Genomic DNA, 51,075 nt, shown 5'->3' with positions numbered 1-51,075 from the left:
CAAATGAACCCCATATGAATTGTCTGACAATGCATTCAATCTCATCACATATTTCTTTAGGAATCATCATGGACTGCATAAAATAGTTGATAACAGATAAAGGAACTAACTATGCTAAGGTAGCTCTACTAGCTATAGAGAGTTTCTTGGCATCTCGTTTGTTTAATTTACTGCAAATCTTATCGACCACAAAGCGCGAGAACATTTTGAAATCTTTTCGTGAAGAAGGGGTACCCCTAAATACATGCCAAGGTTGTAAACCCTATGAAAACCGAGAATATCACTCAACTGTGAGCTAATAGTATCATCCATACCTTTGGAGAAATAAATATCAGTCTTTTAAACATTAATCTGATACCCAGAATACCTACAAAATCTCTCTAAAATATCTTTAAGTGACGAATTTTTTTGTAGGTTTGTATGACCAAAGATGACTAGATCGTCTGCAAAAAATAGAAGTGAAAAAGTAGAACCAAATCTCGAAAATCTAATGGGCCGCCAAAGGCCACTCTCAATGGCTTGATAAAAGCTATGACTAAGCCATTTCATGCATAAGACAAAGAGATACGACAAAAGCAGACATCCCTAACGAATACCCTTCGCAGGCTTAAACTTTTGTGTTGGAGCTCCATTCTATAACACCTACATAGTAGAACTCGTAATAGTAGACATTATAAAATTAATAAACATATCAAAGATACATGTAGCCTAAAGGGAAGCCCCGATGAACTCCCGTTGTACTTTATTTTAGGCTTTTTCTAGGTTGATTTTGACAACCATCCAGTTCCTGTTTCTATGCTTGCTCCTCATTGTGTGGATGACTTCCTGAGCAATCAGGATATTGTTAGTAATATTACGACTTGCAATGAAGCCTACCTATTCCCGACCAACAATATTACGAAAAACAAATTTAAAACGGTTAACAATGACTTTCATGACTAATTTATACATCACTGAATACAAACTAATCAAGCAAAATTGGGAAAAGTTTTCTGGACTAAGAACTTTAGGAATGAGGACTAGCAGAATATTATTCAACTCAAGCTTAATACTCTTACCAACAAATATTGCTTTAACCCACTCACTGATCTTAGAGCCAATAAAATCTCATTGTTTCTGAAACAAAAAAACCTGAAAGCCATCACTCCCAAGAACCTTCAACGAGGCTATATAAAAAAGGGATGTTTTGATCTATCATTAAACACCTCTTTTCCGAGGAATTGGATATCACGATTATCAAGGGTAGGAAATGAGCTAGGGGGTAAAATACCCATGGGTTTTGGTTGTTCGCCATATAACTTTTGAAAGAAATTGATAGCTTCAAGTTGCAAGGCTTATCATCATAGATCCATGAATCATTACCACCTTTCAAAGTAGTGACACGATTTTATTTCCTTCTCTGTAGAGTCTAACAGTGAAAAATCTAGTATTACGGTCCCTTAAATTTAACCATTCGCATCTGGATTTCTACTTCTAGAGAAGCTCCTCATGATGTAAAGCACTTTCCAACTCTTCTCAAGTTTTAATCTCTAATTGGAGGAATATATTAGAATCAAAACCCTCCATTTTTCTTTGAATACTTGAGAGCTTGTTCACCAGGTGTCTTTTGCGAGTACCTAAATGACCATAAACAATACGATTCCACTTTTTGAGATCTATGGAAAGATTAGAAAGGGAATCAACCAAATTACCATTAAAGCCTCATTGACCCTTAAAAAAATCCTAAAACCTTGGATGCTTCAGCCAACCAACAAGAAATCTAAAGGGTCTCTCCTTGGGGACCCTCTGCTCAGGTCTCACAAATAGAAAAAGTGATCTGTGATAAGATTTAAGCCTTGGAAGATGCGTGACTAATGAATTAGGAAACTCATTAAACCAGGCACCATTACCAATAGCCTTGTATAATCTTTCAAAAATCCACCCTCAACACCAACTATAAGGACCTCGAAAACCCAAATTATGTAAAGCTGTAAAATTCATAAAAATCTCAAAAAGAGAACACCTGATACCTCGGACCCGTCCACATTTCTTCTTACTATCAAACAAAATGGCACTAAAGTCTCTAATAACAAGCTATGGAACACTTCTGAGAGGTATATAGTAGCATTTAAACCCTCCAATAGAGTTTTTCATTTTTGTCTGTCAAGATTACCATACACAAAAGCTATAAAGATAGGAAGTTGTTGAAAGTGCCCAAGAACCCTGATCAAAGATAAATTTGGGATGACTATGAATTACGTCAACCCTAATTGAGTCCTTTTAGCCAACCCAAATCCCTCATGAGAAACCAACGACCTCCACACAATGAGAAAACTGAAAACCTAACTTGACGACGATGTCATCTACTTTTGCTCCACTAACCCTAGCTTCTAATTGACAGACAATATCTGACTTATACTCTAAATCATACTCGTGAAAAATACACAAAAATTTTGTACTAGCACAACCTTGACAATTCCATGAAAAAATAGACAAATCCATATCAAACACAAGAAATAAACAAGTGAACACAAACTTTTACTAATCGAAACAAAATGAGTCTTGCAATCTTTTTCCATTTTTTTAAGCATCTGAATCACCAACAATATCCATTTGAGAACTAATAAGTTCCACCATGGAATTTATGAAATCCGTAAGTGAAATATGAGCATTACCATAAGCCCTGAATTTATCACCTCTGCCTTCGAAGAGTTCTATTAAAGGCTTTACCATACTTGCTCGAATTAAATCTACCACTGGATCCACGACCTTTACCTACATGGATACATTTTCCTACCTCTACCAAGTTATTATTGATGTTTTTATTTTTTAAAACCTTCATGCCCATAGAATCCATGTTTTCCCTAAAAGAAACTATTGAATTTTTCCTCGGGTTTAGCATTCCTTTTTCCACAATGACCTCTACACCCATTGGTTCTACAAAAATAGGTTTAAAACAAAAAAAATCAGCATGCACTCCATTTTGGGCCACAACAGATTGACCCAGCTCACCATTTATGGCCTATATGTCATCATTTTCACCTAGGCCCACCACGTGTGGGACTTTCTTAAAAGTGGACTTTTGAGTATTTTTATTATTAGTAGCCATAACATCATGTTTCAAAAAAGACATGGTTTCTCCTTCCTTATTCAAGTCGTCATCTTTAATGCCCCCAGTAATCAAGGCTTCAAATTTGGATCCAGACGCTCTAAGGTCTGATGTTTTTGTCGGTTGACTTCTATTTTCCTTAGAGTTTCACTGGCTTTTCCTTTTAACTAGCATTCAAAGTCTATAGGTCGTCATCTCCTCCATCAGAGTTTCACCAGTCCTCCTCCGAACCACCATCATCTCCTCCATTTCTATTTGGTTTAGATCAATAAAAATTTTTGGGCATCCCTCCTTCAGGTGATCATATTATCCATAGCCGAAGCAAACTACCAGCAGCGATTCGAACTCAACTCGATAGAGATGTCCATTAATCAAAACCTGAGAAGTCAACGATTTATCAAGATTGATGTAAACCACCATCCCAACAAACTTACTTCTCATTCTACTATATGTGTTCAAGTCTAGTTTAGTAACATTGCCAACCATCCCCTCGATTTCTTCAAGGATTCGACATTTGTACAAAAACCCCAAGAGCCTTGGGAGTTTGATCCATGCCTTAACCACACTTGGGTATGGCTACATCAGATTAAAATCTGTGGTCCAAGGTTGCACTATAAGGTACTGCCCAAAAATGCTCCACGGTCCTTTAGAAAAGCACTTTCTCATAGTCCTCTTTATTTTGAAATTTTGCTAAGAAATATTCATTTTCTATCTCCATTAATTGAAAAGGCGATGAAGGCCTCCATAAAACACTGACTTTGCAGTGCATTATACCCAATAGATTGTCCCAAGAGTTTGAAGACCACTGTGGTTGCCATGTTCTTTGTCAGAATTTGATTAACTCTTTCAGAAAAGTTAATCACTGGAATAGCATTAACCACCAATCTTGTAATATCCTTATCCATTAGTTCAATCTTACCATCATCTCCAAACCAAATTTGGGTACCCAACTCCTTAGAACCACTGGCCAAATTCCCCAATAATTTATCTTTCCAAGAAAGCATCGACTTTGGTTCATCATCGACCACCATGTCAATGCCTTCATTCGTATTATGATCCTTTAAGTGTACTTTTTAGTTGAACAATTTTCAGAGAAACTGGGATTTTTACTTTCACTAGCCATAATGATTTATTATTTTGGAGTACAATTTTGGGGCGATGTTTCAAGTTCCTTTATTATTTGTCTTTGAATAGTATTAATCGATAACTGGAGTTTTATAAAACTTTTAATCGATCCCAATCAAATTAACTTCGATAGCCAATCAATTAATCAAACTAATTCGATACAATTGATTAATTCAATTTTAATCGAAGTAGCCTCAGTTCTTTGGAAGTTAGTTCCTTAGCCAATCATTGTCTCAATGATATCTAACAGCTATTCTTCACCTTGGCCTATTTTTGCTATTAGAAAACAATAGCATTTTATTAGTGAAGGCATAGACTTAAATGTAAGCTCATGATTTGTAAGAAGAGGTTCAAACTTGAGGATGATTCACCCTTGAAAGCCAATCTTGCACTAGTTCAAATAAAGTAGCACAATGAATAATGTGCGAAGGAATATAGAGTCACGTCTTGTTTGCAAAATGGCATTTTAGATGTGATAGATAGATTGAAAGAGGAGTCTAAAAAAACAATTCAATTTGAGAAGAGATTTGAAGAATTTGAAGATGAAGGAAAATGAAATCATTAATAGAATTATGGCATTGTTAACAATTTTACGCTAATTAGAAATGCATTTTATAACAAGAATAAGAGTAAAAACTTAGAAGTAGTACTTAGCTAAAGGCTAAGCTTGTATTTATTTTTTTGGTGTGTTTTGGAAAGCTACTAGTGCATGGTTTTTACAGCCATCAAGGTAACGATTTGTTGAGATAATTAAAGAAAGTAACAGCTACATGGAATAATGGGTAGTCAAAATACTGTTGGGAAATTTAAGAGAGTAACTAGCAGAGAAAAAATTAAGGTAGGTCAAACTTTATTAAGCTTTTTAAGATAAGCCTTTTGTGTAGTGGCCCAATTTTGACCGGCCCAGACAAAACAAAACAAAAAACCTAAAAACAAATAAATAACAAAAACAAATAAAAGTCTAGTCCTTTTACAAGCCCAAAGCCAACTATCCTAAACTTAAACTGAAAAAAGAAAAAGAAAACCCTAATCCCTTCATACCCCGCCTCTACCAAGTCAACAGGCACACCCCAAAGTTGTTCGTGCCCCTAGGATTGCCTTCTACCAATTTCACCGAAATAGAAAAGGGTGCATCTCCCTATCATTGTTGACCGAAAGCTTCCTCACGACCACCATGCAAAGGCTTGAAACAGAAACAGGAACAAAAGCAGTGAAGCTAGAAAGAAAAGAAAAGAAAAGAAAATATATTGTGTAATATATCTGGCTATAAAAGCCAAAAACTATGTTGTAATTTGGACACAAGAAATCGAATACAAAAAAATTAAAAGAACATATAGTTTTATTTTTATTTTATTTTTCAAAGAAAACATAAAAAAGGGAAAAAAGTTTTACCTGTGACGCCTTGTCTTCTGCCATCGTGGGAGGCTTGCTCCGACCTGAAAGGCCTTTGAACCTACTAGGGTTCCACCGAGAACCTCGTCGGAAAGGTAGAAACCGAAAGATTTCCAGTCATTTTGTCAAGTTTTGGCTTAATTTTTGGGGGTTTAAACCCCAGATTGGCATTCTACATGAAAAATAGGGTCAAATGGGGTATTTTTTTTGAACTTCTGGCCATCGGCGGAGGCGGTTGCCATTGCTGATGACTGGTGGTCACGGCGGAGACTCGTTGGCCTCGTGACCGGAGAAGAGGGGTCTTGAGAGAAAAAAGAAAGAAGAAAGAAAGAATTTTTTTTGAAACAAGTTTTAAATGATTTTTTAAACTTGTATAGATTTATTAAAACGACGTCGTTTTGGCCTAGCTTCAGAAGCCCCAAAACGATGTCGTTTTGACACGACCCGATGACCTAATCAGGATCCATCTAGGATCCGCGTGCTTTCAAATGGGAGGATCTAATTGCTGCTTTGACCCTTCCACTTTTTTTGCTATTTTTCAATCTTGTCCTACAATTCATTATTCCACTTTTATTCTTTCCCTTCTATTTTATTCTTGCGCAATTCAATCCCTTAACCCACTATTAACCCATTGAGGCAATGACACATGTAAATATGGTCGGGACCATTGTACTTTGAGTCCCTGTACTTTTTTATCCCATTTTAATCTAATCCTTTATATTATGTTTCCTTATAATTTAGGCTTTTAATTTTGTTATATTTTTAAATTTAGTCCTTTATTTCCCTTTTCTTTATTTTTTTAATTCATTAAAGTTAGCCCATTTATTTATTTTAAATTTAGTCCTTTATTTTTTTAAAGTTAGCCCATTTATATTTTTTTCTATTACATTTTTACCCGATAATTTCTCGATTGTTTTATTTTGGTCTTTTATTTTTAATTATTAATACTATTAATATTATTAAGTAATTATCATTGTTAATTAATATTTTTTTAATTTGCTCAAATATCATTATTTTATGTAATTATATTATTATCATACATTTTTATATTATTTCACTATTATTATCATTATTATCATATAGTATTATTAATTGAATATTATTATTGTTATTATTTCTTATTATTGTATTTATTATAGTATTGCCATTTTATTCCATTATTTATGTTGTTATTTTGTTAATACTATAATTTTGCCATCATCGTACATTGTATATTATGCTACATACACTCATTCGTTTTTCGGCGTAAGCACACAAAAAATAATTAAAACCGAGGCAATATTTGTTATTTTTGGGATTCGAGGAGTCGTGCTCCTAACTGACTGAGTATGGCCCATTCCTAGAACCGAAATAACCAAACATCCTATTTAAAATTCAAGACACTTAGGACTTAGGTAATAATTAAATGACGATTATTCTTGTTTTCGAGGATTCGAGACCTCGTGCCCTAACTTACGGGGCATGATCTTTTCTTCTCGATTAACTCAAAATAAAAAGGCTTTTTCTATAAAATTTAATTTAGCTAGAGATGTTTTAATTAAATAACATCATACAAAGAGGGGATCATATTTTAATTTCTCTTCGAATTCTCAATTTTTGACTCTAAGATATCAAGTAATCAACTAGGTACCAGTTTTGGGCGTTATGAGGGTGCTAATCCTTCCTCATGCGTAACTGACTCTCGAACCCATTCTTGGATTTTGTAGACCAAAAATCATCGTTTTAGTAAATCTAACATTTTATTAAAATGATCAAATTACGTGGTGATCCGATCACACCTAATAAAAAAGATTGGTGGCGACTCCATTTTCATTTTAAAATAAAAAGTAGAGTTCCAAAAAGATTTCGACAGCTTGGTGACTCCACTCAGGAAAAATAAGAGAGTCAAGCCGCGAGCTGATTACTTTTTGGTCTTTTTGTCGAAAATTGAGAATTTGGGTTTAAATTGGCGACCCCTTCCTTGCATTTAATCATTCATGTTTTGGTGGTAATTAATGTCTTTGTTATCTTGGGTTACATAGCGATTTAATACATCTGTTTTATTGGTTCGAAAGTTTCTCTTTATGTTTTCACATATTGTATGGCATAATCGTTCTATTCTACCCTTCTTAAGTGGGAGTGACAAGCTATTCCTTCGTGAAGTTTTCACCTCCGCATAGGATAATGGACCGCTTTCGGGATACATTCGTACCTATGTCTTCGTGAGGTCTTCACCTCCGCACAGACATAGGGAAATGTATTCCCCTGAACTAAACTTTGTCCATATGAGCCTATAATTGGTAAGGATCGAGGAATCTGTTGGTTCATGTACCTTTACTGTAAAACCAAAACGCATGTAATAAACCCTAAGAGCCAGCCCTAGGAAGAACCATGTCAAACCTTTAACAGTTACTCGAATAGACTACAAAGAAGAGACATTTTAATTGTTATTCTTTGCTTTGTATCCAAGTTTTATACAAAATGTACTGACGTGTTTTGTTTTGTTTTGTTTTGGTTGTGGTTGCATCGCATTTTCATCTTAAAAGAAAGGTGTTGATTCGTGTTCAATTTCTAAATAAAGAGTTTGTCATAGAAAAGGTATTTCTTGATAAAGTGGAAGTATCCATTTTATGTAAAGAAACTCATTTTCTAGTAAAGTTATTTTAATGGAATTGAACTAGAATCAGTGCCTTTTGCATGCATTTTTTTATTCATTAATATTACATTTCATTACATGTAATAAATTTCATGAAATCCAAAAGCGCGCTGAGTTCAGAACTCTAGTACAAAGCCTGATGGACAACGAAGAATTAGAATTCTTTAAAGACATTAAGGATTCATAAGGAGAAGATGTTTATGGCTCCAAAGAGGGAACTAAGGAAGGGAACCTATAAAAAATTTGTCCCTATATCCCTGACAGTGTTCTAAACAACTGGAATATGGAGGAGATCCCTGTAGTATTTAGGACTATTTTAGAGTAATATTCAGAACATACTTGTTGCTCTAAGTTTGGGAGTAATAGGGATTTTTTTGAAAAGGCGTATGTCTATTATCTTTATTTCAATGAAAACAATGCATTTTTATGTCCCACTTGACAAATATTCTACTTTTTTTTCTCTTTTTTCTCATACTCATACCACACATTTAATCATTCTTAAATTCATTTGCTCATTGGGTCTCCTTTTATTCATGTAATAGGTTTCCGGATATCAATGATTTAAGCGACGCTGCTGTTACTTAAAGTCTCCTTTCGAGCATGATATGTGTCTAGAGGAACCTTAGGACTTTGAAGATGATCGAGATTGTAACTTGTTTCCTGATTTGTTAATGATGGTAGAGCAAGATGAGAAGCATATCCTACCTCACAAAGAGTCAGTAGAAGTTGTGAGCTTAGGGGATGAACAAGAAAAGAAAGAAGTGAAAATCAAAATTTGCATCACTGTAGAGACAAGGCGAGACCTCGTTGAGTTACTTTAAGAATTCAAAGATGTCTTCGCATGGTCATATTAAGGCATGCCTAGTCTAAGTACTGATATTGTGGTACACCAGCTTCGGAGGTCAGATGTCCTGTTGAAAATAAAAGAAGAGGTCAATAAATAATTTGACGTTAATATCCTACAAGTGGTCAAATATTCGGAGCGGGTAACCAATATAGTCCTCGTCCTGAAGAAAGATAAAAAAGTGTAAATGTTTGTGGACTACAGGGATTTAAACAAGCCCAGCCCGAAGGATAATTTCCCGTTGCCTCACATCGATACCCTAGTGGACAACACGGTAGGTCGTTCACTGTTATCATTCATGGATGGTTTCTCCGGATACAACCAGATAAAGATGCATCTTGAAGATATGGAGAAGACCACATTCGTAACAATGCGGAGAAAATTTTGTTATAAAGTGATGCCTTCAGACTGAAAAATATGGGAGCAGTATATCAAAGAGCTATGGTAACTTTGTTTCATGATATGATGCACAAAGGAATTGATGTTTCTGTCGATGATATAATCGCAAAATCCTGAATAGAAAAAGAGCATGTGAAAGTCTTGAAGAAACTATTTTTAAGGTTGAGAAAATTCCAACTATAGCTGAATCTATAAAAATGCACTTTTGGGGCCACATCAGGTAAATTGCTGGGATTTGTAGTCAACGAGAAAATGATTAAGATTGACCCAGATAAAGTCAAGGTTATACAGAACTTACCACCATCGCATACCCAAAAAAAGGTTTGAGGTTTCTAAGGAAGGTTAAATTGCATTGCTCGGTTCATTTTACAAATAACCGAGAAATATGACCCCATATTTCTTCTCCTTAAGAAACATGATCCAGGTGTATAGGATGAGGATTGCCAGAAGACCTTCGACAAGGTCAGACATTACTTGTCTAACGCCCTAGTACTGATGCCACCGAGCCTAGATAAACCACTGATACTGTACTTGGCAGTATTTGGAAATTCTATGAGATGCGTACTTGGGCAACATAATGAGTCAGGAAGGAAAGAAAGAGCAATCTATTACCTCAGTAAGAAGTTTACTGAATGTGAGACAAGATATTCGTCAATCGAGAAGCTCTGCTGCGCCTTAATTTGGACTACCAAGAGGCTGAGACAATATATGTTGTACCATACAACTTGGCTCATCTCAAAGATGGATCATCTGAAGTACATGATGGAGTCAACTACGTTGAATGGAATAATGGCTCGATGGAAAATTCTGCTATTCGAATTTGATATACTCTATGTAAACCAGAAGGAAGTAAAAGAAAGTGCAATAGCAGATTTCCTAGCTAGCAGAGCTCTAGAGGATTACGAACCTTTAAATTTCGATTTCCCAAATGAGGATCTGATGTATGTTGTAACCACTGAAGAAAGTGCTCCAAGAGAATATCCCTAGAAATTAAATTTTAACAGCGCCTCAAACGCCATGGGTAACAGAATTAGGGTAGTCCTGGTATCCTAAGATGGAGATCATTATCCTTTCAACAGTAAACTTGTTTTTGATTGCATAAATAACATGGCAGAATATGAGACATGCATTATGGGTATCCGTGCAGCTATAGAATGCAAGATCAAGGTACTGGAGGTATACGAGGACTCCGCAGTAGTAATCTATCAACTCAAAGGTGAATGGGAGACGAGAGATCCAAAGTTGATTGATTATCGAAAGTTGGTTCTCGAGTTAATTAAGGAGTTTGATGACATCATCTTCTACTACCTCTCGCAAGATGAAAATCAAATGGTCGATGCCTTCGATACATTAACTTTTATTATTAAAGTGAACAAGCAAGAGGATATGAAACCTATCCAGATGAACACTTATGAGTCATTGACCCATTGTTACAACATCAAGAAAGAAGAAAGAGATGATCACCCTTGGTACCAGGATATATTGCGATATGAAATGAACCGTGAATACCCTGAGCATGCAATCAAAAATGATAAAAGGACTCTAAAAAGACTGGCCAATGAATACGTCTTAGATGGGGAGATCTTATACAAAAGAAGAAATGACCAAATGTTACTAAGGTGTGTAGATGTTGTTGTGGCCTAGAAAATCCTAGAATAAGTTAATGAGAGTGTTTGCAGAACACATGCTAATGGTTTTACAATGGCCAGGCAAATCATGAGATTCAGATATTATTGGTCCACCATGGAAATGGATTGTATCAATTATGCCAAGAGATGTCATAAGTGTCAAATTTATAGAGATAAAATTCATGTGCCGCCTTCACCTCTTAATGTTATGACTTCTCCATGGCCTTTCTCTATGTGGGGGCATGGATGTCATTGGGCCGATCTCTGCAAAAGTTTCCAATGGGTATCTATTCATCTTTATGGTCATTGATTACTTCATAAAATGGGTACAAGCCACTTTATGCCAATGTCACAAAGTCAACAGTTAGCAAATTCTTGAAGAAAGAGATCATATGTCGATATGGAATGCCAAAAAGGATCATATATGATAATGCATTAAATTTGAACAAAATCATGATAACAAAGGTCTATAGTCAATTCAAAATCAAACATCACAACTCTTCACCATATCATTAAAAAATGAATGGTGCAGTGGAGGCAGCCAATAAGAACATTAAGAAGATCGTAGGGAAAATGATAGAAACTTATAAAGATTGGCATGAGAAGTTACTATTTGCCCTCTATGCTTATCGAATATCTGTCAGAACCTCCACCAGGGTAACACCTTCCTCATTAGTTTATGGAATGGAGGCAGCTTGCCCATTGAAGTCGAGATTCATTCTTTCCGAGTTTTATCAGAGTTGAAGTTAGATAAAGTAGAATGGATCCAATCTCGATATGATCAGTTGAACTTGATTGAAAAGAATAGGCTAAAAGCTATCCGTCATGGTCAGATGTACCAAAAATGAATGATGCAAGCTTGTGACAAAAAAGTTAGCCCAAAGAGTTCCATGAGGGGGACCTGGTGTTGAAAAAAATCCTTCCCATACAAAAGGACTACAGAGGAAAATAGATGCCGAATTGGGAAGGACCTTATATGGTAAAAAAAACATTTTTTAGAGGGATGCTGATTCTAACTGAGATGGATGCTAATGATCTACCCAACCACGTGAACTTGGATTCAATCAAAAAATACTTCCCTTAAAAAGATGAGAGGCTAAGGCGAAAACCCACAAAGGGCGTCTTGAGACCAAATGAGTTTTGAGTTGAAAACCCAAAAATGTTACTCAAATTTTGATCAAAGAATGGGCATGTAATAGCCATTTCCCCTCAAAGGTAACAAGGAGGAGAAACGTTACGTCTTAGGGCATCGACAAAGTACACTAGATCTCTTGAACACATATCAAGCCCAAAATGGTCTTCAACAAGTTTGCTAGGAGAAGCTCATATTGTGATATCTGAGGCACCTAATTTAGTCTTACTCACTTTTTATTTTAGCAATGTTTGCTACTTTGATTAATCTTTTCATTTAAAGCTTTGCTCCCAATAAATTTCAATCTTGTTTTTAGGAAAACGCCACAAATAATGCAATTCCAGACCACGAAAACGGTGTCGTTTCTGTTCACAGCTGTAATATTTAGTGGCGTTTTTAGGAAAACGCCACAAACAATGCTTGTTCCAGACCACGCAAAATGGTGTCGTTTCTGTTCACAGCTGTAATCTTTAGTGGCGTTTTTAGGAAAACGCCACAAATAATGCAATTCCAGACCACGAAAACGGTGTCGTTTCTGTTCACAGCTGTAATATTTAGTGGCGTTTTTAGGAAAACGCCGGAAATGTGGAAGAAATTACGGCGTTTGTACCAAAAACGCCACAAAACGGTGTTAATATAATGGCTAAACGACGCCGTTTCCGGAACAGATTTTTAACTTAGAAAAATTTTAGAATAATTTATTTAAAACGTCAACGTTTGGCTTAAAATAGATTAAGACTACGTGGCGGTTTTTATTAAACGCCACAAAAAATGCAATTTCAGACTAACAAAACGGCGCCGTTTCTGTTAAAAGGTTTAATTTTTTGTGGCGTTTGGTCTATAAACGCCGCAAAGGTGTTTTAATATTTTTTCTCAACGATGCCGTTTCTACAGATGTTGTTTAACTTACCATTTTTACTCACTCGACAAAGACAGAAAGAAAAGGCAAGTGAAAACGCCGATTAGGAAGGGGAAAAAACCTAAGAAAATATTCTAAGGAAGAAAGGGGAGGAGAAATCAGAAATCATCAAAGAGGAAGCAACGATTGCGCCATTCTTGACAGTAGTTGCAGAATATCTGGTTAAAAGGTATGCGTTTAATCCTTCTGAAGAACATCGTCTTGATTTGGGGTTTTGGGTGCATTGTGTTTTTCGAATTTGGGGCTTAGAAAAAAAAATTAGATTTTGGGGTTTGCGGTTTAGGTTAAAACACCATTCTTGTTTGGGAATTTGGGGAACTTGTGAATTATTTATTTAGCAATTTAAATAGAAGGGTTTGTTTAGGAAAAAATTTGTTTATTTAGGGGTTGCCCGAATACAAAACACAGCCAATAATAAAACTAGGAGCATCAATGGCGTGGCCATGAAAATGAAATTGTTAAGATTGAAGACAGGGACAGACCTTCCGATTTTAGGAAAGTCGGATATGATTTGTTGAAGCTATAAAAAAAGTGCTTTCGCCAATGACAAATGCTCCTTTAGTTGGTTTGAGTTATGTTTTGCACAACTCATGTTGAATATATAATTATTTATTGTGATTATTTTGTTTAGATTTTTTTTGGAAGAAAACTCATAAAATAACTTAAAGTTTAATAGCGTTGTACATGATGGATTGTGGGTGTTCTTCAATAAGCAAAGTTTAAGCTAAGCTTGGCAAGTTGTGGGTCACTTTCTTTCCATCTCCTTTAATAAGGAAGATTTGGCATTCTTCAAAAGTATTCATCTTAACCTGTTGTTTCTCCATTACAGCGATTTTTGGAGAAGTATAAAAGGGTAAGGACAGCCCTTCTGGTCATGGTAGTATTTGGGTAACTAATGGGTAACTAAATTTGAATATCTCAAACTATGGGTAACTAATGGGTAACTAATGTATTATCATCTTTATGGCTGTGGATTTTAGAGTTTAATCTGGGTTCCTTTTAAACATATGTGGCAACGAGGACAATAAGCAAAACTATTTTATATGTCAGTATATATGATTGTGGATGGTGCTGGTGAGCTTGAGAATACATTCCCTTTAATAGCTCTGCTAATATTTTGCATATGGACTAGACAAGAGATACTAATGCATAATACTAGTGCATAATACTAGTGCAATACTACTACTGCACATATTACTAACAATCACCTTACTAGTGCATAATACTAGTGCATAATACTAATTCTTTCCTGTTTATTTGGAACTAACTTACTTATGTTTTCCTTTTTATTTTTATTTTTTGCAATAGTTTGCTTCGAAGTCCAGGAAATTGAGGTATTTATTCCTATGTTTCCCACCTCGGTTTTCTTAAAAAAAACACCTCCAAATGTAGCTGAAAATGGTGGGATGCGCAGAGGTCGAGGACGTACGCTACTTAGAGAGTTGTACGAGTTAGATCCAGTCGAGCGTGTCAAAGTTGGACGAAACAATTTTGGTCAGCCTGTTGGATCAGAAGCTCGACTTTTAGCTGGATACATGGGCATTTTAGCACGAAATCCGAATATGTTACCTATAAACTACGAGTCATGGCATCAAATGCCCGATAGCAACAAAAACCAAGCCATCGATAATATTAAGGTAACAAAATGTTAATGTCATCTATAATGCTTGGGAAATAGTTTCATTTATATTTACTTTATTAACTTGTGTTTTTTGTTTTTTGCAGGCGAGGTTTGCTTTAGAGGTCTCGAATGCTTATGTAAAGAAGGCATTGGGAAAAAGATGGAGAGACAACAAAAGTACTTTGAAGAAAAATTATTATAAGACAAAAACAACCCTCGATGAGAAATTGCAAAATGTCCCGCCGGGTATGTTGAGGTACCAATGGGAAGATGCGGTTAGATTTTGGCATTCGAATAAAGGTGAGGTCTGACGTCCTTCTAAACTATTGTAATTATGTTGGTTTATAGTATTTTCTATTTACGTACTAAAAAATTTCATAACGTAGGATCGTGAACAAGTTGGAATAAGCAGCAAGCAGAAACAAAAATTCACCCACACAGCCGGGTCGAGAAGTTTCGCATGTGTAGCTGAGGCGGAGGTATTTTTAAATTTTTTAATATTGTCGAATATGTATAACTTTCTATTAAATAATATTTATACTACTATATTGTAGGAACGGTCGTCTAGTCAAAAAGTTGGACGCCTTCAACTTTTTGAAATTACACATAGGAAGAAAGATGGATCTCCCATGACTCCTGAAGCTGCTGAAATAATGGTACGTTTACTTAATACGATTTGACTTATTTTAGTTATTTATAGTGTTTATTTTCTAATGGTTTAATTCATTGCTTGTAATGCGACTATTGTTATGTTGCATATGTTTTTCAATATATAATATTGCGTTCCTAACTATGTGATATATTTATTAGGAAAAACTAAAGGATAAAAAGGCGGAGTACGAAGCAATTGCTTCTAGTGATAGTTCGGTTCATCTTGAAGATATTGATAACTGGATTATTACTGAAGTTTTGGGTCCTGAAAGGTATGGTCGGGTTCGATTTCAAGGATCTTTTGTTAGCCCAACCCAATATTTTGGATCCAGCTCCCACCAATACATGGCTTCGGGAGTCAGGCTCAAGCTGAAGTTCAGAGGTTAAAAGACCAGATGGCTCAGATGCAAGCAACTACAATTGAGGTTCAAAGGAAATATGAAGAACTCCAGCTACAACTTACAGCAGAGGCGGAAGCGAGGGAAGCAGCGGCTGCAGCGAGGGAAGCGGAAGCTGCAACGAGAGAAGCAGAGCAGAGAAAAAAGTACGACGAACTTCAGCAGCAGCTTCAGATTATGATGAAGATGTTTAAGTCGCAACTTCCGCCTTCATAGTGCATAACATAAATATTTTTATCATTTTAACATTTAACATTTAACATTTTTTGCAAAAACAATATGAATTCACTTTTATTTATTGATATTAATATTATTTTATTCCCTTATGTTGAAATTTTATATAAATTTATTGCTATTGGTTGCTTTTGAAATATTGCTTTTGAATTTTTGCTACAGGAAGGCCGAAAAAATGAAAAATTTAATATAAAAAAATCTCCAAAATAGTGGCGTTTTTGTATAAAAGCGCCACTAAAGAACATGTTCTTTTGCGGCGTTTGTAAAAAAAATGCCACTAAAGAACATGTTCTTTAGCGGCGCTTGTAGAAAAACGCCGCTAAAGAACACGTTCTTTAGAGGTGCTTAGGAAAAAACGCCGCTAAAGAACACGTTCTTTAGAGGCGCTTAGAAAAAAACGCCGCTAAAGAACATGATCTTTAGCGGCGTTTTTCCTTAAGCGCCGCTAAAGAACATGTTCTTTAGTGGCGTTTTTTTCTAAGCGCCACTAAAGAACATGGTCTTTAGCGGCGTTTTTGTTTGTAAACGCTGCAAACGTTTGCGACGTTTTCGTTAGCGGCCTTTTTTGCGGCGCTTGAAGAAGCGCCGCAAAGATCTTTAGTGGCGTTAAAAAGCGCCGCTAAAGGCCTAAAAAACGCCGCTAAAAACCTGTTTTGGTGTAGTGGGAGGAACGTATGTTTATTGCAACTTGCTTTATATTCAATAGAAAAACAAAAGAAAATCGGTTGATTGATAGGGGTTGTACAAACCAGGTGGCTTCATATCAATGCATCTTCAGGTGATGGAATAGAACATGCAGTTCTAAAATCAAAATCGGCATTTGAAGCTACATTGAAGCAAAATGTAAAACGACATATAAAAGTTAACACTTGTTGGTACAGTTTCTGGTTGGGTGGAATAGAACGGAAGAAGATGTTCTGGTAAAGAGGAAGATAAAAGGTATTGTCTCTCAAGAGTTGACCCCCAAAAGGGACTTTAGAAATGTACATAAGGTGGTTTCTTTTACGTCAGATTCCTGGCCGGGTTAAGATATATTTTATAACAATTTGTCCTCACATTGTTGAAGAAGAGTTATAAAGTGACTCTTTTGAGACAAAATTACACGCGTGCAGCGTGTAATTGGGGGCTTACTACGTAAGTTTTAACTCGAAAAGTTATTGAGTAAATTTTGTTGTCCGATAGTGTGGTACAGGAGTTAAAAGATTATTGGAGAAATTGTTTTAAGGAAATCAACCGTATTGTAGAGTACTTCGAACTGTAGTTTTAGAAATGCTGCAAACTGTATTTCTTGTAAGTAAAAAGTTGCGATCGTAAATCAACGGACCGTGAGAAAGCCAAAGGTCGTGATCGTAAATCAGCAGACCGTAGAAAGCCAAAAGTTGTGATCATAAATCAGTGGACCACAAGATTCTTAAAATCCCATAAGTAAAAGTTCGTGATCATACCGCGAGATTCATAAAATCTCGTAAGTAAAAGGTAATGATCATAAATCAACGGACCGTAAGAAAGTCAAATGTCATAATCGTAAATCAACGGACCACGAGATTCATAAAATACCGTAAGTAAAAGATTATGATCGTAAATTAGCGGATTGTAAAAAAGCCAAAGGTTGTTATCGTAAATCAGCGGACTGCGAGATTCATAAAATCCTGTGAGTAAAAGGTCGTGATCATAAATGTTACACTCCTCACCTGGTCCAGTCGTCGAATCCAAGTTATAGGATGCTACCATAGTTAACCAAGCATATTACAAATAAATTCGGCTTTAAACATTCCATTAAATAATAAACATGATATAATCCAAGCAAAATATTATTTATAAACATAATCGAGTTCCAAACGAGCTTACAAAGCTCTTAGACCAACTCAAAAACAAGTTAGAATTAATTTGGAACTTTAATGAAAAGATAGATAAAAAGCAAAAACAAGGGCCACACGGCTGTGTGGTCAAGTTGAGGCCGTGTGAGATTAAAACACCCATCCGTGTAGCCTAAATGTGTATGGGAATTAAAACAGTATATGTAGAGTCACACGGCCATGTCGACAGGCAGTGTAACTAATTGTGGCCATGTTGAACCTAATTGTAAAAATAAATTAACGGACCACGAGATTTATAAAATCTTGAAAGTAAAAGGTTGTCATCGTAAATCAGCGGACCATTAATTTTCTAAATATTTTGATAGAAAGCCTTTAGATTTTCTCATCATTGCTAAAGTAAGGCCTGCAAATAATTACATCTTGGACCTTGCTTGAGTAAAACCAAGTGAGTAGAGCATATTCTCTTGTAGAATATAACTAGAATGAATGAGGGGCATTGTATATTAGACATAAGAAGAATTTTTACAGAAACAAATAAGACACTCTAGAAACAGTAAACTAGAGTTACAAAATAAAATTTTTAGTTGAATTTAAGGCTTTAGAAATGGACATACCCAAGCAAGCAACAAGATATCTTTCAAAGCGATACATGACAAATGATTCGTAGCAATCTCGTAGTATCGAAAAAACAGAACTAATTGATGGATCCACCAATGATACAAACTGTTAAAAGTAAATGGGCAAGCAAAAATAGAAGATATCATTGAATCGGATACATGTTGCCAAAATATCATGTTGAAGTACTCTGCCAAAACTATACCTCTAAAATATCATGGTTGTATTTTTTTGTGTTGTAATGTCTCACGTTACACTGTTAGCTCTTTTAGTTTTTCAGTTGGTGGATACTACCAAATTATATTTATTTATAAATAAAATAGTTCTTCGATATAGAATATATATGAGACATATATGTAAGCATAGAAATTAAAAGCTGCAAGGACCAGTAAGAAGCTATACAAGCTAAGCTAATCCTATCATATGTGCACTAAAAAACATACATAGAGTTATACCCAAACAACATAAAGGAAACTGAATTTCATATCAACAAAACTAACATAAAAGAAGCCTAAGCTCCAACCATGTTACCCCAAACAACATGAAGGAAGTCAAAGCTCCACAAAATTTAACCAACTTAGATCATGGCAGTTGCATCCAAAAACAACAAGAAGAAAGTTGAATCTTAGATCTATAGAGCATAACCACAGAGGCTACATTGCAAGATCTGTAGAATGTATCTACAAAGGCTGAAGAGTTAAAAGAAACCAACATGACGAATCTACAAAATAAAACTATAGAAGCTACAGAGCTGGAGCTTTGCAAAAACAAAACCAGAGAACAACATGATAGTTGAACCAACAAACTACTAGAAGGGAGCCCGAGCTCCATAGAAATGAATGAATAAGGGAATAATACTTGCCCATTTTTTCAAGCAACAACCTTTTCATCCATTTTTTACCCATAAAAAATGGTGCTATAAGAAAACATGGGATTGAATTGAATAAGACATTATACTTCTGTTTATCTCAAATCATCTTTCAACAGTTGAATCAAATAATAAAAACAAATAAAACTTCAACTTGTTTCGAAAATCTCATCATACATCACTTCCTAAATCCTATATAACAGAAATACACACAATCCAAACATTTTTCCCTCACATCCTCATAAAATCAGATAACCTGCTAAACAGGGATACGTGAGCCTATCGTTGGACTAAATGCTTAGCTGAAACTGTATCAACTAAATCAATTTCTTAGGAATATTAAATCAAGACCACTAACAATCAATTCCAAAATGATCTATAAGGAACCATAAACATGAAACGACAACACAAACACAAATCCGTAAACATGCATAGGATTCATTAAAAGAAAAAAGTACATATGCGTTTGTGTGTGCGTGCGCATGTATATATATTTACAGTCTAGTTTTAGTTGTTCCAAGGAAAAAGATCAAAAGGAAGCAAATAATAATGTAAACTGAAAGTCTAAAAAATAACCTTTACCCATAGTCCACAACAATCTCATATCCATCGAAACTGTAAACCAATTGAAACCCCCATTTTAAGTATTATCCAGTTTGGCAAAACAATCTTCTAATTATTTGCAGAAAAGAGAATAGAAATCGAAAAGATGAGACTTCATCATCAATCAATCAAAATTCAAACTGTTTACCAAGTAAACCACTGAATTCAGCAGGAAAAGAAAATCAAAGCAACATCATTTATCAATTATCGACTCCACATTTGAACTTCGGAATACAAAAATCAAGATATATACTTCATGCAATCAAATTTAATCAGATTCCACTGTAGCTAAGGCTCCAATCTACTGTTATTCACCTCAAAATGAAATTATTCAAATCCAAAGACCCAAAATTGATAACTTCTAACAAAAAATAATAAACCACGAAGCGAGAAACTAAGGGAAAAGAACATGCAAGTATTCAATCCTCGCGAAATGCAGATGAACATTAAGCTCAAACAACAATTAGAATTAACAATTTTAGGTTAAGAAATTAAAATTAAGTGTCTGCGAATTAATTTGGTTAAAATGTATTTTTAAAAATGAGGTTTGATTTGAGAATAATTTTGAAATTGATTTTAATTGAAAAAGCAATGACCTATTTGAAAAAAAAAAGAAACTTGTGGTGGTTAAATGCGCAATGACCCAATTTTTAAAAATTTGTGCCTATTTAACAACCCCACGTCTCCTTCCCTCCCATTCTTCATCTTCTCCAAATATTTGCGAAACAGTAAATCAAAATTTTTATTCCGAAATTAGTTGATCCTTTTTTATTCCTAAGCTCTCTAAACACAAAATCTCTTTTCAATTTTGAAGAACACTCATGTTTTTATCCTTAAAATCCTCAAGAGATCTTCACACGTTTTAATTCGAATTAGCTCTATAGCTCTTCGATTTTGCAAAATTAAGGTGAGATTCTAACCTTTTATGATTAAACTAAGTGAGCTGTTATTTCAATTCAAGATTTAAATGGTTTAATAAAGACCTAATATATCACTTGATTTTAAGTTGATTTTTGGCTTGAAAATGGTAGATCTTGTCTTTCTTGGCTAAGCTTTGATTTTAAAGTGATTTTTAACTCATTTTGATCTAATTAAAAGGTATTTGATCTTAATTTAACAAATCCTTAATGAATTTAAGCAAATTGAATGTTTTCCTCTTTTAAAAGATCACATAAGCTTGATTTTTCGAAAAAGAAAATATATTAGTGTAATTGGGTAAAATTTATGGTTTAGATCTATAATTGAATGATATTTAGGATGTATGAAGTTGAAATCCAAGCTTAGAAATGAAATTTAAGTGGTTAAACACCTATTTCGACAAAATTAGTTAAATTTTCGTTATAGAAGTTAAAAGGCTTGGATATCTAATTTTTGAATAATTTGATTATGTATATTGCTGGTAATAATGCCTTTTTATTGTACTTGATGTGTATGTAAAGTGTCAAGTTAAGAGACTTTATTTGTTTGCAAGAAATCTATGCATCAAGAGTAGAGTTGAGAGGTTATTAATGGACTACTCAGATTTGATGATAAATATTAGATATGCGTATGTGTCGAATTTATTAATGTTTTTATATATAGAAATCTATATTTTTATACTCATGTACGAAAAATTAAAATATGGTAAGCTAAAATTCTTAAAGAGAATTTAATATAGTTGCAATTTAACTAAATTCAAATGTTATAATCCAAAACATGGGTGAAGTCAGGAAATTTTTTAAGGGTCGAAATTAAATTGTACTTTTTATGATAGTAAAAATGTAATTTCATCATTTTAATAACTTATATCTCAATAATTTTTAAAAGATTAAATCAAATTTTTATAATTTTTAAGGGGAAAAAGTGTAACTTTATACTTATTAATCTAAATAAAGAAATTTCCATTTTAAGATGTGGAGGCCCTTGCCGGTCCTTGACCTAAAATAATGTTACAATTTAATATAGTGGATTGAGAATTTATAAAGAGAGAATACTAGGGGAAAGGACATAGACACAGGGTGCAATTTCTTTGTTGATTGCTTTGCTTTCATACATTTTCATACTTATGTTTTAATTCCTATTTTAAAGTTTTTTTTAGAGAAACCAGCTCATTTCCTCTTTATTTCATAACCACTTTAAACTAACATGTATGAGAAAGAAGAAATTATTTAATACTCCAATCTCAAGGGAAAATATTAATTGATTGAATCTAAGTTTGGAGTTATTTTTTGTTATTAGTGATTTCAATAAAGCAAGCAAGAGTTTTTGGCTGTAAAAAATTGCCAGTTATTATTAATTAAAAGAAATAGTAAAATTGCATTTTTTATATCTAAAATTTATAATTTAATCTCTATCTTCTTAATATATATATTTTTTATTTTACTCTTGTTGACTATTGTATTATCAATAAAATGATAAAATATTATGTTATATTCTTAAATATATTTTGTTAGTAAAATTAATTAATAAAGTAATTTAACCAAGCAAGTTCAAGCTAGGTGTTTTAATTTTATTCTAAGCTTTGGATTATTTCGGGAAAACATTATCCAATCAGTGGAATAACCATGTTCGATTCATCAATAACTGCATATACTTGAGTATTGGTGTATAATTTTTCTAGTGAAATCATTAACTTCGATTTCTTTTTCTTCAAATAAATGCGTGTATGCATGCTTATTTTAAAATTTTGTTTCAAATTTTTTTAAAAATAAAAATAAAAATAAAGAGATTGATTTTTTTCTCTCGTCTTATGATAAATTTCAAAATTACAAATTAATTTTTTTTTGTAGAAAATAATAACATTAAGCGAAAACATTAAAACCAATCAAACCCATGCAAAGAAAGCATTATTCGACAACAAAAAACCTCTTGAACTAACGAAGGGGGTCTTCAAATAAAATTAAATTCAATGGACTATTAGACTCATACTTGGCCATTTGATCAACAACTGCATTTTGGCTTCTCGAAATGTGACGAATTCGTATCCTCCAATCTCTGTTGATGAAGATGTGAATTAAACTAGCTAAGCTAAGCTACTATTGACGGTGCAACCCACCAGTAAACACTCAACAAGCAATGCATTATCGCATTCGATCTCTAATTTTCTTGACCCCTATCTCATGCTATATGCAAACCTTCCAACATAACACATGCTTCAACTCAGAAGACCGTGTCCTTAACAACCATCATTGAGAAACCACACAACCATCTTGCATCAAAATCCCTAAGAACCTTTCCAATCGAAGAATTACCGTTACTGGGTGGCATTGCTCTATCTGTGTTAAGCCATTTTCGGTGGCGACCAATGAAAAGTCAACACTAAAGGACTCTGATGAGGCGAGGTCATGCTTGGATTAGCGAAACTCCTTGCCCATGCAATACCAGTATCAACAAGGTTTTGAGCACAGTTACTACTAATAGCAAACACAAAGAGATTACGATTCTTCCATAGTAACGAACAAAGAATGGAGAAAAGCGACTGCCATACAAACTTATCAGATCTCCGAATCTTGGAATTTTGCAAATTCCAAGATAACCACTCCTTATGCGGTAAGGAAAAAAACACACTTTGAACCGCACTTGGTACCACCGATTGCCATATCATTCTTGAAAATAGAAAATCACGAATCGAATGAATACCCGAATCCAATACTGAACCACATCTTGGACAATGACACTCATTTTTCATATATCATCTTGCTCGCTCACCATTTGTAATAACCTGCCCAGCCATAAAACCTAGAGGAAGACTTGCACTCTTTGGGGCGCTTTAGTTTTCCATAACAGTTTCCAACAGGTAGATGACTCATCAAAACTAGTTTGATGCAAATTCTTGAAAGTTTCAACACAAGAAAAATTATCTCTAACCATCCATTTCCAAGCAAGCCTATCCGACCCCGCATCAACAGATAGAGGAACCATAGTCACAATAGCAAACACAATATTATCGGGAAGCAAGCTACGTAACCAAGGCCAATCTCAATCTCCCTAATCATTCACCATATCACACACCCATAACATATCATCTGGTTGTCCCACTCCTACGAAAAAGTCCCTAAGCGGACCAAATTGATGAATCCACATATCATTCTAGAAATTCGTAAGTCTACTATCTCCAAATGATCAAAACACATTACCAATCACCTCCAGCCATACTTTCATCAACGATCTCCAAATGAAGGAACAATTGTTCCTTGTAATGGAATTCGACAACAAACACCCCATACAATTTGTACTTGTTCCTCACTTGTTGCACCCACAAAGTGTCAGTTTTAGTAAGAATTTGATAACCCAATTTCAACAAGAATAGCTTGTTTTATTCAGCTAAATTCCTAATTCCAAGTCCACCAAACTCAAATTTTCGGCAACAATCTCCCCAAGGAATAATAGTTGGTCGCCTCGATTCCAAGGTAGAACCCCAAATGAAATTACGATCTATCTTTTCAATTTCATTACATTTAAATATCAGAATATGAATTGTGCTCATAAAATAGTTAGGAATAGCAAGCAAGACAGATTTTGCTAACATGATTCCACTTGCTAAGGATAACCTTTTTGCTTCCCACCCATTCAACTTATTACTAAATTTATTTACCACAAAACCAAACTTGTCCAAGATAATTATTTTATGAAACATAGGCATACCAAGATAAATTCCAATATCCTCGACACGTACCATACCTATATCTCTACAAATTACATCAGTAAGATCAACAAGTGTATTAGGAGAAAAAAAGTACTTGAGATTTCTTTTGATTTACTTTCTACCTAGGAAATTGGCAAAAAAGACTAAGAATATCATTAACTTGAGTAGTTTGGCTTACATTCGCTTCATAAAAGAGAATAAGGTTGTCAATAAAGAATAAATGAGAAAGTGTTGGACCTCTACTCAATAAGAATAGTGGGGCCCAACTCCCTCGGTTAACAATGTCCTCGATAAGGTGCCCCAACCTTTCCATGCAAAGCAGAAACAAATAAGGAGACAGGGGATCCCCCTTAGCTAATTCCTCGTGAAGGACGAAAAGTATTTGTAATAGAATCCTTCCAAGGTATCTGAAATGTAGCTAAAGACACACAATTCAAGATCACAGTCACCAAAAATTGCGGTATCCCAACATCTAGGAGAGTATTTTCCAAAAAATCTCATCCAACTTTATCATATGCCTTCTCCAAATCAATCTTTACAGCCATTCTGAATTTTTCACCCTTGAAGCCTTTTATAGAATAAATGGTCTCTCAAGCCACAATAATGTTATCTGAATACTCCTTCCAGCAACAAAACTTGATTGGTTTTGTTTAGTAAGTTTATCCATCAAAGGCCTCATCCTATTAACGATCATTTTTGCAACAATTCTGTACAACACCGTACATAAGCTTATAGGCCTAAACTGAGTAACACTCTCCGGTCTTTGAACCTTGGCAACTACACAATCAAAGTTCTATTCATCTTAGGATCTAACGGTCTCCCTCCTAAGATTTTCCGAACGAGCGAGCTAATAGAGTCACCAATACTATCCCAATTCAACTGATAAAATTTAGCTTGGAAACCATCAACCCCAAGTGCTTTCAAAGGAGCCATACTGAAAATAGCTCTACGTATCTCCTCATTGGAACCTGATAATAATAAACAATCTCTATCAAGATTTAGAATTACAGGAAACTTACCATAGCAAAGGAGCAAACCACTGACTTGATAATCCATCAAGTAGAGATCCCTGGAAAATTCTGCCACATGATATTTCAATTCATCATCATCAAAATACTAGTCATCTCCAATTTTAAGTGGTAAGACCTTAAGGTCAAGTGATTTTAGAAAGTGAGATATCAGGACCTCGTTTCTATAAACCAAGTCGTAAATATTTTTATAAATATTTATGGAGTGTCATTAAGGTGGTATTAAAGTTTTGTTAAAAAATTTTAACGTTTCGATAGTTAATTAATTAAAAAGGACTAAATTAAAAAATGCAAAATTTGCTAATTATAGCAATTAGGTGATGAAATGGTGTAATTATTAATTGAGGAAAGACTTAAGTGATAATTAAGCCCTAAATAATATAATGGGACGACAAATTGATGGATAAGGACAAAATAATTAAATTATAATGGTAAACTTGTAATTTAGTTGAAATTAAAGCAAAATTAAGTAAGAAGAAATAGGTTTTCTTCTTCATTTTATTCTTTTGTCACTGCCAAAACACCATAGAAATAGCTTGGAGAATCGGTTGAGCATAGGAAATTCCATATGAGTTCAATTCTTACCCGTTTCTTGTAATTTTTATATTTTTGAGATCGTTGCAACTAGGTTTCTGATTTTTTTAAAAATTTTGGAAGTTTCCATTGATAAATATTAGATTTTTTTATGAATAACATGGATTTGGAGCTTTGATTGTGTTGTGTGATGATTTTGTTAAATGATTTTTGTTAAATATTGATTTTAGGATTAAATTGTGAAAATGTCAAAATATTAGGGTTTGATAGTGAATTTTAGGTTTATTAGGGGTTGTATGAGGGCCTAGAATATTTTGATAGATTTTTTTTTTGAGAAAATTAGTTAATTTGATAGATTAACTAATTAAGGGATTAAATTGCAAAAAAATTGTAAAAGTTTGGAGTAATTGCGCAAATTCAAAAAATAAAATGGTATTAATTGTAAAATGAATTGGAAGTGAAATATATGCTAATAAAAGAGTAATTTTATATTTTAGATCAAGATCCCGTAGATACTCGTGGAAAAGGAAAAATAGCAGAATAGCCCCTGAACTTTTGCAATTACTACAATTCAGTCTAGGTAAGTTCGTACGGTTAAAATTTAACATTTGTATAAATTGATGATTGGTTTTATGCATATATTCTATTGCTGGAAATAAATTATTGTTTGAATTATAATATTGAATTGGATATTCGGTTTGAATTGAACGCGAGATTTGAGTACATTCGTGATTTGGTGTATGACGGGGGTTTGGAGTGGAGATGGTATTGAAGGGAGATATCGGCATTTTACCCAAGTAAACTGGGGTTTAGCATTTGTTGCGAACTCTCGTGTTTTACTTTTTGTTTGGTGTAATTGGGTGGATAAGCTCTTACGAGCTTCTGTTCAGCTCTAACAAGCTTTTCTTTAGCTTTCAAGCTTCTGTTGGCGATGTACTCTTATCCGTAAGTCATTCTTCAAATGAAAAAATCTCGGCAAGGTGATTTATTAATGAATTTGAAAGACATGTTATTTATTTTTGTATTGATTTGAATACGGATGTATCTATCGATTAAAGTTGTGAATGACAGGGAATTGTCATGGATGATTTTTTTATTTGATTTATTATAGTTAGTTCGGTAAGATTTTTGTTTATCTCATCGAACTTACTAAGCTTCATTACGCTTATTTGTGTTGTTTAATGTCATTGTAGATTTTTGGAAGGTTAGACGATCAGATTGGCACTCAAGTCACACTATCCAGTTTATCTCGGTAGTTTTTGAAACGTTAAATTCAAATTATATGACATGTATAGGCTCTTGTGCTATTTTAGTTAATGTTTGACTTATGTAAATGTTATGAATGATATTTTGTGCAATTTGCAAAGGGTTTGGGTATGAGAATAAGGTATAGTTGTTATGCTAGCATGTGTGGCTTACATATATTTGATTTGTTGTGGTAACTTTTTTAGGTATTTTGATTTGGTATTACTTGAATGAGTTGATGAATTGAATTAATGTGTATTTTGAGATTAAATTGTATATAATTGTTGTAACACCCCTTACCCGTATTCAATACCGGAATAGGGTACGAGGCATTACCAAAACACATGCACTTGTAAACGTATTTAACCGAGTTATAAAATTTCATCTAAATTAAAACTTTCAAAATAATTAACATGCTCCTATAACTTTTCACAATATATCCTCAAAATGTTATAATCATAATAATTAGGGCTTACGAGACCCGATACATACTCATGCAATTCAATGCTTCATTTCAATTTCCTTCAATTCGCAATTTCTCATGCTCACGATTTAGATCATATCACTAGCAATTTCCATTTAATTCACGTACAATTCAATGACATCAAGTTCAACACTAATACGTATTTACCATTTAACTCAATGTTTATTGATTACACCATTCAATAACACATTTATGAAATTCTCAATTTTGCAATGAAAATATCATTTTAGCTTGAATAACAACATCGTCCTGATATAAATACACTAGCACTTATCCATTTACTTTAATTCTTTTGGGTCCATTTGTCACTTGTCATCCTTAATCAAATTATGGAACGGTTACGGAAAATTGAGTACTTCACTTTCACTTTGTCATAGTATAACTATGATCTTATGTATGATCACTTATCACTTGTCCCTGATCAGATAAGTGTAGCTAGGCTACCACTTATCACTTTGTCACTTGATCAGATAAGTGTAGCTAAGGCTACCACTTATCACTTTCTCACTTGATCAGATAAGTGTAGCTAAGGCTAACACTTATCACTTTGTCACTTGATAAGATAAGTATAGCACTTATCACTTTTTCACTTGATCAGATAAGTGTAGCTAAAGCTACCACTTATCACTTTGTCTCTTGAACAGATAAGTGTAGCACTTATCACTTTTTCACTTGATCAGATAAGTGTAGCTAAAGCTACCACTTATCACTTTATCTCTTGATCAGAAGTACTCAAATCTGGCGTTCCGCTTAATTTGATCATTTATTCGATTTTCGCATTTTTATTTATTTATTTATTTTTTGAAATAATCTCAGATTGGGCTAAAATAAAACTTAAGAGTTTACACAAGAGTTCAAAAAATAAGAAAGAAAAACAAACCCAGTACTCAGCCTAGGCCCATCGAAAAGAAAAACAAAAGCATTAATGAAAAAGGCACCCTAATCATCTAGGAAATGTAAAAAGGAAACAACTCTGCAGTCCATTAATTTAGCCATTTCCTCTGCCCAATTAGACTCAATAGTCATAACTCGTCTTGTCCCTTCAATCTCAAATCACCTTCAAGACGTATTGACAACCAAAAGCTTAGTATAGTTACTTTGAAATCTGCTTTATTCTGGAACCATCTCTCCATTTCTCCCTTATCCGGCTTCAGTCTGGTTCTCTCACGCTGTCGATTTCTGCTTGAATTTCTGCAGCTCCAGGGGCTCTTCCGACCAGGTAAACTCCTCTATTACTCTTCATCGCTTCAGATGCTAGATTATGCGCAAGCCCATTTGTAGATCTTGGGGTATGCTCAAACTTACATTCCTTAAAGTATACCGAAAGCTTATGTATATCGTGAATAAACGCACTAACCAGTGATTTATCTGGGATTTTTGTTTTACACTTTTTTATTATTGATAACGAATCTCCTTCAATAATAAACTTGTCCCATTGCATGTGTACGCCGATCTGGAGAGCTTTCCTACATAAGATTGCTTCCGCTCTAAAAGCTGATGGAACCCACTGATAAACCTCTGAACAAGATAAGAGAACTGAACCCTCATCATTTCTGGCCACAACTCCGATAGCCGCTTTATTTTGCCCTCTTACATAAGCTGCGTCAAAATTGATTTTGATAAAACTGTCTGTTGGTTTTACCCATTTTTTAATAGTTGTGGAAGATCGTCGGCCAATTTTAGCAACTGAGTCTAACTCTGAAATATAACTTATAACAAAACTACCTATTTCCTTTGCAGATTTACTTCCTTTGTTATGTAACCTGTTGTTCCTATCACCCCAAATGGCCCATACTGCAACACAGAAAATCCGACGGTGGGCTACTGAACACTGTGAAAAAACCCAGGTTAGCCACTGTTTAAACCCCATCTGGTTATCCTGCACATAACTAAGAAAAGATAACTCTCTCCACACTGATAATGTAACAGGGCACTCTCGAAGAAGATGTTCCATGGATTCAGAGCCAGAACCGCACCGAGGACACATTGAAGTACTCGTTAGCCGTCTTATTAGCAGATTAACGCGAGTAGCTAGGAAATTCCACGAGATCTTCCATACTATAATTTTGATTTTTGAGGGTAAATCTAGAAGCCATAGTTTTCTGTAGAAATCCTTATAGTCAGATTGTAAAGCATAAGCTCTAGGATCATATGTAGTGTTTTGTAATAGTTTATAGGAGCTACGTACTGTGAACTCCCCCGACGCTTCAGTACTCCAAACTTGAAAGTCTTCGTGTGGTCTTTCAGCCAGCAGGATGCTGAGGATCATCTCTGCTACATCCTCCGGGAAGATATGCTCGATCAACTCCTTTTTCCATGTTCTACTGCTTGAATCTATTAATTCCGCAACCTTTCTATCGTTTAAATTCGAATTCAAAACTGGTAGTCTAACACGCTGTAAAACTGGAATCCAATTATCACGACCGATTGAAATATTTGTGCCTGTACCCACCCGCCAGCATAATCCCTCAGCTAAGACACCCTTAGTTGCCCAAAGACTCTTCCATGTATATGAAACGTTATTTCCCAAACTGGAGTTTAAAAAATCAACGTTTGGAAAATACTTCGCTTTTAATACTTTTGCTACTAAAGAATTTGGATTGTTCAAGATACGCCACCCCTGTTTAGCTAAAAGGGAAATGTTAAACTGAGCCATATTTCTGAAACCCAATCCACCCTCATCTTTAGGACGGCATAAATACTTCCATTGGCACCAATGAATACCTCTTCTTTTATGCGCTTTTTGCCACCAGAACTTAGCAAATATGTTTTCAAAATCTCCAAAAAGAGTCTTTGGTAATAAGAAACATGACATAGCATAGGTAGGGATGACCTGTAAAACTGACTTAATAAAGATTTCTTTACCACCTTGGGATAACCATCTAGTGCTCCACCCCTTAATCCTAGTCAAAATCTTCTCTTTTAACTCTTGAAAAGATTCCTTCTTCCTTCGGCCAACCATGTTCGGAAGCCCCAAATAGCGTTCTGAATTTGTTGAAATCCTCACCCCCAGTTTTGTCGATGCTTCTTCCTTCTTCTCCTCGGATGTATTCCTGCTAAAGAAAATGGAAGACTTATTGAAATTGACACATTTCCCAGAGCACTCACCATATTCCTTCAAAATATCCTTTAAAATACTAGCACCCTTGTTTGAAGCTTCCCCGAACAAAATACAATCATCTGCAAAAAGTAAATGTGTAATTTCTGGTCCACTTCTACTCGTTTTTGCACCTTTTAGCATTCCCGTCTTTGAAGCCAATCTCATCAAGGATGATAATCCTTCACTACATATCAAAAATAGAAAAGGGCTCAAAGGATCCCCTTGACGTAATCCTCTAGTTGATGAAAAGATTCTGCCACTGCTCCTATTGATATTAACTGCATAAGATGTCGTGGAAACACACTTCATAATCAGCCCAACCCACTTAGCTGCGAAGCCCATTAGTAACATTACATCTTTCAAAAATCCCCACTCAACCCTATCATAAGCTTTGCTCATATCAATTTTTACTGCCATATATCCTTGTTTTCCTGCCCGCTTCTTCCGGAAAGTGTGCAATATTTCATAAGCTAGAAGCACATTGTCAGTTATTAGCCTCCCTGGAACAAATGCACTTTGGGCTTCATCAATACATCTTCCAATGACTCCTTGAAGTCGATTAGCAATTGTTTTTGCAACCATTTTATAAATTACCGAACATAAACTAATAGGTCTGAAATTAACAATACTAGTGGGATTTGAGATTTTTGGAATCAACACAATATCTGTATGATTAAAAGAACCAAAACTAGCACCATTATTTAAGATATCCAGACAGAAATTTGTTGTTTCCTTACCCACAATATGCTAGAATTTCTGAAAGAAAATAGCTGGAAAACCATCATGTCCTGGGGCTTTTGTAGGTCTCATTCCCTTTAACGCCACATATAATTCGTCTGCTCTAAACACTGCCAAAAGCTCTCTATTAGTATCAATGGAAATCTTTTCCTTAATACCTGATAACAGATGTGAACAATCCCCCACTCCTTTTGTCGTAAAGAGCTCTTGAAAAAATGAGGACGCTACTTCATTAATCTCACTCTCCTCAGTAGCTTCTCCCCCTTCAGCTTTCTCCAACCTGGAAATTGTATTTATACGTCTACGGTATGTAGCAAATCTATGAAAAAAGGCTGAGTTCTTATCCCCTGCTTGAAGCCAGTTCGCTCTTGCCCTTTGTTCCCAATAAATTTCATCTTTATCAATCTCCAAATTCAGGTGAATCTTGGTGTCAATGGTTTCTGCCAACGTGTTATCATTCTTATCCTCTCCCAGTAACTTATCAAGCTGTACTAATAACTTCTTCTTTAGTCACTCTTCCTTTCTTAATTTTTTCCACCCAATTTAATAAATCAGCCTGCAATTTTCCAATTTTCTCGGCAAAAGTAACCGTACTTGATTCCCAAGAATCTCTGATAGCTTTTTCGCATGATTCTTCCATCAACCACTACGCCTTAAACTTAAACTTTGAATTACCCTTATGATTTCTATCACCATCCGTACTAATTAGAAGTGGACAATGATCAGACATTGTATAAGAGAGATGGTTAACCCTACCGGCAGGAAAAAGGAGCCTCCATTTATCGTTTATCACCCCTCTATCAAGTCTTTCTCTAATATTTGTCTCAGGTAAATTTCCCCTTTCCCATGTAAACCATACTCCTGAATACCCCAGATCTTCTAATTGACAATGTTCTAGGGCCTCTCAGAATGCATGCATTCTGCTCTCATCTCTTGGGATGCCCCCACATTTCTCATAAGAGTACAAGATCTCATTAAAATCACCACTAACCAGCCATGGATAACTCTTATCAAGTCCCAAAGTCATCAATAAATCCCATGAAGCGTTCTTATTCTGAACATATGGAGAACCATAAAACCCTGTAAATCTCCACTCTTCTTTATCCTGCTCTTCTTTCACCAAAACATCGATGTGGTTTTTAGAAAAACTTCGTAGACTAATTATCAAATCTCCTTTCCAAGCTAAGTATAAACCTCCTTTTGATCCTTCAGCCTCTACATCAATTCCATGCATAAACCCACAACTCCGTCTAACCTTTTCCATCTTCTGTTTATTAACTTTAGTCTCCATCAAGAAGACCAAATGGGGATTATACTGCTTTATGAAAAACCGTAGCCTTCTACCAGCTCGTGGACTCCCCAATCCACGAATATTCCAACTTACAATTTTCATTGCGTCCGGTCGGCTTGCCTCTTGGCAGCCGCCGATCTCATTAAGTCTTGTACTTCGCTTTGCTCAACATTGTCTGTCATCATCACTGCAGGACCAGTATCATAATCCACTTGAGTATTTCGTTTCAGTCTCTTAATTCCATCTCTGATAACATTTCCTTGAAAATAGTTTATCAAATCTGCATCTAAGGACTTCCTCTTCCTCGTATCACTTTCAGCTTTTGTTGTTTTTTCGCCAGTTTGTACTCTTCTCATCGTCTCCCCCCCTTCCTTTAGACTTAAAATATCCTTTGAACCCCCCATCTCAATATATCCGTCCTCAGCATATTTTATACTAGTGGGCATCTTCTTTTCCCCTCCAATGTAAGAGCTTTGCACCCCCGTTTGTTTCATCAAGCTATTAAATTTCATACTCTCTTTTGCTATTAATCTTGATTCTGCTTTTAATGCTACCGAGTAAGGAGGATTTTCACTAACTTTACTTTTTTTTTTCAGGTGGTATCTGAATGCAGTTGCTCAACCCATGCCCCATTCTTCCACAACCAAAACAAAACAATGGCAAATTTTCATACTTAAAAGGGATCCAAGCTTTACTAACATAATCAGAAGAGACAAAAATACCTCTTCTAAGTGGTTTCTGAGCATCCAAACTAACTCTGAGTCGACAAACCTCTTCACAAACTTCAGATCTGAGGACCCCACCAAACGTTCCACCAATAGCATGCAGTAAGTCTTTTTTATCAAATTCTGGGGAACACGATTCAATTTTTAACCAAAATGGGGATGAAGTAAGCTAGATCTGATCCCTCTCCATCGCATGACTTAGTCTGTCAAACAGAATTAAATTTTTCCGAAAAAGCCAAGGTCTCCCCTCTAAAATCGATTCCAGATCTTCTTCCAACTCAAAAATTATTAGAAATAAATTTTGTCTCGCCACCTGAATCTCAAACTTCTTCCTAGTCTTCCATATACTTTTCATCTGGGCCCTAAAACCATCTGGGTTATAAATTTTTCCTGTCCAAACCGTACATATCAGTGTAGGTTTGGAACTTGGTACCACCATAGAGCCTTTGACTGATAACTGGACTAGTTCTTCAGCAAAAAGAGAGATCTCATCCCTCCTCTCTCGGTCTTCGCCACCACTTGCTTCCATCCCAAGCCGCAGCAGTTCCTGCTATCTCTAGGACTTCTAAGCCAGGTACTCTTGGGGACAGAGAGAGTTTAGGGTTTTTTTTAAAAAAGTTATAAAATAGTTATCACTTGATCAGATAAGTATAGCACTTATCACTTTTTCACTTGATCAGATAAGTGTAGCTAAAGCTACCACTTATCACTTTGTCTATTGATCAGATAAGTGTAACACTTATCACTTTTTCACTTGATCAGATAAGTGTAGCTAAAGCTACCACTTATCACTTTATCTCTTGATCAGAAGTACTCAAATCCGGCGTTCCGCTTAATTTGATCATTTATTCGATTTTCGCATTTTTATTTTACTCTCATTTGAAAAATGAATACATTTCATCATACATTGTATAATTCATGAAATTAACATTTAATCATTAAATTTCAGCCATATGAACTTATTATTTCATTATCTTTCCACACTTGTTTCTATGCACATCACACAAGATATAAGCATATCATTCAACCATAGTTGCAAGCTAGTGTATTTAAACATGACTCTTTTTGAAACTAACCACACGATAAATCATTTCAATGCATAACTTATAAATTTAACGTGGCATAATCTAGCCACTACTTGGCCAAAGTCTAAGCATATACACCAAATATGTTAACCAAATACACGTATAGCCTAAGCATTATAAGCATGGATGAGCACAACATTTATTCATGTATCAGGCTTACCAACATGTGTTAATTCATAAATCATTCATGACATTATTTCATGCCAAATCATATACCGAATATACCATACACACATACTATGAACTTTTATTTTCACACATGAGCTTAAACCATGACCAATAATGCACAAATATAAGCATCATTTCTATTTCATCGTTTATCAATTAAAATCAAGCATATGACCAATTATACACAAATCATTCATATATTTCCCAATTTTCCTCCTCCTCCTCTCCATTCCACATCCTTAATGTGTATAACACACTTAAACAACATTAGCTATAATTTCACTATTCACTCACATGTATATTCAAAACTGTTTATCTGAGTCAGAGTCACTAAATTATTTTTATCTGGAGCTACAGAGCTCCAAATTAAGATCCGTTAATTTTCCCTGAAACTAGACTCACATATCTTAATACCATAAAATTTTCAGAACTTTTGGTTTAGCCAAATAGTACATTTTATTCTTTAAATTTTCCCCTGTTTCGCTGTCTGACAGTTCCGACCACTCTTAACTAAAAATTAATTATCTCATTATAAAGAATTTGGATGATATTTTCGTTTGTTTGTTCTAAAAATAGACTCATTAAGGATTCTAACCATATAAATTATAACTCATAATAATTTTTTTACAATTTTTAATGATTTTCCAAAGTCAGAACAGGGGAACCCGAATTCATTCTGACATTGTCTCACAAAATCTATTATATCTCATGATTTACAATTCCATTGCTCACACCGTTTCTTTTATAAGAAACTAGACTCAATAATATTTAGTTTCATATTTTATTAATCCTCTAATTCAATCTCTACAATTTTTGGTGATTTTTCAAAGTTACACTACTGCTGCTGTCCAAAACTGCTTTAGTGCAAAATGTTGATTTCCATTTTGCCCCAAATTTCACAGTTTATACAATTCGGTCCTTTCTCAATTAACCCCTCAATTAATTTAATTTTCTCAATTAATACTTTACCTAGACATTATAAGTTGTTACACAACTATTGAAATTCAGAATTTCCACATATAACTCTATCTTCAAACTCTTTTACTATTAGGTCCCAAACATTCACTTTCTATTCAATTCTTTAAATAAAATCAGCATATGAACAATTTAAAGCTCTAATTTCATGATAAATCATCATATAATTCCAGAAAATATTCATATCAACTTTCAAATTCTTTCATAAAATCAAAAACTAATGAATTTAACAAGTGGGCCTAGTTGTAAAAGTTATAAAAATACAAAAATTTCAAGAAATAGTCAAGAATTGAACTTACTTGTAATAAAAATATGAAGAACCAGCTTGAAGAAGCCCTTCCATGGTGTTTTAGCTGATGAGAATTCAGAAAATTAAAGAGAAATCTAGATAATTCCACTTTGGTCCTAACTTTATTAAGCAAATTTTACAATATTCCAATTTTTCCCTTAATTCTTCTTACTTTCTTGCTGATTTCATGCCTTTGCCGTCCAGCCCAAATAGACCTTGGGTCTATTTCCCTTTTAAGCCCTCTTCCTTTTATCATTTAAGCTATTTAATCATTTCCCAAAATTTTGCATTTGTTACAATTTAGTCCTTTTTGTTCAATTAATTATCGGAACTTTAAAATTTCTTAACGAAACTTTAATACTAACTTTTTAACACTCCATAAATATTTATAAAAATATTTATGGCTCTGTTTAAAATCCCCGAGGTCTTGATACCTCATTTCGATTCTAATTATTTTAATATTTATTTCTAGTTCACTATTCACTATTTCAAAAATTTCCTAACTTCACATTTAACTTATACTTACTAAATTAATAATATTTTCTACCCATTTGTCGAATTTAGTGATCTCAAATCACCGTTCCGACACCTCTGAAAATTCAGGCCATTACATTTTTTTTTCTCGTCGGATTTGTGGTCCCGAAACCACTGTTCCGACTAGGCCTAAAATCGGGCTATTACAATTGCGGTACCAATGAGGGTATATTAGTTAGGCACATATTAGGTTGGTTTTGATGTGTTTTTGACCCTATTAATGTCATTTTGATTTTATATTTTGGTTAGTATGTGAGTTTCTTAAGGTCCAAGCAATTTGATTATGTTTGTATTAATGTATGATTGAAATGATTTACTATTTCGTTGTCCTGTAATACTCCGTAACCCTGCTTCGGCAACGGATACGAGTTAGAAGTGTTACATTAACCCTACAGTTACAATAACATTTTCTTACCTCTTGTGTGATAATGCTTCTCCTTACTTTTTTTAATAAATTTTATTGAATAAAAAATTGGAGACAATCAGTATTTAATTCATTTAAGTGTTTAAGGTATTTTCTTTTATTTTATGTATACAATTAAAGGAAATTAAAATTTATGTGTAGAATTATAAAAAAAATCAAAATCAGATTACATATCGAATTAAAATTTATTTATAAAAAAGATAAAGATAAAAATTATATATAAAATTTGATTTAATGTGCAAATTGATATATAAACTTCAATTTTGTGTGATTATACACATTAAACTTTTCTTTTGATTACAATGTGTATATAAAACTTTAGTTTTGAATTAATTGTTCATGTTTAAAGAAATGAATATATCAATTTATATTTATATTTGATAAGTATAATTATTTGTGTATATAATATGTAAACATAAAAGGGTGTTATACAAGAACAGAGCCAAGGGGGTTAACAGGGTCCGATCCTCCTAAAATGAAAATATTCTCTTTTTGTCTCCTTTATAATTTATAAAATTTTAAATTAGTAATAGTAAAATTACACTTTGACCCTCTCAAAAATGATAAAATTTTAATTTAAATCTTTAAAAATTATAATGATATAGGCTATTAAAATTGTAAAATTATATTTTTATTATCATAAAAATATACAATTTAATTTTGTCCGAAAAAAATTGACTTCACCTATGATGTTATATTGATAATAATGTAAGAAGTAGATGAAATTTAAATTAAATCAAATTATTATGTAAAAGAACTGCACAAAATTAATTTACACATAGTTTTGGGATTCATCATTTAAAAATAAATAAAATAAATTTCTCACACATCAAAAGGATTAGCTTGAGGAAAAGGTCTAGAAGATGTTAGGCGTTTCGTGTCCACCAATACAATTACGAAGGCACGGTAATGGCAAAGTATGAGCAACAACAACACGTGAATTGTATTTGTATCATTAACTTCAATTACAAACCCAAATGAGTAGCGTGTTAAATATTGTTACCACAACCCCAAATTTCGCAATCATTGAAAATTAGTAAAATACAAACAAATCTTTTTGCTTGTCTTGGACCAGTCCTAATATTCGGATGTGCCGCCCCCCACCCACCCCCCTTCACTTCCGTCCATCGCCAACTTCCGTCACCCTATGAAGCACCTCGAGCTCGAGGTCCTGCAAAGCGGGGACCACCCACCCAAACTAAATACCTAAGTTTTTCATTTTTACAATTTCACATCAAATCACTACCACATATACATTAAATTTAAGGCACACAAATTATTTATAGAGTAAACAAATCTTTGCTATCATGAAACCTTGGAGTATGGAATATAATTGTTAAAAGCGAATGAGCTGTCACCACGTCAAATAATAAGTGGTGGAATAACCGTTCTTCCCATTTATTATGTATTTCTCTGTGTTCAGTCATATCTCTCCCTCACCGCCACAACAACCGCCCTCCCAGTCCCACAAACAGACCACACTTTAAAAGAGGACCATATATTATTATTAGTATTTTTCAAATAAATAAAAAAACAAAACTCTGATCAAATATGACTCATCAAAAAAGTAGAAAACACCAATGTTTGGCCTCTGCGTCGCTGACTCATCCGTCCCCATCTCAATCTGGGCAAAAGCTCCTCCCTCCTCCCCCCTTTCCTTGTCTGATGTGGCCACGATTTTTCTACACCACGTAGCCAATTGTTATCTGCCATTTCAGCGCTGCCAAATTAAATTGCCCTTTTCTTTCCGCCTTTAAAACCCCACCCTAATCACTTTCACAAACCTCCTCTTCTCCAATTTCTCCTCTTATCTTTTCTTTGCTTTCCAAAGCTTTTGCTACTCTTTCTTTTAACTCTTCAACCTAGGCAGTGTTTGGTTCTAAACCATGGAAATTCCGGTTATCAACAGGATAAGCGATTTCGAAGCTAGCATAAGCACTCTAAACAACCCATCTTTTCTTTCCCAAGTTTATGCCCTTTCTGGGATTGATAAAATCTACCAAGCTTATCATTTTTGGAAATGGGGGCTTTGATTCTTGCCCTACTGGCCTCCTTATCTACCATAATCAATAGACTCAAGATTCTGGTTATCAGATTCCGACGAAACCATTCTCTACCATCTCGACCTCTTCTTTATGACACAGATTTTGATACTGACTCGGAGACTTCATCATGTTCATCATCGGACAACGAAGTAGAATATGAGGAGCCCTCGGCTTCTCAAAACTGGCGACAAGTTGATGAGGATTTTCGAGTGAGAGGATCGGGTCATTTTATTGACGATCAATGGCGGAACAGTGGCTCCACCCTGCGAAAGAGGAGAAGCAGCATCGGCGATCTATTTTCGTGGGCTGAAGAGCTAACCAACGGAAAAAGCGTGGTGAAGCTGTGGGACAACTTAGGATTAGGGTTCCGTTTGGACCTCGATGAAAGCAGCAACTTTTTAAATGTTTACGATATCAACAAAGAAACAAAAATCAGGTCAATTTTTGGGGAGAAGAGCGACTTTCAGGCGGTTTCAGCATCGTCGTCGTCGCCAGCAGTTGTAGTCTCCGCCGGCGGTGATTCGTCAACTCGACGAGTCGCCGTCAGTGCATGGGACACGCGCCTTGATTGCCGGCAGCCGGTGATTCTGACAGAATGGAGCCCCGAAAAACCCATGGAGAAAATCTCAGCGGTCAATACTGACGGCGTCGAGAAAGTTTATATCAGGGGTGACGTGAAGAGAATGTTAACGGTGGGTGATATGAGGAAGGCGAGCTCGCCGTTAAGGAACCTAACGGATTCTGAGGTTGAAACTTGGTGGGATGCTGACGCCGTCATCGTATCGGACGAGTCAATGTAACCCGGTTAGTCCCGTTTATTTTGAATAAGACTTGATTAAAATGTGTAGAAAAAAATTGTAAAGGGTGCGAGGGTACCTTTGTAAATATTCATTTATTAATAATATTATTATACTTGGTGTTGGTAGTATTACTTATACTTGGTTGGAATGGGATAAATTCTGAAATCTCTGGTCCGTCTGTTGATAATTTGATTGGAACTCTTCCAGCTGCAACAACCCTCTACGTTTTTGTATTCAACATTACGGTCCAAATTTATTTATTTCACGAATCAATTTTCTTTTTCGTTCACAATAAATTAATGAGTCCTCTAATTATTAAGAACCAACCAATTTGCTTGTAATTTATAATCAATTTCGGTTGCACCTAATTAACAATAAAGTTAAGCCAATAGTGATTAGTGGGTGCTTGCCATCTTGCTTAGCCATTTTCAAAGCACCTCACTCAGTGAAGGCTCCTTCGCAAAACCAGCTGGTCTTCATCATTGTCTAAATACTAGAGGGTTTGTACCTCCTCATCACCATGCATTTGGACAGCTTTTATCCATTACCAGGAATATTAGTACATTACTTCAACATCTCTCGCCTCTTTTAGTGTGTGTTGGTATGTAATAATGTTTTATTATTTTAGAAGAAGTCCAACTCAACCATTTTATAATTATTACTCAATAATTGTGTCGTATAGTTATATCTTTTGTATATAAAATTATCATATAAATGTATAATCACTTTTTGACTTTCCAATTTTATAAAACAAAAATAAAAAGTTATTTTAATCTTTTATTTAATTTGTCATCTCTTTTACCCCTTCAACTAGCATTTTTTCTTTCAAATCACTTCAAAATAAATAGAAAAGTTAAGGTTTAATGTACCATACATATAAATGATATGTCAGCATTTAGTTAATTTTTAAATTTTAAAATATAAAAATATATACTTTTTTTAATAATTTTAATGATATTTAATTTTTAAAAATAATTTTTATATATTTTTGAAATTTTTAAAATTTTAAAAACTAATTAAATGCTTACATGTTATCCACGTGTATGTCACGTTAATAAAGTTAAAAGAAAACATTAATTTTTCATTTATTATGAGGTGATTTGACAAAAAAAATACAAATTTAAGGATTAAAAAGTTAAAAAATGAAATAGAGGGCTAAAATAATTTTATTTTATTTAAAGTTTAAGAGTCAAGTAAGTCATTATGTCAAACATAAATTTATATAAACTTATATGGTAAAGTAACGTAACATTATGGAAAAATATGTTATTGAAAGATATATCTATGAGATGATATTTATATAAAAAGAAAACATTTTAATTAATCATTTTTACGATCGTACTTAAAATGTTGAGTGCTTTATTTGGGCCATACATAAAAATGTTTTATGCACGTCAAAGCCACCATTTATTTCTAAATTTTTATTTTTCTTACTTATTTTTCTAATAATTAAGGCTTTTAAGATCTCTTAATAGGAGACTTCAATATAGAATAGAAGAGTGGTGTAGATGGTCACAAATAATAATCTATTAGATAAATATATTAGAAATTTGTGGTCAGAGTTGATGTCTTAATCAAATTTCAATTGAAGAGGACCTTATATACATAAACCTGATATTTTCATCGCCTTGGTTTGAAATTTAATCAACAAAGAATTTTAAAAGAAACTTTCAAATTAAAATATATATATTAGATACCAAATTTAGAGTAAATATTGCGTTTAAGAGTCATTGATTAATAACTTATATAATATATACATATATGTATTTAACAACTTTTATTAGTCATATTGGACTTTGATTAAATTTAAAGTTGAGTTGAGTAGACTCTTAAACATGAGACAATTTTTCCAATGTTGTTTTTTCATCTACAAAACTCAAAACTAAAATCATATTTAAATGAGACATTGAACTTCTTATTATTTAATCCAACAATATTGTTCTCATGAACGAGAATAAAACTTTCGATCTCATTATTAAGGAATGAAGTGAGCAACCACCACATCACACCTTATGATATCTCATGTTTAATTAGTTGTTTGATTTGTTGGAAAAAAGTGTTACCATATCCACTTTTAAAAAGTATAGAAGCATTGCATGCGATAATTATGGTTACATTTAGAATAGAAGAGTGGTGTAGATTGTCATGTATATAATCATCTATTAGACAAAATAATAGTCCTGAGCGAGAAAGTATGGTTTTTGGGGATGGGTTTGGAAGGAAGAGAGGGAATCAGGCGTTTAAAGGGGTGGGAAAGTGTTTAGGAGAAAGGTTTTGAGGAAATGGAGGGAAAGGGAAGAAGTATTTGGAGGTCATGAAAATGATAGTTTTGAGGAGATGGAGCGTTGAACTTGTATGGTCGCATGCCTGTTTTTCCCTCTTCCAATAAGTAAGTGTTTAAGGATTCTTGTTCTTTTCTTAAGATTAGGAGCTCTTATTTCTTTTTTCTTTTTTATTAGGATTAGGAGATTTTTTTTGGGTTACTAACACAGAATTTTGATATATGGTATGTAACATCCCTAACCCTTCCCTATCGTCAGATTAGGGTCACGGGCATTACTAACAAATCAAAACAAATAATCAATCATAATTAAACATGTAAGCTAGCCATTAACATTATAATATACAGAAGCAGGTCACAACAATCTAATACTTTCATACTACAATCTTATACAATCGAATAATAAATCATGTTATGCAATGCTAAACTTGGTTTTCCACTATCTACATTCTTATCACTATTTATCATTACTAAACTTGGTCTTCCACTGTGTACACTCTTATCATTATTTATCCCTTCTTGAATGCTAAAAGTTGGTTACACACAAGACTATTCCAATTTTAGCATCAGAGTATAGGTCCATACTCTGACTATTTATTTTATTTATCTTCGGTGATGTTAGTAGAATGCACTTAATTTAGGTTTGCTAATCCATTCCAATTCAGAATAAAAGTTACTCTCACAGCTCTATTTCAAGTCTACAGGACCCTAAAAATAGTTTAGAAATAGGCAGGGACTAATTTGGAACAATTCTGTAAGTTTAGGGTCATTTTCAAGATTTCCTAAAAATAGGGGAAGCAAGGCAGTGTGGAATGCCCCAACTGATGTGACTCTCGAAGTTGGGACACACGGCTGTGTCTCACTGACTTGAGACACGACCATGTCTTAGCACGTGTAACTCACTAACTTAGGTCACATGCCCGTGTGTGACATACGGCCATGTGCACCTAAAAGTACCTTAGAACTCAAGTTTACCATTTCCTACTTGCTTGGACACTAACCAACTCAATTACCAATCATTTAACCTATTCAAAACATGATTAAAAATGCTTAAAATATACCAAATCCATCACCTAATATGCCTAACCAATGTACCTTCATTGGTACCACATTTTATATGTTCAAACATTTCAACAATGCATCAACCATTCAAGACTTTCATCCATACAAAATTTGCCAATATTGAACTAACATTTAGCTACTTGGGATATCAACCTTTAAAACTAAAAACACATACCAAAACCTAACTTCAACCATAACCATATATATACATATAAACATCAATTCACTTGAAATCCAAATTATCATCACATTATCAACTAAAAGACCTCCTAAGTACATGCCATTGAAAAATATAACATCACCACACTTGAGCTCGAGATTCGTTATTGGATGCTGAGTTAACGATAAGTTGGAAAGCACCTAGCCTGCGCACAAAAAACAAAATCGCACACTGAGTAAAACTCAGGAGTACTTCTATAATATGAATAATATAAACTTGATATAAGTAATTAAAATGCAAAGTGCAACAAGTAAAGCTATGTACATGTGTTTCAAATCAATAATATAATTTTGATCATTTCTTATTCACATCTACTAAAATTTCCACATGTTCAAGCACATACTAATGGCATTTCATATAGCATTTGCATATTACAACTCATGCAATGACATGATTCATCTCTTTGATCAATACTTGAATTCATTTCAAGTTCCACATCTCATTTCATCATTTCATATTCCATTTCTCATAATTCAATCCATATTCACAACAATATACCATTTCATATTTCATTTCACATCTTATTTTCATTTCTCAATCATTTTATTTCAATATCGAAAACATAAATTTTATCGTTTATTTTCTCTATTAACACGACCCGGACTCAGACGGATACACTGATCCAACCAACACAACAATTTGGCACCCAATGCCTCATTGGATAAATTCGAAGTAATAATTGCAGCCAGCTATATAAATTGACACCCAGCGTCTCATCAGTTAAGCCGAAGCAAATTGGCACCCAGTACCTCATCGACTCGAGGTCGAAGTAATTCCTGAACTCTTCATATCCTATGACATGCCATATTTATCCGACTTAGCTTGATATAGTTAAGAGGGTTTCATTTAACTTTTCCAATCAACCAATGTCTCAATTTCACATACATACACATTATCACATATAAACATATATTCAATTCAATCTCCATATATATTTAATAAATTCATAATTTACCAAATCAATCCATTTCAATCGACTATGAATTCAATTCAAAGGACAAAAGTACTCACCTCAAATGCTTACCATATGCAACAATTCAAAATGCAATAATTTATAACTTAGTTCGGATTATAAAAATACAAATCGTGAATTTCGAGCTATTTGACGTCGAATTTATCCTTCCCTTTTTACTCGAGGATTCCGGTATGACATTAGCTATGAAATAAAAAAATTAAAATACATTAATATTACACAATTCAATTTCACATTAATTTTCAATTTTCACACTATATTTTGCATATTCTTCAATTTAGTCCCTAAATCGAGACTAGTTTTTAACCTTCACATTTAACTTTATATTTTCATCCTAATTTCACTCTAACTAAATTTAGCTTCCTATTTTCCAATTCAACCTCTTAATTTTGAATTTTTTTTCAATTTAATCCCTATCGCTCAAAATCAACAATTTATTCCACAATTTAGTCCTTTTCTATTTCTATATTAAAAATCTATCTATTTAATCTCTAATACTTAAACTATTCAACAATATCAACATTTAAAATCTTGAATAATACTAAAAATTACAATATGGGTAGGGTAGTCTAAAGTACCGGATTCCAAAAACTTCAAAATTACAAGTATAGGGACTAAATTGTATTAACCAATTTGAGCTTGAACCCCTTAGGTCCCTAGCCGTGCGCTCTTTCCTTCTTTTCTTTCTTTCTTTTCTTTTCTTTTCTTTCTTTTTTAATTTTGCATGCAATTCTCTTTTTATTTCTTTATTCTTTCTTTTATTATATGTTTCTATTATTATTAACTATTTAATATAACATATATTAAATATATATACATGCATTACACTTAACCATAACCGGCCACCTATACACAACCATTTATTAAACAGTTTAATTGCTACTTTAGCCCCCTTTAGTTTGTTTTGATCTGTAGTTCAACTTTTAACTCATATGCAATTTTGTCCTTGAACCATAATAGCTCCTAATTCATGTAAATTATCTATCCAAAATTTAATTAACTACACAACTAACATATAAACATTTACGAGTCTAATTTACGAAAACGGAGTCCCAAAAATACATTTTTTGACACCCTTGACTTTCGAGTCGTTACACTGTAAAAACAATTTATTCAGACACTCTTAAATTCGAAATTAAATAAATTGGTTTCTTTAAAAAAGTAAAATAATTTAATCTTTATCAATATTGAAAGTAAATAAAAAATCATACATTTGACACACTTTTCTCTATATCTTTTGACATGTTTTTTCTCCTTTTGATAGCACGAGTTTCTTTTCCCAGTTTTGTTTCGTTTTTCATGTTTATGGTTTTCTCTAAAGGATTTTAATAATGGAGGATTCAATAGTAAGTCTGTCTTTAGAGGATGCGGAGGATGAAACGATTCAGTTAGGGGTAGAAGCTTCTAATAGCGAAACATCTTATGCAAATTGCTTTGTGGGAACGCTTCTCACTTTAAGTGTAGTTCACTTTCAAGCAATGGGATCAACACTGGCAAATGTATGACCATTAGGGGAGTTTCAATATCAGATCTAGAGAACGGTAGATTCCTGTTTCAATTTTATTTAGAAGTAGATGTGGATCGAATTGAGAAATATGGATCGTGAAACTTTAATTCCCATCTATTGGTGTTATATCGACTAAAAAAAGGGGAAGATCCTTTGCCTGTTTAATTAACTGAAGTTGATTTTTGGGTTATCATCAATGACATTCCTCATGGTTTCATGTCTGAGGTAGTTGCAAGACAGTTAGACAATTTTATTAGGGTTTTCTTTGATTATGATACAATAGTTGTCCAATTGGGTTACAAAGGAATAATGCGAGTGAGGGTACGAATTGATGTTAGTAAACCGCTGAAAAGAAAGAAGAGGTTCACACTCCCAAATGGTACGTCTGTCTATGTCAAATTTGAATATGAAAAATTCACTCTTTTTTGCTTTTTATGCGGTAAACTAAGGCATGGTGAAATTTGATATGGGATAAGACAGGCTAATATAGAGGATATAATATGGGATTACTTTCCAAAATCTAAAATTCTACCAAAGAAAAGTCTAATATAGAGGCCCAAAAGTTGATGGACCAAGACTTAGATGAAAATCTATTAGAAAAAATGGAAGGAAAAAAAGGCCTCAGTTTAAGGTAGGATGTTCAATTGGGTCGAGTTTTTCAATCCAGATTGAGGAGACCAACACAGTCGACAATAACAAAACTAACATGATATCGGCGGTCACCAGCTGGCAGGCTGATCGGATACCATGAAACTATTATGTTGGAACGTTCGCGGCTTGGGAATCCGCGGGCAGTTCGAAGACTTCAGCATCTACTGAAAATTTATAATCTCCAACTCGTCTTCTTTATGGAGACCAAACTTGATTATTTTTGCGGATTGACATGTCAACTGAGGGCACAAGAGGTGGCTTATGTTTAGGATGGAGAGAGGGTTGCTTGATTTCCCTTTAAAACTACTCAAAAAATCACACTGATGTGTTTATACAAGAAACCCCAAATAGTCAAGAGTGACATTTTACGAGTTTTTATGGTGCTCAAGATAGTAGAAACAGAATAGAAACATGAACGCTATTAAAAAAATTTGAAAGGTAGTTGACATTTATCATGGCTTGTTAGTGGCGATTTTAATGACATTTTGTTTGATTATGAGAAGAAAGAAGGCGTTCCTAGAGATGAGAGAAGAATGGAAAAGTTTAGGAAGGTGTTGGATGAGTATGGCTTGGAGGACATTGGTTATATAGGCCCATAGTTTACTTGGGAATACGGTAACTTACTAGAAACCAATATAAGAGAAAGACTCAATTGGGGTGTTGCTAACGTGGATTGGATTTAGAATTTCTTGAATTTCTTCTTGAGGCATCTTGCTCATTCATTTTCCGATCATTACCCTTCATTCATTCAAACGGATCAAGGGGAAAATAAAAGAGCAAAAAATTAATTCTGTTTTGAAGCTTGGTGGCGCATAGAAAAGTTATGAAATAGTAGTTAAGAAGCTGTCTAAATTCTAGCTCTGGAGAGCTAATTGATAGGCTGGAATGTATGAAGGTAGGTTAAAAGAAATGGGCTGATAAGATAAAAGCAGAAATAGAGAGGGTAACGTCGAGGTTGAAAAAAAATTAGAGGAACTAGATAGTCAAGATAGAACATATGACGTGTTGGCAGAATTATTAGATGTTAAATTGCATCTTAATATGGAGTCTGACAAAGAGGAAAGTACTGGGAGCAAAGAGAAAGAGCCAATTGGTTAAAATGGGGTGAGAGGATTACTATTTTTTTCCACAATTTTGCATCACAACGGTGTCGACAAAATCAAATTAATGGATTGTAGAATGAGGAGGGAATTCTAGCCACTGAACAAGGAGAAATGGAAAGGGTTGCGCGACCTTATTTTTTGAACATTGTTGCGACTAGATGCGAAAGTAATTCTAGTCAAATTTTAGCAAATGTCAAAACTTGTATTACTGATGATACAAATAGAGTGCTGAAGGCATAATACAAAGGAGAAGAAATTTTTGAATCTTTGAAGACGATGGGCCCAACTAAAGTATTAAGAGAGGATGGTTTCCTAACGATGTTCTTCCAAAAGTACTGCACATTATGGGAACATATATTTTCCAGTTCTGCTTCGATATTTTGAACAAAGGTAAATCTTTGGAACCTTTGAATAGAACAAATATTGTTTTAATCCCAAAGGTGAATCATCCTACAAACTTAAAAAAATTTAGACCCATAAGTTTATGCATGGTGCTTTATAAACTTATTGCAAAGACAATTGCAACTAGATTACAAAAGACTCTTGAAACATGCATCTATGAGGCTTAGAGTGCTTTTGTGCTTAGTAGACTTATTACAGACAAAGTACTCCTGGCTTACGAAGTTTTATATGCTTTTAGAAAAACGAGAACAAGAAGGATATTGGATATGAGCAAAGCTTACGATCATGTTGAGTGGCATTTTAATGAGCTTTGCAAGTTCTTGGGTACAGTTTGTAATGCATTGTATTACTTCTGTTTTGTATTCTATCATTATTAATGGAGAATCAGGTGATACTTTTAGGCCAAATAGAGGGTTGCGACAAGTTAATCCTTTGAGCCCTTACTTATTTCTCTTTTGTAGCGAAGGCCTTTCAACCTTAAAGAGAAGGGCTTTAAATATAGGTCAAATTAGTGGAGTGAAGTGTGTATGAGGGGTCTATAGATAACTCATTTGATGTTTGCAGATGACTATATACTGTTTGGAAAGGCAACTGCTAAAGGTACGATGGTCATAAAAAACATTTTGCAAGAATATAAGTAGAATTCTGGGTAGTGCATAAACTTTGACAAGTCTACTGCATTTTTCAGTTCTCACGTTTTTGCTAGGGATAAATGGGAGATTTCGCAAGTCCTAAAAGTGAGGTATCTGACGATCCAAAAAAAAAATACTTGGGTCTTCCAAACATGGTGAGGAGAAGGAAAAAAATAAGCTTTCCAATCTTTTTGGAGGATAGGATGCGCAAAAAGCTAAGTGGCTAGAGTAACAAGTATTTATCACAAGGGGGAAAAGAGGTATTCTTCAAATCAATTTTACAAGCAATCTTAACATACTCTATGCTATATTTTTTATTATCGAGTTCTTTATGTGCTGAATTGGAGAGTATCATTGCGCATTTTTGGTGGCAAAAGAGCAGTACTAAGAAGGGGGAATGGGCTTTCGTAGGTTGGTACAGTTCAATTTAGCATTGTTAGCGAAACAAGGGTGGAGATTACTTAATTATCCAAATTCCCTACTTGCTAGATCGTTGAAGGAAAAATATTTTCATAATACGAGTTTTCTAAACTCAAGTTTAGGAAGTCTACATTCGTATACTTGGCAAAGTATATGGGCTACAAGGGATCTATTGGCATTGGGGCTACGATGGAGGATAGGAAAGGGAACAAATGTTTCGATTTGGAATGATGATTGGATACCTGGGAGAGATAGAATTGCATATCAGTATTTGGTGGATAATCAAACATTACAGAATGTAACTGATTGATTAATCAAGACACTAGAAACTGGAATGTAAATCTAGTGCAAAGCACCTTTACCACAAATGATGCGAACAAAATTTTGGGAATTCCTTTGGCGAAGACTATAAAAGATGACTTTCTTGTCTGGAAAGGGGAAGCCTCTGGCTAGTATTCGATGAAAAGTGCCAATAGATTGCTTTTATAAGAAGAACAGAGGAATCTTTTAATAACCTTTCACATTACAAGAAAATTTGGTTGTTGGATTTTCCCAACAAAATTAAAATTACAATTTGGCGAATAATAAAAAATTTTCTGTCTACTTTTGCTAATTTGCTTTACAAAAGATTAATTGGCAATCTTGGATGTCCCCGATGTGTAGGTGGTGCTAAAACAGTGGAGCATGTTTTCAAAGATTGTCAAAAATCAACTGAGATGATGGTTAATGAATTTTAAAGGGCTAACGATGTCACCTGATTCAAACATTAAGGATTGGGTGAGCCAATTATTTGACAATCATTCTAGCCAGATGGACAGAGTTTTTGGATGTACGCTTTGGGCAATATGGACTGACAGGAACCAATTTCTGCATGAAGGAAAATAGAGGCTAGCATCAGAAACAGTTAATTTCATTAGTTCTTACATTCAAGAACTTGATGGAATAAATATGAGGAAAAGCAATACCACTGTTGAGGAAACATGGTGGAAGGCTCCGTAAGCACATACTGTAAAAATTAATTTTGATGTAGCTTATAACCAAAAAGAGAGCAAATCAAGTTCAGGCATTATTATCAGAAATGGCGACGGTAAAGTCCTACATTTAAAAGTTTCCTTACATGCAAACATACCAACTTGGCAACTTCCTTTGCAGCCGAAGTTGTTGCGTGTTTGCAGGCTGTGGAACTGGGTTTGTTAGTGAATTTTCCTATGGTGAAGATTGAAGGTGATTCTTTGTCAGTAATCAGGAAGATGAAAGGAGATAGAGAAGACAGATAAAAAATCAGGCCTTGCATATTTGACATCAGATCTATGAGCAAAAGATTTGAAAAATGTATCTTTAAACATGCATTGAGACAAGAGAACAAATCGACGCATATTTTCGCTACAGAAGGTCTCAAAAGACATGAAGAATTTTATCTAAGTAACGCAGTACCTAGTTATGCTGAACAATCTGTGAAGATTGACGAACGAATGCTCGGGCTCCCAGTGACTGGTTGACCGTTAGCCTAATTGGAAGAAGTTTCTGGTAAGACATACAAAGCTACCCAAATGGAAAAAAAAAAAGATTTTTCAGAAATCGTTGTTTCAGATTACTAGAAATGAGGAGTGTCGATTCATGTGGCTGGGTTTCCATTAATGATTAGGGTTTCATTTATTACTTCTTTTGTTGTTTTTTACTTCATTTAATTGTTTGTCTTTTTGGGGTTATGTTTTAACTATTTTTTTGTCTAGTGGATTTGTATGTGTTAGCTGTTTGGTCTTGTT

The 51,075-nt window shown here is 34.2% G+C and overlaps 2 protein-coding genes and 1 long non-coding RNA gene across 3 annotated transcripts; 2 read left to right on the top strand and 1 right to left on the bottom strand.

Moving 5' to 3' along the window:
- Nucleotides 1–10,224: 10,224 nt before the first annotated feature.
- LOC121214581 (uncharacterized) lies at nucleotides 10,225–30,275 on the top strand. The gene is made up of 5 exons (XM_041088358.1): nucleotides 10,225–10,424; nucleotides 10,631–10,699; nucleotides 28,898–29,103; nucleotides 29,625–29,731; nucleotides 29,814–30,275. Exons 1-5 carry the CDS (start codon nucleotides 10,225–10,227, stop codon nucleotides 29,904–29,906), a joined length of 675 nt encoding a protein of 224 aa, XP_040944292.1. The 3' UTR covers nucleotides 29,907–30,275.
- Nucleotides 30,276–39,233: 8,958 nt separating this feature from the next.
- LOC107909564 (uncharacterized) lies at nucleotides 39,234–40,058 on the top strand. The gene has a single exon (XM_016837145.2). It carries the CDS (start codon nucleotides 39,234–39,236, stop codon nucleotides 40,056–40,058), a length of 825 nt encoding a protein of 274 aa, XP_016692634.2.
- Nucleotides 40,059–49,790: 9,732 nt separating this feature from the next.
- On the bottom strand, nucleotides 49,791–51,030 carry LOC107908248 (uncharacterized). Its single transcript, XR_001686936.2, has 3 exons — nucleotides 50,744–51,030; nucleotides 50,275–50,515; nucleotides 49,791–50,176 (listed from the first exon to the last, which is right to left on the bottom strand). It is a non-coding gene; the product is annotated as an uncharacterized lncRNA (long non-coding RNA).
- Nucleotides 51,031–51,075: the final 45 nt, after the last annotated feature.

This window comes from Gossypium hirsutum, chromosome D02, assembly GCF_007990345.1.
Source record: "Gossypium hirsutum isolate 1008001.06 chromosome D02, Gossypium_hirsutum_v2.1, whole genome shotgun sequence".
NCBI classification, from domain to species: Eukaryota; Viridiplantae; Streptophyta; class Magnoliopsida; order Malvales; family Malvaceae; genus Gossypium; species Gossypium hirsutum.
The sequence above is the reverse complement of the archived record's forward strand: the minus strand, read 5'-3'. Positions and strand labels throughout refer to the sequence as shown.

What these genes read in the sequence shown, in the direction of transcription:
- LOC121214581 (XM_041088358.1), top strand. Translation starts at nt 10,225, where the DNA reads ATGGATCATCTGAAGTACATGATGGAGTCAACTACGTTGAATGGAATA. An exon ending in TTCCCAAATGAGGATCTGAT is followed by an intron (nt 10,425 to 10,630) that starts GTATGTTGTAAC and finishes GTATCCGTGCAG; the next exon opens with CTATAGAATGCAAGATCAAG. An exon ending in AACACTGTGAAAAAACCCAG is followed by an intron (nt 29,732 to 29,813) that starts GTTAGCCACTGT and finishes ATAATGTAACAG; the next exon opens with GGCACTCTCGAAGAAGATGT.
- LOC107909564 (XM_016837145.2), top strand. Translation starts at nt 39,234, where the DNA reads ATGGGGGCTTTGATTCTTGCCCTACTGGCCTCCTTATCTACCATAATC.